Source organism: Sciurus carolinensis, chromosome 17 (genome assembly GCF_902686445.1).
Source record: "Sciurus carolinensis chromosome 17, mSciCar1.2, whole genome shotgun sequence".
Taxonomy (NCBI): domain Eukaryota; kingdom Metazoa; phylum Chordata; class Mammalia; order Rodentia; family Sciuridae; genus Sciurus; species Sciurus carolinensis.
In genome coordinates, this window is record NC_062229.1 from 19,847,377 (window position 1) to 19,917,732 (window position 70,356).

The window sequence follows — 70,356 nt, forward strand, 5'->3', positions numbered from 1 at the left end:
TTATAAACAAATGGGATTACATGTTGTTTCTCTGTTTGTATGTGGTTTAAAGGCACCAAAATTTTTAAAAATAATTTTTTAAGGACTAGGACAGTAATTCAGTGGCAAAGCATACCTTAGATTAATACCCAATGCAGCTAAAGAGAAACAAATAAAAGGATATATGAGCTGGGGTTGTTGCTCAGTGGTAGCTTGCCTAGCATGTGTGAGGCCCTGAGTTCAATCCTCAGCACCACATAAAGATAAATAAATAAAATAAAGCTATCATGTCCATCTACAACTAAAAAAAAATGTATAAAAGAACAATGTGTGTATACACATGCGTGTGTGTATGTGTATGTGATCTACTGTAGTTTAAAAGTTTTATTGAAAGGGACCTCATGAAAATAGAATGAAATCAATAGAATTGAAGAAGGGGATCAGGAAGGGAGGAGGGGAGTGCAATGAGAGATTTTGGGAAATGAAATTGATCAAATTATATGTATGTACAAATATATAACAATAAATTCTATTATTATATATAATTGTAATGCACCAATAAAAATATTTTTTTAAAGTTTTTCATTTGGCATATATATTTGGATATTAGGCAAGCAATTACTTTCTAGTTGCTAGGATTTTAAGCATTGTTGGTTAGTTATTATACTTACTAGTTTGGGGAAAGTAGTTTTTGTAAATTAGTCACAGGTGTGGTTTGGGAATTGTAGAATTTTACTGATATATGTGAAAGGACACATCTTGGTGATATTGAGCCTTTTTTAAGATCACGTGCCTTTGTTCACCTTATTTCATTGTCCAATAACATCCGTAATGTTTTTCCTTTACTATGGTGAATTGCTCTTAATGAGTGTTATTTAGTACTGAATTAATGGTGATCTACAAAACATCATGTACAAGCTTCAAAATACTGTCTCTTGGTGCAATTGCAGAGCATGCGTTGGATTCCCTAAGGAACAAGTTGTAACAAGACTTGTTAAATTATATGTTTTACAAGCTCATTAGAGATTCATCATCCAGAAGGTAGTTTGGGACCTGATAATGTAGGCTCCCTCTGGTTAATGGGTGAGAATATTGCAGACATTCAAGGCGACAATAGAACTTGTCTCAGGAATCTGGGTTCTATAGGCGAGGATGGCATGATTCCTTTTGTCAATCAGACTAGTGTTTCTTTCTCATCAGGGCTACTCCAATATATGGAATATGGAAAGGGAACATTTGGGTGAAGATATCAGGCATGATCACATTATGCCATGAATTTAGCTATAATCTAGTAATTTTTCTGTAATGTTGTAATAATTCATATTTATTTTCTGCTCTACATTTTGGGAAGAAAAAGGGAACACCAGAACATTGAAGATGTGTATAGAAATTCCAGGAGAAATCTAAGGTAACTTATACTCAAAGGAGAAAGCAGTATCCTTTCAGAATCTTGAGTAGAGCCAGGTGTGGTGGCACATGCCTGTAATTCCATCAACTTGGGAGACTTAGGCAGGAGAATCACAAGTTTGAGGCCAGCTTCAGTGACTTAGCAAGACCCTGTCTCAAAAGAAAAAAAAAAAGGACTGGATATGTAGCACAGTGGTAAAGTGTCCCTGGGTTCAATCCTCAGCACCAAAAAATAAAGAATATTGGAATAACAGGAAATGTTTTAAAACATGATACAAATAAACCCAGCTTCAAATTATTTGATCTTAGAAAACTTTCTCCAAACATGCATTCAAGTTAGGATCCATAATTGGAAAATCTGAAATCCGAAGTGTTCTGGTCCTGGAACATTGTGGCTTCACTGACATGCTGCCACATGTGACACTTTGGATTGTTCCATGAACACGTTGTTCCAAGCCCAAAATTATTAAAAAAATTGTACAAAATTACCTTTAGATTTTGGGTGACTCCCAAATCTCTTATGATGCAAAAGTGACTTTTGTGTTTCAACTGAGACCTATCTTTAGTTATTTCATTATATATATGCAAATATTTCAGAATCGAAGTGCTTTTGATCCCAAGCTGTTTGCATAAGATAAAGTCAGTTGCATTTAAATGTGACACAAGCTGGCATGGGGTGCATACCTGTAATGCCAGCAGCTCAAGAGGCTGAGGCAAGAGGATCGTGAGTTCAAAGTCAGCCTCAGCAATTTAGCAAGGCCCTAAGCAACTTAGGGAGACCCTGTCTCTAAGTAGAGTTTTCTAATAAGGGCTGAAGATGTGTGACTCGGTGGTAAAGCACCTCTGGTTCAATCCCCAGTACAAAAAGAAGAAGAAGAAAATAAAAATAAATATGACATAGACATTCACTGTTTGTAAAATAGTTTGCTTAGAAGCAGTATTGATTCCCCATAGCAATTTCACAGTCGTGATCGTAGCTGCCCTGACACCATCCTGCAGAGAATTCAGTCCAGTATTGCTCAAAACATTCTTACAGAGAGCCAGTTATGGTGGTTCATGACTGTAACCCCAGTGACTTGGGAGACTGAGACAGGAGGATTGCAAATTCAAAGCCAACCTGAGCAACTTAGCAAGGCCCTAAGCAACTTAGTGAGAGCCTGTCTCAAAATAAAAAATACAAAGAACTGGAGATATGACTCAGTGGCTGAGCACCCCTATGTTCAATCCCTGGTACCAGAAAAGAAAAAAACATTTCTTACAGAGGATGAAACCAATCATTTTTATGCTAAGTCATTAAGACACAGTACCTTTGTAGTATACTTCTCACTTTTCCAGATATCAAGTGATAAGGAGCCTTTGTGAACAAAAAGAATGTGGGAAAAAGTCCTTAGATGAATTCCTAATCCTGTTGTAAGGAAGAAAACTCTTCCTGGAGTAAAACCAAGTGAAAACTGTGTGTGTTCTCAGTGGTCATTCATCTGTGAACATGACTGTCAGAGCTCACAGTGGACAAAAACCATATGAGTATCAGGAATATGGAGAAAAACCATATAAATGCCAGGAACATGGGAAAGCCATCTGTTATCTCCAGAGCATTCAGAAGCATGAAAGGATTCATGCTTTAGAGAGACACCATGAATGTAAGCAACGTGAGAAAATCTTCAGTCTTCCCAGTTTCCTTCAAATACATGAAAGAATTCATCATGGAGAGAAACCCTATATATTTAGGCAATGTGGAAAAGCCTTTCATTCTTCCTGTTCCATTAAAGTACATAAATGGACTCAAAGAAGAGAAAGACCCTATGTATGCAAGCAGCCTAAGAAAACCTTTCATCATTCGAGTTCCCATCAAAAGCTTGAGAATACACACGCTAAAAAGTAGCCCCGGATAATGGGTGTGGAAAGGCTTCAGTATTATATAAATTTTCTAGTAAACACGAGAATGCATAATGAAGAGAACTTGTATTAATGCAAAGCACGTGGGAATGCCTGAAGTCATCTTGGCCTAGTGTACACATATAAGAGATGACAGCGTGGAGTGAAATGTGGAACAGAAGAGCTGTGCAAAGATTTTCACTTGACCCGCCTGTCAGAGTGCACACTGGATCAAATTCCTGTGGAGGTAACACTGAGAAAGTCCTCAGTTGTATCAAAGAGCTTCAAAGTCCTGTGAAAATTCCTCAAGTAATGGAGTCCTATCAATTTAATATAAAGAACTTAATGCAAGATAATTTGTTTAGAATGCTCCAGAAAATGCACTCCCTGAAGGAAATATACTAAAAGTTATGACTATATTGTGTTTATCAGTGGCTCAACAGCTACTACCATGACTCCTCCTCTTCCTTCCTCCTCCTCCTCCTCCTCATCCTTCTCCTCCTCCTCCTCCTCCTGCTCTTCTTTCTGGCAGTTCTCTAGGCATTGCACAAACTAAGCAAGTACTCTCCTCTGCTCTACATCTCCAGCCTTTTTATTTTGTTTTGAGACAGCATCTCCCTAAGTTGCCCAGTCTGGCCCTTGAACTTGTGATCCTCCTGGCTTGGCATCCCACGTACTTGAGATTATAGGCATACATCATCAGAACTAGCCTCAGTAACTCATTCTCAAAGTTTTTTTGAACTATATTTCTAATTTTTACTTTTGGAAGTAAGTTTCAGTCAATATACTTCTGCAAGTTTTATTTAGTTTATAGTATATGAATTTAATAGGCATTATCCTTTTAAATGAAATCAGGCAATACATTTTTTCTTCTTTCATTTGAACCATGTTGGATCCCTGGGGAGATCGAAGTGCAATTATTGTTGGGACACTCCTACTGGTTTCACATTACTGGTTTTTAACGTTTTAAAATACATATATGCATATGTACATACATACACACGATATCCACACCCTTTTTTGGTAGTGACATTTTTACATGAATTTATGTTCTTCACTTTTTTGGGGGGGAGTTGGGTATCAGGGATTGAACTCAGGGGCACTCAATCACTGAGCCACATCCCCAGCCCTATTTACTATTTTATTTAGAGACAGGATCTCACTGAGTTGCTTAGCACCTCGCCAAGTTGCTGAGGCTTGCTTTGAACTCGTGATCCTCCTGCCTCAGCCTCCCGAGTAGCTGGGAGTACAGGCATGCACCACTGCGCCTGACTGTTCTTTACTTTTTGATACATATTTTCTTCAAACAAGTTTCATACATATTTATATAAGAGTCTCTTTATTGTTTCAAAGAACTTATAGATTAACAAATGCTATCTTTTTTCTTTCTTTTTTATTTTTATGAAATTTAATGGCAAAATTCAAAATGCGATGACAATATAATTGAGTACTATTTTTGGAATATTGATCTACCAATGAGAGAAATTTAACTCTTCAGGGAAATAACAACTAATTCAACTGGGAGTTCAAAGTTAGACTTTCATATCTTCAAATTAATTGTTGGTATCATCTGTGATAACCATTCTTAACTGAAGGACCATGCAAAAAATTGCATGGCTGGTTTTGTTCTAAAGACCATAGTTTGATTATTATGAGCTTTTTACTGATGCCACAGAAGAGTTCAAAAGCAAAGACCAATAATAACAGACATTGTAACTTAAACACCCTTTTGTTTTTCATAGGGTCCTGAGAAGAAAGGGGTAACACCCTCAAAAGTGTAGTAAGATGGGCTGGGGTTGTGGCTCAGTGGTAGAGCGCTTGCCTATCACATGTGATGCACTGGGTTGAATCCTCAGCAGCACCACATAAAAATGAATAAATAAAATAAAGGTATTGTGTCCATCTACAACTAAAAATATTTTTTTAAGTTTTTTTAAAAAAGTGTAGTAAGAGATGGATAAAGGACCCATATATGAAAGTTCTGATAGTGGTCCATATAGCCAGGGCACTGTTTGGAAAATGATAAGCCTGGAAACAGCAGGGAGCAAGGAGCATCAGTAGACCTGAAGGGGCGGTAGGAAGCTACGAGCTCCTAGGGGACCCTGATAAGTGGGATATGAATGCTGATTCATCAGGAACTGTGGTCCGTAACAGAGGGAAGCCTATTGGTGGCATGAAAAGACAACCCTGACTTCTCTTTCCTCCTGTCTCCTGTTCCTGCTGGTACCTCCCATTAGCCAAATCAACCAAAAGCCACTGGTTGTGGAAGCCTGACTGGCATAGTACTTGCAGATCTGCTTCTTGGTGTTTAGCGCAGGGTGGGGCTGAAGAGTGGATCTACCAAGTCCATAGATGCCATTAGACTGGAATAGTTCATACTTGTCAGAGACTCTTTTCAGGGACCATATCTTTAGAAAAGATTGCTGACTTTTTCAAATGCCAGACTCATCCCTGCCCTTCTCTTCAGCCTCCTGAATATGTTTTCTCATTGGTTTTAGACTGAAAGAGTGACATTTCGTTGTGTGACTGTTTTCTCTCATGAGATATAACTTATGGTGGGTCTACCTGTGAATTTTGCTCTTACCAATGATAGAAAAGGCTATGTATGCACTTTTCAAAACTGCACTTTGAATTATGAATTTGAGTCTTTCTTTAGGCTGGTGATGTGTGGTTCAATCCTCTTCATGATGCTGGACAGCCGCTGTGATCACAGCCCTCAGACAGCCCCAGGATTACAAGTCTAAGCACCCAGTACTCTGTAGGGTATTTTATTCAATTAACTGCACAGCAGACTTTGTATTTTATTATAAAAGGTCTTGTATTTGATGATTTTTTCAAACTGTGTGAAATATAATTGTTCTGAGAACATTCAATGTAGGCCAGGATTAACAATGGTGTTCACTAATATATGTCTTCAAATGTGTTTCAAATATATGACGTTTCAACATTCGATAGGGTTATTGGGACATTACCCCATTATTACCAAAGAGGATCTGAAGACATTTAAACTCTTAGTAAAGTGATGGTCAGTATAGCACCAATCTCAGACTATTTGCTGTGCTAAATGCTATAATAGTGTTCTCTAGAGGAGCAGAACCAATAGAATAGAATGAATGAATAAAATGTATTAGATCAAAAAATAAATAAATAAATTATAAGAGCAGATTTATTAGATCACCTTAGATGCTCAGAGGATGGATAGTCCCACAGTAGCTCTCTGGTGGTTGGAGAGCTGAGGAGACCACTGACTCTTCAGTCCAGGAATCTAAAGGCTTCATCAAAAGAGGGCTCTGTGAGTCTGAAGGCCTGGAAACCTCCTGCAGTTTCACCTGCACAAATCCACTTCCAAAGTCTGAAGAATATGAATTCTAATGCCCACAGGCAGTTGCACCAGCAAGAAATGCACTTGTCAAAGAAGGGTCAAGCATGAGTGAGCTTCCATCTTCTTTGACTTTTTTGCTCCATCCAGGCCCCTAGCCTACTGGGTGATGCCACCCTCATGCAGGGTGGATCTTGCCCACCCAGTTCACTGGCCTGCATGCTGATTGTCTCTGTAAACACCCTCACAGACACAGTCAGAGGTGTGTGACTTACCAATTTTCTAGACATCTCATAATCCAGTTAGGTTGACAACCAAGATTAGCCATCAGAAATGCAAAACCTTATACAGTATACCTCCTACAGTACAGTCAGTTGTCAAATGTTGTCCCTATGCTTCTAAATTAAAATTTATTGAATATGTTTTCTTGAAAATAGAATCCAGAGCTCAAATTACAGCTGTTACAGTGTAATTGGCATGTAGTGCTGCAGTCTGAATATGTCCCCCAAATATCCTATGCGGGAAACTTGATCTCCATTGCAACATTAGTTGGAGGTAAGGACTCTTGGGAGGTGTCAATCTCATGAGGGCTGGACCCTCATGAGAATTGATAAATCAATTCTCAGGAATTGATTTATCCTAGTGTGGCACTGTGGTGTACAACTGCAACCCCAAGATTTGGATGGCCAGGGTGGGAAGACGGTTAGAGCTCTACGTAGGTAATGTAGAGAGATCCCATGTCAAGAAGAAAAAAGAAAGAAAAAGACAGGAAGAAAGAAATTAGAAAGGAAAATCAATTACTCTTACTGTACAAAGGTATTGTGAGACTGGGGATATAGCTCTTTTGGTAGAGTGCTTGCCTTACAAGCATAAGGCCCTGGGTTCAATCCCCAGCACTGCACACACACACACACACACACAAAGGTGTTGTGGAAGTGGGTTCTCTCAACCTTCAACATTCTGTCATGTGAGGACATGGCAAGAAAACACTAACCAAATTCCAACTCACTGAACTTGGTCTTAGCCTCCAGAACTATGGGGAAACCAGCTCATCTTCTTATTAAATTATCTGACTTCAAGTGTTTTGTTATAGTAACACAAAACATACTAAGGCAGAAATAGGTACTGGAAAATAGGTAGTGGAGTGCTGCTATAACAAATACCTAAGAATGTGGAAATGACTTTTGGAACTGGGTAGTAAGTTGAGTTTTCAGTAATTTTGAAGAGATTGCTGCAAAAAGTCTGAATTTCTATGAATGGGTCCTTATGGACAGTTCTGGTGAGGGCTTTAAATAAGAGAAGGGCCATTGGGAAAGCCTGAACCCTCTTAGACATTACTTAGTCATGAACAGATTATTTGGAGAATTGCAAGTCATACCACCATTCTGATGAGCTGGCAAGTGGATATGAGGAATATATTATAGGGAAGTGGGGGGAAAGCCATCATTGTTCCAATGTCACAAATAATTTGGCTGAATTTTTTCTGTGTCCTATGTATGGAAGGTGGAACATGAGAGTGATTAATAGGTATATTTGGCAGAAGAAATACCTAAGCAACAGTGTTGGGCTGCTGTGTGGCCTTTATGGTTTCTTTGTCCTCACTTGCTTATATTAATATGTGTGAAGAGTCAAGGAATTTACAAGTGGAATTCATAATTAAAAAAATAGGTCATAATTATTTGGTAAATTCCTAAACTGGCCCTGTACACAATAAAATGTGAGTTGGGGGAAGACTATTAAGGTCTGGAAAAGTGTCATGATTTTGAGCTTTTGTGTGGATGTGAGAGAGAATGGTGCAAGGATCAAACGTGGGACATCCTAATGTAGCAGAAAGTGGGGTGTACTTGACACCCTCAATGTGGGAAATTTTGAATGTCTTTTTGAAAGGGTAGCTGGAAGGATTATGTTTCGGTGGCCCACAGAGCCCCAGAGTCCATTTTGCTATGAACAGGTATCATTTCCATATGCTTAGGCTTCAGAACATGTCACAGAAGTTGGGGGAAAGTAACTGCTTTGTGTTTTATTAAAGAAAATCTGTTCTTTGTATTCCAAGGTTTGAGTTCTGTGTCCTTCACACCGTGTGATTTCATAATTGTTAGTTTCTCATTTGGAAGTCCTCCCCTTCCGATTTTTTTCTTCCTTTGAACAGAGAAAGTCAAGCGCAGACAGCACAGGCCTTACCCAAAGCCACAGACCTTGTAATGATGGATCCTCAGTGCCATGGATGAATGCGTCAGCCCACATCCTTGACACCGTCACAGACATCCAATTGGAAGGATGATACAAGTTTTATGTCATTGTGCACATTTACAGACATAGCATTGATGAGTCAGACTTTGATGTTCATCTATCAGTAATGGGTACTTTAGGTATGACTACGATATTCCTGTTACATAAGAAAATACATTGGTTTTAGAGATATATGGATCCCAGCTCCCCAGGGGCTGAGGTAAGAGGATTGCAAGTCTCAGGCCAGCCTGGGCAACTTAATGTGACCCTGTCTCATGAGAAATTTTGGTTGAGATCCCATATGTTGTGAATGAAGAAAGCCACATGGGACCTTGGCAGGTCTGGCTCTCATGAAAACAGTATATGACTGAGAATCCAGCAAGGGAGAGCTGTATGGGTTGCCAATGATTATGTAAAATACAGGGCCAGAGTATTGAATTGGAGTCAGGATATGTTTTATAATCATAAGCCTGAAAATGGCTGTCACATGTTCAGTGTCTGCAGCTACCCAAGACTGTGGTAAGTATTTCATATGCATTAACACCTCTAAGTCACGTATCTGTCGTTACTTATCCACATTAAATAATAAACACATCTGTTTTGTCTCCATTTTGGTTGTGAGGAAAATGTGCATCTGGAAGATGAGACTATTAAGCAGAGACCACCGTGCCATATAGCGGTGAAGCAGGAATCATAATCATTATGGATCGTCTTGACGCTGGTGATCAGGACACCTGTGTCTCTGGTGATTGCACAGAGAAATTTTGACTTGACCACAGGAGAAGTCTGTAAATAGAAGGAATAGAAACTTTTTGGGTAAAATTCACAGTCTTAGTTTTTTTTTACTATTTTTAAATTAGTTGTTGGTGGAACTTTATTTTATTTACTTATTTATATGCGGTGCTGAGAATTGAATCCAGTGCCTCACACTGAACCACAACCCCAGCCAGTCTTAGGTTTAAAAAAAAAAAAAAAGTTGATTCCAGCAGAGTTAATGAGCTACATGAGACACTTTCTAAGTTGGACAAACTGGCTACAGTAAGTCTGAGAAAACTGGATTCGAGATCACTGTTAACCCAGTCTCAGATCTTTTCCAATAAAGCACCTCTCCCCCCTCCCCTCTTCCTTTTCAACTCCAAAGGATGGATAGATATGTTTTGAACAGGACTAGTTCTCTGTTGCACTGTCCTGGTCTACAACAATGGAGGGAGTACCTCTGTGTTGCACTATCCTAGTCTGCAACACCGACAATGATGGAAAAAGGACTCAGACTCTGTGCACCGAGATCTGAGGAGAAGAGCTTTATTCGGGAGAGATGGAGTACTTGTCAGAGGAAGCTGCTTCTCTTTACTGCGTATAACACTGTCTTTTATATGCTTGCAGACAAGCTAGCCATACATCCTAAAGGTCAAGCCTTGTGTAGGCAGTTACTAGCCTCCTTGGCAGATTATAGGTTAGTAACAGAAGGTAAGAAACAACCAACGGTGTGAACGCAGAAGGTGACCGTTTCACAGATCACAGAAGAACTGTCTTACAGACCGCAGAAGAACATCTTGTTCACAGAACACAGGAAAGGAGGATGGGGCCCTAGTCCCCGAGTGGCCTGAAAGGGGCACACCATGTCGGCCTCCTTCCAGGGGACGGGGCAGGGCCCTAGTCCCCAACTGACCTGTTTGGCATGTCTGTCTCCCAACAGAATGTCATGTAGACCTCCTTCCAGAGGACAAGGCCCACAGTTCTCCTCACTCACCTACCACACCTGGCTGCTATGAACACTTTGCATTGATATTTCTGTACCAAAATGCTCCTTATGCCCCAAGTCAAATGCTTCCATCTTACCATTTTCCAACATCTCCTAGTACATCACTCTTAGTGTATTTCTGTCCTCATTTTATGGGTCCTTTGCCAAATTGAGAACATAAGGATGCTCTGAGAAAGGATGGGGCCCAATTCATGTACGTGACCCTTGTGCCTATTCCAGACCTGGTTTGCAGTATTTGTGTTGAAGAACGGAAATGTGGCCCTTCCAAGGATGACAGTTTCCTCTCTGAATTCAATGCCCAGTATCCCTGCACGGACGAAGTCTTCAGTGAGTGCTTTCTACGTGCATTTCACTTCAGATTCTTGAATCCTCACAGAACCTTAAACAATTTAATTTGACCTCTAGGTTCCAGCTGAAGCAACAGACTCTAAATAAGAATAATAATGCCTCAAGTTCACACAACTGGAGTGGAGCTTAAATGCACTTGTATATATATCACCCCAGGGCACTTGACCTTACAGCAGGTGGTCTCCTCCTGTGGGAGATTTTAGTATCCCTAGTTTCTTACATCTCCCCCAAGGGTGCCAGTGCCCTAGGCTTCCTCCTACTCTCCATTTCCCACTCCCAGGATGACTGCTGTCCTGGACAACTTTCATGGGAACGATGGCTTTCTTATTCTACAAGAACACAGGTGCCTTAGCCCATCTTCTTGATATAGCATACTACTTACTACACACTGGGTAATTTATAAAGGCTGTAAATTGATTTCTTGCAGCTCTTGAGGCTGATAAGTCCAAGAGCATGACACAAAAGTGTGAAGAGGACCTTTGTGCTGCACGATGCACTATGGAAGGACAAGTGAGCGTTCATGAGATGGAAAGAGCGAGAGAGGACCACTGTCATCGCAAGCCCACTCTAGGGACAACTGTTCCACTCCCATGAGAACAACATTATTTCATTCATGAGGACAAAGCCCTCCTGACCTCCTGAACTTTAAAAAGTCCCATCTACTTAACATGGCTGCATTACACATTCAGTTTCCAAAACATCATCTTTGGGGGGCACATGCAAGCCTGCACTGGGTTACTGATGTGAAATCTCTAACCTGAGCCTGGACAGTGTGCATAGTAGAAGGATGTCTCCACCTACCCAGGAATCTCCCTATCCTGACTCCAGAAGCCCTCATGCCAACCTGGTTCTCTTTATTGGTTTGCAGCAGGTGACCAGACTATATGATCCTACCCTCCATTATTGCTCAGTTTGTTTACTTAAAACAAATGTTTCTCACAATATCTTACAAACTGTGATTAATATTTTTAAAAAACTGATTAAATATTTTAGTGAAAACATCCTAAGTGGTCTGGGAAGCAGTGCTTTACACATTATCAAATGTGGTGGCCTAATGACAGACTCCTTGGAGCATTCGATACACTGATGTGCAACCTCCTGGGCAGTGTATTCAATATAATATCTGCTCATCTTACAAAGGCAGCCTCAGAAGGCTAATGGTAGACAGGAACTCTTTGGGGTGGACCGTTCTGCCAAGTCTATCATGATCCGTGGCCCAGTGGGAGAGACAGGTTGGAGCCACATTGCACTCCTTGAATCTGTCCCTCAGCCCCCTTGTTACTAAAGCCTTTGTCTATCATTCTACTCTTCTGTGAACCAGTTTGGTCTTTTTCAGACCCAAATCCCATAACCCTTGAGCCATTCTTGAGAGTCACTTCTTTCCTTTCATCCCCAGTTATTTCTGCTACCAGGAAAATCATTCACTCTCTTACCATATCCACAGTCAGTCCCCACCTCTGTGATGGCCCTGCTCTGAGCTACCTTTGTCTGTGCTTGTGTCCTCACTGTACTGAGCGTTTTTGAGGGTAGGGAGAGCATCTGGCTCATCTCCATGTTCTGGAAAAATCACTCTCAGAGTCTGATCCAGAGACTATGTTTAGAATGAATGAATGAGTTCTGTAGACTTGGGAGGAGGAATTCACAATATAGGGAAGGGGAAGAGAATCAACAGACCCAGCACTTACAAGGTGCCATGTGTTCCCCATGCACTGGGCTTGATGTCCTTGAATTCTGATCATTGCCTAAAGTGGAAACCGATGGACAGAACAAATGTTTCTTGTCCAACATCCCATAACAGTCTCCAGACTCACCCTGTCACAGACAGTGAAGGAGATTGTACTATATAGTCAGGAAGAAAGATAACCAAATGCTGGTTAATCAAAGGTTGTACCATGGCAGAGGCCATGACTATGCAGACCTACTATGGTACCTATGCCTCTTCACTCCTTCTTTTCTCATCCTCAGTTTCTCTTCCTATAAAATAAGTGAAGTCAATCAGATGACCATTCCAAGATGGCAATTGATGCTAGTAGCACTGTCTTTGGAAACTTAAGCATCCAAGGCAATACACTCTTGCTTTGGTAGGACAAGGTCAGCTGTGTCACACTTAAGCCAAGGAAGAGATCTTTCTTCAAGTCTACTATTATCTGTGACTTGGCAGAGTAATAGATACACAGGAAAACCAGGAGCATCCATGTTCCGATGATTGTATCAGGATGGACTAGGCCACTAGACTTTCTTCCTCTAGGGTGGACAGCTGAAGCAGGTATGGGAGAAACAGCAGAGCTGCTGCTCCTGGCCATTCTCCACTCTGCCCCTATGCCTGTGCCCTTGGTCCTTTCCCTCTCTGTTTTCCAGGTTCCAGTAGTATCAATAAAGGATGAGTCCATGATGCCCAGTATTCTTTTATTGAGAGACTGTCTGTCCCTTTCTGACTTTATTTCTAAGTTTCTGCTGACTGGAGAAGATATGCTAGCAATGTACACCCATGAGCTAAACTCTGCTTCTCCAAGAATCCAGATCCAGGGCAGTATATCTAGAACTAGAACATGGGGGTAAGAAATTATATGATCTCTTCCTACCAAATGGATCTGGCCTCAACCTACATGAGCTGCATACCTGGGCTCCTACTAATACAAGAATACTCATTCACTGGCTGTCTCAAGCCTCTTCGTGGTCTGTCTTCAGTCTGTATTTCTAGTTTTCCCTCTCCCCATCCTAGCACACTTCCATGCCTCTTCCCAAAGCATCGCTCTTCCAAGAATGCTATTACAACATTGCCTGGGAGACTCTTCTTTGACCTTCAAAATCCCAAAGGTTAAATACCACCTCCTCCAGGAATCTAGTCAGTTTAATACACTCTTACTTCTAAGTTGACATAATGTCTTGCCCTCTTTTATTTCCCCTAGAGTCAACAAATGTTTGTTTCATGGTCATTTGAAATGGAAATATTCTAGGTGCTAAGAGTCAGCAATAATTAAGGACCAAGGTGCTGGGCACAGTGGCACGTGCCAGTAATCTCAGTGACTTGAGAGGCTGAGGCAGGAGGATCACAAGTTGGAGGCTAGCCTTAGTGAGACCCTAAGCAACTTAGTGAGACCCTGTCTAAAATAAAATATAAAAAGGGCTGGGTGTGTGTCTCAGTGGTAAAGCACCTCTGGGTTTAATCCCCTGTGCCCCAAAAATATGGAAAAAGGATATTCTTTGCCCCCAGATTCTCATGTTCATTTGGGAAGCTCTCCTGTGTCTGGGGATGACAGAATGACCAGTGGTGTGATAAGGGAGACTCAGGTGACTATAGGAGCAATGTGTCATTCAGAGACCCAGTTACAGAATTTTAGAGGCATCTGGAGGTGGTGATGTGAAAAGTGAGACCTGCAGCATGTTTAATTGTGATTCAGGTGAGGCCGGCAGGTGGATGAGGGTTTTCCGGGTATAAGAAATAGCTCAGGTATTTCCAGGTATAGTACAAAAGTTCATGGAGATAGAAGCATGGTATATTCAGAGATGATGATGTGTTTACCGAGGCCATTTGGAAGGGACTGAGAGGGTTCTGGGACAGCAAGGCAGACAGGTGGGAGCATGGTATCCTATGAGACTGAAAGTCACTTGAAAAGTTTTTATTTTTCTCAGCCCAGTTGAAAATCTCAAGCCTCATAAGTGGTGTGATATTCCATTGGGGAAACATTCATGGATATTTGAGTTGGTTTCCATTTGGGGTTCTCATTAACGTCTAAAGCACATCCTTAGCAGATCATCTTTATGGTTATTTTCATTCTGCACCAAGAAGGTAATGGCAGGGTCATAGGGGAGGCCTCCATCAGCTAGAATACACACTGTGAGTTTAACAAAGCATTTCTACCAGTCAGATGGCTTTAAGCATGAGCAACATGAGGAGATTCCTGTTGGCAGGGAGTTCTGTCTGGCCACTGTAAAGAAAATGGACTGTAGGGGACAAGGCTGAGCTTGGGGAGTCCCAGGAACAGTGGAGAAAGGGGGGTCTGGGTTCCTGAAAATGTAGTGAGTGGTCAAATTTGGAACCTGCTCCAGAGAGCAAATGGACAGTGTAACATTGGAACAGAGGGAAAGAAGTAAACTGTTTTTACCCACCACAAATCTCACACAAAATGTGTCAACTCCTTCCCCAACTCTAACCAGTTTGCCAACTTTCCAGACACATACTGTGTCCAATTCTAACAATTCTGACACTACCTGGAGTTAATCCCTGACCCCAAAACTTAAATTTCCAGTCCCCAGAGATAGCCCTCACAGGAGATGCCAAAGAATCGGGTGTCCAGGGTATAAACGTTACTACCCAACTTGGCTACAATGTCAAGTTTCCACAATATCTCCCTGTGTTCATGTTAGATAATTTTTTAGAATGGCTTACTGGAGCCAGGAAAACACTATTACTGGTTCATGATAAAAGATACAACCCAGGGACCAACAAATGAAAGAGGTACATATGGTAAGGTTGTGGGGAAGACACTGTGTATCTGTCTGGAGGTTCCAACCTATCAACATCTCTACACATTCAGCAACCCAGATTTACTCCATACCCCATGTTAAGGATTTTTTGTGTAAGTTTCTAATTTATTCACAAGATTGATTAGCTCATTGGACCTTAAAATCTACTCAATCTCTAATCCAACACATTTGGCCAGAGATCCAGGGGCTAGGTTCAATGTTACCATATTTTTGTCAATTACAAATGAAAGTAATTTTTTTTAAATCTACCCTTTAAGCATGCCTTGGTCTTTCTGGTTGCCAGACCATTCCCAATCCTGAATCTACATAGGAGTGCTCAGTACCAGTGATCTATTAGCACAGAAAACAGTCCTTTCATTCCAGAGATTCCAAGAGACTTAGAAGTCTGTGGGTCAGAATCCCTGGACAAAGACCCAATAGTGTGGGCTAGGGATATAGTTCAGTTGGTAGAGTGCTTGCCTCACATGCACAGTCCCTGGGTTCAATCCCCAGCACCACACACACAAAAAAAAACCCATAGTGTAATATTCAGTGTGTGCCTTTAGTGATCATGTGGTGAAAGGTTATGGAGAATAGCAGAAAATGTCCTTACTACTCACTCAAAATACCACCATCTGGGACTGGAGTTGTAGCTCAGTGGTAGAGCGCTTGCCTAGCATGCATGGAGCACCGGGTTTGAACCTCAGCACCACATAAAAATAAACAAAAAAATACATAAAGGTAATGTGTTCATCTACATCTAAAAATATTTTTAAAAATGCCACCATCTATCCCATAAAACCAATTCAAAAGAGCATTTATGGGGAGGCATGTGAGAGAGACCCAGGGGGATTCATCTTTGGCCCTGTTTGAGTTTTTGAATGGGAGAAGTATTCTAAAATGCCTACAATTTATTCTAAAAAATGACTGGATGGGTCAATAGTGCTGAAGATGAAATAAAGAGACAGTCTTGAAAGGATAAACAGAATATGTTAATAATCAGGCACAGAGCATCTGGGGACAACCTCAACTGTGATCATTAGGGGTCCTCCAAAGCGGATGAAAAGGGGAGAGTTTACATTCCGTCAGTCATTTCCATATCAGATTGTTCACATGAAAACAATCACTTGATGGCATCTTTTCATTTTCAAAGGAATAATAATCTCTACTATTTAAATCCATGTGAAGTGTCTCAGGATTTTTCTAGTCTAGAGGTTAAGACAGAATGGTTTATATTCATAAAACTCTATTTGGCATCTCTGTCTCTGTTAACTCATCGATGTTGAAGTGAAGCTGGTGAATAACCTACTGTGGGGAGAAGAGGCCAGTGAGTCTAAACTGAGGCTGGTCTTGAGCCTAAAAAAAAAAAGGACAGTGAAGTTCCCCTGGGTGCTTGCTGGGCAGCAGCCCCTTCCTGCCTCCAGCTGGGAAAGATGACAGTGAGAGGTAGCAGGGCATGAAAAGTGGAAGACCCACATGCAGATGGTATTTGGGGCTTCTGTTCTTTCTGAGGTTGTTCCTCTGGTTTCCTCGGGACTGTTTCCTAGACAATGTTTGGGTTTTGGTATGCATTCATTTACTGGAGTCTGTGTAATAAACTTGTATACATGAAGGAAATGTGTGAAAGTCAGTTTAGAGAAAGGCATTTTAGATATCCTCCTGGAGAAATGATTTATGAATTTGAAAGTTGCTTGAGATTTGAATGTTAAGGTAACTCCAGGTAAGGGTGTCCCCCTGGTGAATATTAAGGCTTTGAGGGAAGGAAAGTTTCCACACTGTGATGAAGGGACAGAAGGGCAAGGTAAACTCCCAGAGTAAAATTCTTAGGTGTCCCTACCTCAGCATGAGGGACTGATCCACTTGGGCTCCATTTCAGCCTTCAGTCTAAATCTCAAGCTTGGGAATATGTTTAACCTTCTGACTGTGGGGTTTCCCTTGTGAGCCTGAATGAGGCAGGCTGCCTGTTTGAACCAATTCAAATGTTTGCTTTACTTCCAACTTGATTCCTTTGCAGAATACTGCCATATAACTTCAGCTACTTCACGAATTGAATAAATAACTGAATAAGTCTCTTGTTAACATGTTTTTATTTTCTTGGATGAAAATGGATGGCTTGTCAGAAAAGGCATGACACACCTTGGCCATGAAGACAACTGCCTCATCCCAAACTTCTGAGCTCTGACAGTGTGTGACCTGCATTGGTCTGGGTAGATGTCCTTCTCTGAGGTGGTGGTGTCTCCAGGGGACACTCTCTGGAGCTGCTTGAGTGCACTTGTTACGTCATTTCCAGAGGAAAGAGGAAGAGCCCACTAGGTAAAATGAGCACACGGTGTCATTTCTGAATAGCCAGGATCAAGTTCTGCTTAAATGCAAGAATCCCTTAGGATAGGTAAGGACCAGGTCCTGGGAGAACCCTGTGCTGAGAAGGACTATATCTTGAATCCATCATTTGGACTCGGTTCCGCCAGGTAGTGAATCCTCTTGTCACACAGAGCTCAGGGGCGCGTCCTGGATCACTAGTCAATCAGAGGCGTGTGGGCGGGGTTTGGGGAACTGTCCAATCAGAAGCACAGTTGGGGAGAGGCGTCGCTCCTTACTTCTCGCGATCTTACTTCCTGGAGCCACCATAGTAGGAATCTCGCGATGCTGCTGAGGGAGGCTCCGGAGGACTGAACCGCTGCGGTTCTGTGACGTACGCAGACTCAGGCAGGGTGGGCTGCGTAGGGAGGACGCTGGAGTCCGAGGTCAGGAAATGGTGAGTGGTGTAGGGCGGAAGTCCTCAAGAGGAGAGCGGTCTCCTTGGAACCGACCGGAAGCAGCTGGGGTGACCCTGGCCTCCGGGCCTGAGCTCGGGAGTCTGCAGCGGCCCGCTCCGCCCTTCCCACCCAGCTTGCGCCGTGGGGCTGGACCGCCCCCAGGGATGGCCGCGTCAGGTCCGGTTCTCTCACAGCCGCTTCGGCCTGGAGTCTTCTCAGAGCAGCTCGGCGTCCGCAGGCCCGCGTCTCCCCCTGCGGTGCGGTGACGGTGGGAGGGTCGCGGGGAGACTCCCCTTTCTCCGCAGAGTAGTCCTGGTTACCCCGAACCTTCTAAATGCTTGGGAAGCAGGGTCTCAAATACACAACCTGCCCCCTCAGCCCCGTGCTTCTTTGGGGCTGGCAGTAAATCCCTGAATATCCAGATACTTCCCCCAAATTGTCAAACTCATGGGTAAGGGGGATCCACATGTTCATGTGGTTGGTTGTCAGTGGAAGGGTGTTGCCCTCCGTGATGTAATCGTTATTTTCCCTGGGCTGTTTCTAGACAGTTTTTTAAAAACAAAATGCTGATTGAGGGAGGTCATGACATCATTTGAAAGGAGTATTGCAATAGGGTGAAAGCCCCAACTGTTAAGGTCTGGAAGCATCTGAAGCATTAGGCAGAAAGGACTTCCCATTCTATGGAGGAGCTAACGGAAGTAGAAACTAGGTGGGAGAGGAGGAGAGGACGGAGGGTGGAGGGTGGCAACATCATCTCCTAGATGTGAGAGTGTTTCCCCAGTGGTCAGAGTCTTAGGATGACAGTAAAGGAGGGTTGTGTGCTGGTTCAGCCTGACTCAAAGTTCGGGGGCCTGGAGGAAGAAGAGAAATATAAGGAAATTTCGGTTAACTGATCATTTCAACTAATCGTTTTTGAGGCAAAAAGTGGGAATTTGGAAAGAGTGTTCTGCCCTTACAGATTCAAAAAGGGCAGAGGACATCATTTTGGTGTAATGAGACCAGTGTTTCTTTGTACTGTGTTTCCTAAGCACAACAAGAAAATGTTGTGAGGTGGGAATTCTTGAATCACCATTATCTACCATGATTACAGTGTTTGGGTAGAGTTCATCTTCAGGTGTTTGCTTGTGCATCCAGGGACTTGGTCTAATCAGAATGTAATTTTGCTGATTGAGGAAGTCTATGTGGGGCAGTCTGATGGAAAGACACCTTTGGCTTCTGCCCCTGGAGAAAAATGTTTATGAATTTGAGAGTTTATTTGGATGTGTAGTATAAAAAATAATTTTGTTTTTCCTCCACAGCCTGACATAGACAATTAAAATCCTTGGAAGTTCCTGGGCAATAGGAGTGTCTTTCGTTGTTTATCATGAGTCCATATGAGGCAATGTCTGAATTCTTTCTTAATGACATAGCAGAGTTGAACCTGGGCCTTGTGTATTCTAAATAGTTGCTTCAGCACTGAGCTACATCCCCAGTCCTTTTTTACTTTAAAGCAAGATCTTACAGGTTGCCCAGGCAGGCCTCTTGATCCTCCCGTGTCAGCCTGCCACTAACTGGGATTGCAGGCTTGTGCCACCACACCTGACTCTAGCCATTGTTTTTAATTTCATTTTGAGACAGGCTTAGTTATCCAGTATGACCTTGAACTTGCTATCCTCCTGCCTCAGTTTCTTGGGTAGCTGCAATTACAGGCAAACACCACAGTCCCAACTCAAGGCTTTTAATATTATTTGCCTTTTATTTCTTTTCATCTATTAATTTGATTCTAGGAGTTTTGTTGTTTAGCTTTTTAAGGTGGCTGATTGCATTAATGGATTCTTAAGTGTTATTCTTTTATGTTTATACTAGTTCCCACTTAGTTTTGGTATATATTTGTTTATGAATTAATGGATGTAATTGGTATCTGGTGAGGATTTTTTCATCTTTATAAGAAATGTTTGTGAGTTTTGTTTTTTCTGTCTCTCTTGTTTTGGTATGGAAATATGGACATCATGGCATAGATTATTAAGTATTACCTCTGCTTCTATTACTGGGAAGAGATTGTAGATGATTGTCATATTTTCATTAATTGTTAGTCAAAACAAAGCAGTGGGACCATGTGGGCCTGGTCCTTCCTGTTATTGTTTTAATTTCTTTAATACATATAGTCTTACTTACATTGTTGGTCTCTCTTCGTGAGAGTTTTTGTGGCTTGCTTCTTTCTAGGAATTGGTAGATTTCATACAAGTGATAAAATTGATGGGCATGGAATTGTTTATAAAATTCTTGGAGGGTCCTTTCACAGGATTAGAAGGGATCGCAATCTTTCATTACAGATGTTAGTAATTTCTGTTCTTTAGTTTTAGTTAGTTTGGCTAAATAAGTTCTATCAAATATATATATATATATATATGTATATGTATGTATGTACTGGTGATTGAATCCAGAGAGGGGTACTTTACCACTGATCTACATCCCCAGTCCTTTTTGAGACAGGATATCACTGAGTTGCTGAGGCCATCCTCAACTTGTGATCCTCTTGCTTCAACCTCCTGAGTTGCTGGGGTTGCTGGGATTACTGGTGTGTACCACCGAGTATGGTGAATTCTGTTGATTTTTGATGATCTTGTCAAGGAACCAGCTTTTGGTTCTGTTGATTTCCTGTTGATGTTTCATTGATATCTTCTGTAGTTGTTTTTCTCTATTTAAGATTATTGGGCTTTTTTAAAAAATTTTTTCTTATTTTTTATTTTTTTGCCTCAGGTATGCTAGGCAAGTGCTTTGCCACAGAGCTACATCCCTACTCCCCTTTTCCTGGTTTTTGAATATGTAATGTTAGACTATTGAATTGAGAGTTTTTTCTTTTATATGCATTCATTTGTTTAAATTTCTCCCTCAGAACTCCTTTTCTACAACCCAGCAGTGATATTAAGATGTGTGTTCATTTTCACGTATTTTGAAATACTTAAATTTCTTTTGAGAGTTTTCCTTTGACCTGTTTGTCTTTTAAAAGTGAATAATTTAATCTGTAGTTCCTTCTAGGTTTTCCAACTGTCATTCTGCTATTGATTTCCACTTGCATTATAATATAATTCAAGGGCAACTATGATTTCTGTTGCTTTAGGTGTTTTAGGGTGTGTCCTGTAGTCTGAACATGGTCTATGTTGGTGAATATTCTTAGTGATCCTGAAGAATCTATGCTCAGGTTATGAATGCAACCAAGTGGTAGACAACTTGTCTAGCATACACAAGTCTTGGGTTTGATCCTCAGTGCTGGAAAAAATAATGAAAAGAAAGTGTCCATGGCTGTTGATGGACGAAGCATTCTGCCATATCCAGTAACTCCAGAAATCATGCCGTTGATTTCAAATATAACATTAGTAATTTCTGCCTTCTTGATCTGTGAATTACTGTTGAACACTCCAGACATGATTGTGCTGAATCTCTAACATGATCTATGATTTTCGTTTCAGTTCCATTCTTTTGTCTCATGTCATTTTAGGGGAATACATATTAAAGATTGTTACATGTTCTTAGAGAATGGACTGCTTTATCATTTAATCCCTTTATTCCTTATTCTTTTGTTTTCAGATACAGCTTAATTAGTCTCAGTATAGCTTCTAGAGGGGTTTTTATATCAATGTAAGAATAGGGTATCATTCTGCATAAATTTATTTAGACATTTTTATATTGATCTTATTTCTAAAATATACGTTTAAATTGACAAAGATTGCATACAATTATTATTTGAAGCATAATGCTTTCAAAATGTATACCTTGTCAAGTGGCTAATTGATCGATATGTTACATATCTAGCTTTTGTTTTAGAACACTTAAGATATAATTGCATAATGGTTTTCCAGAGTACAATACAATGATCTTAACTATAATCAACATAATATAATTATAATGGTTTTTCTCATAGAGAATACAAGGTCGGGTCTTATTTTCTAGTATATTTTGCCATATTGCCTTTTAATTGATATATGCAGATAGTTCACATATAATTATCACTGTGTTTGGATTAATAAGTGTCATATTTGTAATGGTTTTCTGTTTTGGTTGCTGTGGGTTTTTGTTTAAGCTTCCTGTGTTTTTCTGTGTTCTCATTATACTGGGTTAGTTTACAGTTCTGTTTTCTCTCCTCCATTAGCATATCAAATCTACTCATTTTCTAAATATTTTAGTGATTTCCCAGAGTTATCAAAGCCCATTTATAACTAATCTAATGTATTTTCAAATGACAATGTCCTGTTTCATGAGAGTGCAGCTACCTTAGTATGTTTCCAGCTCCTCTTTCCTATCCCACATACAGTTGCTTTCACTCATTTTATATGTCATTGAGTGTAACCACTCAATGCATTGTTGATGCTATCAATTTAAGAAACATTTGTCCATTAATACAAATAGAAATAAAGTTTTTATTGTACTTCCGTTTAATTATTTCCTAATACTTCTTTATGTGAGCAACATTCTCACATCTTTTTCTTTCTTGCTAAAGAATTTCTTTCAGTAAGACATGCAAAGCAGGGCTGGTGTCATGGCTCAGTGGTAGAGCACTTGCCTAGCATATGTGGGGCCCTGGGGTTTGATACTCAGCACCACATAAAAAAATTTTTAAAAAAATAAATAAGTTATTGAAAAAAGACATTCAGAGCAAATATAATGATGAAACAGTCTCTGAATCTTACTGTGTTCTTTCCCTTTTTCAAACCTCATAAGTTCAATAATTTCTCAGCTCATTGTTTGATCTGCTGACTCCAATGTACCATGGAACACCTATAGGGATGGTTTCATTTGAGTTCTTATAATTCGTACCTGAAAAGTTTCTAAATGATCCTCTTGATAACTTCTGCATCTTTATTGCTATGTTATTCATATGCCCTTTACCTGACTTTCCTTAACTTTTTCACCATGATTGCATCAGTTACCTGAAAGCTTTTCCCTATCAAGTTCATTATCAGGTTTCTCAGAAATGACCTTTCTTCCCCCACCCCTTGGTGGTGCTAGGGATTGAACCCAGGGCCTTATGCATGCAAGGCAAGCACTCTACCAACTGAGCTATATCCCCAACCCCAGAATGCCCTTTCTTAATTGATTTATTTCCATTGTTGACCCTATTTTCCTTTTGATTTTTGTTGTTGTTATATTTCTTGATAAGTGGACATTTGAATAGTTGAATGGTTAACTTTAGAAATTGAATTTTCCTTCTTTTCCATTGTTGAGGCAGGAAGATTAGAGTGATTTGAAGTTGGGGTTTTCTTTGACCCCCAACATTTGGCTCTAGAAATCACCCATATTGTCACTGCTTGGGTAATACTATTTTTTTCCCAAGATGGAATATATGAAAACCAGAATTTTCAAATGGTTTCTTTTCCTCCCCACTGACAGAAGCAGAAGGCGATTTTTCTCAGGATGGAACTGTGTTTCTTTGTATCCTTTCTAGAGATAGAAACTCAAAAACGGCTGCTAAAACTGGGTCCCCTTGAAGTTTTATTTCTCAAATTTATCTTCTCTTGGTCTTAAGCAATTCATCAGGGATATTTGAGATTTTCCTAACCTTGTTCTATTTTTGAGTTTCTTCTGGAATAGTGCATCTCTGGATCTGCCTCTTTGTTCCTCCACTTTAGAGACAATGGCTTGCCTTTTTACCTTAGGCCTCTTGAGTCTTGAAGAGTTGTGGATTTTATATTTCTTTGCCTCTTTCTCGGGCAGTTGGAAATGTCCTCTTTATGTTCTTCCATGCTCACTGGAAAGTGGAATAAGTACATTGATTTTTTTGATGTTCAGTGACCTTATTTAACCCTCAACATTCCTTCCCTTTGCTCCCTTCAACAAGATAAGGTGTTCAAAAGCCTGGGGACTCCCTTTGGTGGGGCAGGAGACTGAAATCACCCAAACATCTGCCCAAGATGTGGGAGTGAATTCTCACAGTAGCTTCCCTGTTAACCTGTCTAAAGCTGCCAAGCTAGGTGCATCTCCTTGCTCCTGTTCCCTGTTTGAAACATCTGCCCACCCCTCTCCATGAGCCCTCAGTAGTAAGTCTTCACGTCCTCTCTGTTTTGTGTGCTATATCTCTGTGTGCCTCATCATTACAACCACTCCTCAGGTGACCAAAGCCTTTTGCACCATGAGGAGACCCGAACCGCCTTCTGTGTCTGTCTTTTCTTGCTCTAACTTGCTAACTGCTCTCCTGCCTGATAGGCAGCATGCACTGGGACTTACATTTGCTAGATATAAGGGGGTCTCTTTTTTTTTTTTAATATATTTTTTAGTTGTAGGTGGACACAACACCTTTATTTTATTTTATTTTTATGTGGTGCTGAGGAGCGAACCCAGGGCCTCTTGCATGCTAGGCGAGCGCTCTACCACTGAACCACAAGCCCAGCCCATAAGGGCTGTGACCTATGCAGTTTTGTTTATTGCTGCCACATCAGTGAATTGTGACTCATATTGCCATGTTGTAAGGAAGAGAAACAGAAATTAGTATTTCTTTCTCAAATTAATTCTTTATTTAAATTATTCATCATGAAGTATGCTCAAAAGAATGAATAAAATGTTTGTGGTAAGATTTATTAATAAAAGCAATATAAGTATCCTGGAAATCATCATCAAGATTCATAACTAGGGCAGCCATTCAAGCCTCCAGGTGTTCCCTGAGTAAATCATTACTGTCCTGCCTCATTGTGACCATTTTCCTGCACTTTGTCTACCTTTCCTATCTTTACCTTGTATGATTTTTCACGAAGTAAATTTCTTTTAGGTTTTCCCCCTTAGGACTTTGAATAAGTGACTATTAAGGGAATTACAGGGAAAACCATTATGGGTGCTCCTTTTGCCTCACTGTTTCACACAGTTCCCAAGGTGGAGGCCATTGTGTCAGACTTTTTCAAGGTTAATTTTCAATGTTGTGAGAAATAGTACATCTGTCTCCACAGAGGAATGCACAGTACATCCACTGGTCATTAGAGAAAAATCAAGCACCCTGTTTACAGTGATAAAGTTGAAATTAAGGAAGTGATAGGGAAATATATTGATAGATCAGCTGTTCATGCATAACTCTTTGCTTGTAGTGTTCATCAACACTTAACTAATCCTTAATTGTTTTTTGTTTGGGTTTTTTTATGAAACAAGGGATTGAAATCAGGAGCACTCAACCAGTGAGCTATATCCCTGATCCATTTTATTTTTTATTTTTGAGACTGGGTCATGCTAAATCATCTAGGGTGGCTTCAAACTTGTGACTCTTCAAACTTGGACCCTCCTGACTCTGTCTCCTAAGTAACTGGGCTCATAGGCACATGCCACCTGTGCCTGGCTCATTGCATGTGTTGTAGGTTTTTTGTTCTCCCTAGTTTTAGTCTTTTATCTCCTTTTAATTTTCATATATTAAAAAATTTTACTCCATTTTTGTGGTTTATTCTTTTTCTTAGGAAAGTATTACATCCAAAATATATGTCACTGCCTTCTCAGAATCCCATTTCAGTGTATAGTGCATCCATGGAATATATGGGAATAAAATTCTTGTTTCACAGTAAATAACAGTTTGTCCCTACCCAATTTATTCAAGAGTTTAGGGCTGGGGAGATAGCTCAGCTGGTAGAGTGCTTGCTTTGCAAGCACAAGGACCTGAGTTCGATCCCCAGTACCGCAAAAAAAAAAAAAGAGTTTATTATTTCTGCCACTGTTGTACAATGTTTATTATGTAGTGAGGCAGTTTTTTTGTTTGTATGTCCATCAAATACTGTTTTTCTTACCAATGATGTATTTGTTAATTCTGTGTTAATAGTATAGTATCCTGCTGGGAGTGCTGGTGCACGTCTGTAATCCCGGCTCCTTTGGAAGCTAAGGCAAGAGGATTGTATGTTAGAAGACATCCTGGGTAACTTAGCAAGACCTTGTCCCCAGAATTTTTTGAAAAAAAGGATAGTGATGTTGGTTAGTAGTAGAATTCCTGTATGTTCAATACAAAGTACCACTCCCAAAAAATTAAAATTAAAAAGTAGTATCTTGTACTGAAGAGTAGTGTAAAAGACTTTTATCAATATTAGGTGAGCTATTTTCTAGTTACAGTGATTTTAATCATTATACATTTCAAGCATTTATTATACCTACTAGGTTAGGGAAAGCAGTTATTAACATCTAGTCAAAGGTGTGTTTGGGGAATTATTCAATTTTACTGATATGTGTTGGTGATATATACCTCATTCCAAGATCATTGGCATATACTGTTTGGCTACACTAAACCCCTCTTTATAGTTAAGCTGGTGAGATCGATAGCAGTAGCAGTTCCTAGATGCTGGTAAAGGTTGAACTTGGTTCTTAAGCATTTCTAAGAACTTGCGGTCTTAGGAAAGTTGGTGTTAACTCTCTTGTGCACACCCAGTGGTAGGACTTTGTTATGAGAGGTACTACAGATCAGGTGTACAACAAGACATTGGGTGAGCCAGGAGCACAGTGTGTGTTCCTGTTCTGCTGTTGTGTTAACACACAGTTCGAGGTTAGCATCAGAATTGTGAGGATGTGAGTATGGATGAAGAGTAAGAGTGTGATGACCAAATCGTGGAATGAACACAGCATCATGTCAACTTTTTATGAAATGAGTCTCAGTCGCCAGTATGAAGTCTTACTGTTCCTCTTGGAAATCATATGGGATGTTTTTAGGATTCAGTGACCTTTGATGATGTTGCTGTGACCTTCACTCTGGGAGAGTGGACTTTGCTGGATCCTTCCCAGAAGCAGCTGTACAGAGATGTGATGTGTGATACCTTCAAGAACCTGGCCTCTATAAGTAAGTGTGACACTGTTCCCTCACTTAGTCAATCACAGGACAATTGTTTTCTTGCTCATTAGTGCTGCTTCATGTTATGGGATATGGAAAAGAAAATTTGGGTGAATATATCATCAGGTTTGGTCAAATTATGCTATCAACCTAGCTAGATAATTGTTCATCAGTGTTTAATAATTGATACTGATTTTTCTGGGTCTTTTAGAAAAAGAAAGAGAAGATCAGACCATTGAAGATGTATACAAGAATCCCAGAAGAGAATTAAGGTAATTGGCACTCATAGGAGAAATCAATGTCCCTCGAAAATCTGGCAGTGACAAGAAATCTTAAAAACAAGCAAATGGTACTAATAAGCCCAGCTTCAAATTGATTTTGTCTCATAAGATGTTCTCCCAACATGCATTCAGGTCTACAATCTGGAAATTTAAAATCCAAAATGTTCTAATATTGGAAACATCTAGAGCACCAACATGATGCCTGATGTGACATGTTCTTGGGGGTTCATTGTGTACAAGCTTTATAACATGCATAAAATTATTTTAAAATATTGTGTGACGTTACCTTTAGGCGGTTTAGGTGCTGTGATACAAAAGTGAATTTTGTGTTTCATTGTGACCCATCTTTGAGATACCTTAATAAGTATATGTAAAATATTTGAAGATCCAAACATTTTTGATCCACAGTATTTTCCAGAAAGTACCCAATTGCATTTAAAGGTGATACAGACATTCAGTGTTTGCCAGTTCTTGGAAACAGTATTAAGATACTCCATAATAATACAACTATTTTGATAATAGCAGTGCTTCTCGTTTCTTCCAGAAGTCAAGTGGTAGGGAGATGCTGTGAGCATGAAGAAGGTAGTCAATGTGGAGAAACTGTCAGCTGGAAACCAGATTGTTTTGTGAACAAGATAGTTCCTCCAGGAGTAAAATCAAGTGAAAGCCCTGTGTGTGAAGAAGTCCTCGTTGGTCATTCATCTATAAATGTGCCCCTCAGAGCTTATGCTGAACAGAAACCATATGATTATCCAGAATATGGGGAGAATCCATGTAAATATAAGGAATGTGAAAAAGCCTTCAGTTCTCTCCAATACTTTGAGGAGTATGAAGGAACTCACACTGAGGGCAGATATCATGAATGTAAACAATGTGGAAGAGTCTTCAGTCTTTCCAGTTCCCTTCAAGTACATGAAAGAATTCACACTGGAGAGAAACCCTTTGTATGCAAAGATTGTGGGAAAGCCTTTACTCGTTCCAGGTCTGTTTATAGACATGAAAGAACTCACACTGGAGAGAAGCCTTATGTATGTAAGGATTGTGGGAAAGCCTTGTGTGATTCAAGTTCCCTTACAATACATGAAAGAACTCACACTGGAGAGAAACCCTATGTATGTAGGGATTGTGGGAAAGCTTTCACTCATAGTAGGTCCTTTTATAGGCATGAAAGAACTCACAGTGGAGAGAAACCCTATATATGTAAGCAGTGTGGGAAAGGCTTGAGTGATTCAAGTACCCTTAAAATACATGAAAGAACTCACAGTGGAGAGAAACCCTATGTTTGTAAGGAATGTGGGAAAACCTTTAGTTCTTCCAGTTACATTCGAATACATGAAAAAGCTCACACTGGAGAGAAACGGTATATTTGTAAAAAATGTGGAAATGCCTTTGGTTATTACAGTTCACTTAAAAAGCATGAAAGAATTCATATTGGAGGAAAACCCTTTATGTAAGGAGAGTGGGATATCTTTTACGTATTTTATTTCCTTTCACAAACAAAAATTTACCCTGGGGATAAATCCTATGTCTGTAAACAATGTGGGGAAAAAATATAGTCACTGCAGTCATGTTCTTAGACATCAGAGAACCCAAAATGGAGACAAGCCCTATGTATATAAAGAATGTGGAAACATCATTAGTTCTTCCATTATCTTGAAATATGTGAAAGAATTCACACAGGAGACAAACACTATATATGTGAGCAATGTGGAAAGGGCTTTCATTCTTTCCATTATATTGAAATCCATGAATGAACTCCATGTTGGAGAGAAACGCATTGTGGGAAAGCAGCCATTCCATTTCCTTTCACAGACATGGAAGAACTCACACTGGAGAATAACCCTGAATAAAGAATGTGGAAGACTTCATTATTACATAAGCTTTCTAGCAGACTTGAGAATGCACATTGCAGAGAACTTGTATTAATGTAAAGCATGTGGGAATGCCTCTAGTCATCTTGGTTCAACATACATATATCCATAGCTATAGTACGGAGAGAAACCTGGAATAGAAAAGAGAGGCAAAAAGGTCCAGTTGGCCTACATGTACACAGGATCAGAACTCTTCGAATGTGAAAAATACAAGATAGTTTTCAGTTTTAACAGTTTCAATGTCCTATGAAAGTTCTTCAGGTAGTGGAATCCTGTAAATGCATTAATATGAAGAGCTTGATGTAAAATAATTTGTTTAGTATTCTCTAGAGACTTCACTGTAGGAAACATGCAAAAACTTACATTGTGTTCATAAGTGACTCATTCTGAAAGTAGATCTCTGCAGTCTATATTTCTAATTTATATTCTTGAAAATAAATGTTGAGAAAACACACCTCGGTAGGTTTCATTTAGGTAATAGCATGAGAGTTTATATATATATAGTTGTCTTTCAATCAGATAATGAGTTTTTGTCCTTTGTACTTGAACCATGTTGGATCCATAGGTGAATTGGTGAATTGAACTGTATTTCGGATGTGCCATAGGCCTAATTTTTATGCAGTTTTAAAATAATTGTGGTTAAAGGACTACTGAAAATGAATTGGTTTTGGAGTTTTTTTGTTTTTTTTCTTTTTTGGTACTGGGCTGTACATTTTTTTAGAAAGACTTTCTTGTAGATTTTTTTCTTTTGATTTTGTGTTTTCACAAAAATTTATTGGCAAAATTCAAAATGTAGTGATAAAATATATTTTTGGGGATACAGTTCTAATAAGAATAATGAAATTCTTTTAAGGAGGAATAACAGTTCAGTTAATTGGGAGTTAAAAGTTAAGAGTTTGCTATCAAATTAATTACAAATATGTTCTGTAAAAATCATTCTTAGCTGAAGGACTTTGCAAATTTAGACAGATTTGGCCTACAAATTATAGTTGGAGAATAAGAGATTTTTACCAGTACCAAGGAAGAAACAAAAAGCAGAAGAAATCAAAGACCACCAATAATAGATATTGTTTCTTACCTTTTTTTCTAATTATATTTGTATGGTTCTTTATTTCACATTTCATTGCATTTGACCTCCTTGTTGACAAAGTCATCTATTTGCTCAGAAATGGATTAGAATTATTTAGCAAAAAAGAGAAGGAATAAATTTGTACTTATTGACTACCGAAATTAATTTTTTTTTAGTCCTTTTTTGGTATCTGGAATTGAACCCAGAAATGCTTAACCACCAAACCACATTGAACCCAGAGGTGCCTAACCACTGAGCAACATGCCCAATCCCCCTTTTTTTAAAACCTAGAAACAGGATCTCATAAGTTGCTTAGAGCCTCCCTAAGTTGCTGAGGCTGACTTTGAACTTGAATCCTCTTGCCTCAGATTCCAAACCAATGGAATTCTAGGTGTGCACCCCACACCCAGCACAAGATAGTGATTCTATTTGGAGATGGCAGGATCTCTAACAGGTGGGGCCTAGTTGGAAAACTTAGAACAGCTGAGATGTGATAGATGTTGGAACACAAGCCTCTTCCTCACTTTTTGCTCCTAAGCCACCATGAGATGAGAAACTTTACTTCACCACATATTCCCCCCACCATGCTGTATTCTGTTGTCAGTGACTCATTTGACAAGAGCCAGATGTCAGGACTGACAACACTGAAACTGTGAGCCAAACTAAACTTTTCCTCCTTTCAGTTGTTTATTTTAGGTTTTTGTCATAGAGGTGGAAAGCTGTCAAACCAAGTGACCATTTGATGAGAAAATAAATATGGCTAGAAGGAAGCCATGAACTGCTATTCATTGAGAAAATCAGTAAAAGACCCTGAAGATATCAGTGCTGCATCTGCCATGACAGACCTAAAGTGCTTGGGCTTGGAGTATAAATCAGTATAATGGAAGGTGTCCAGGTCACTCATGAGAACTTGAACTTCATCCAACTTGACCAGAACACACTGAACACATTTCCCAAGAAAAACCCCTCTTTCACTCCCAGATCTGAATTGCCCTGCTTCTGGAAAGCCTTCCAACTGCCTTTACTGTAAGGCAAAGGCCTGATTTCCCCACTCTTGGCTCCCTCAGTCTTGTTCTCCTTTGACCCCATGAGACTGAAGGGAGCTCCTCAAGCCAAGGCCTCTGTGCAGAGAGATACTGCAGGAAGCCTTCATTATATGCTGGAAGAGGGAATGGAGATTGAAGGTCCCTGAAGGCACCTCAAGTCTGCTTGATTCTGCAGGTCCTGAGACAGCCAGTCCATTTTGGCCTCCTCCAGAGGCCCATCAGAATGTCCTGTGGGGAAGGACACAGCAGAGACAGGACAGAGCTTCAGTTCAAGGTACCCCTTGGTGTGGGCATGTGCCATAAGAGCATCAAGCAGGGAGCGGGTCTTTGGTTTGTTTGTTTTTTTAATCCTTTACTCAGCTTAGGTGCCCATTTTAGCTTCTAACTCAGTGATTCTCAATCCTCCACAGTAATTCTCTAAACATTTCTCGTTCTCATTATGTTGGGGGAGTAGTGAGGTTTATCTAGTGAGTTAATGCCAAGGATGCTGCTAAATGGTGTACAATGCCCACCTGAAAGGATTATTTAGCTCCATATGTTACTGGTGCTAACCTTCAGAAACCCTGTTCCAGGTGTTTCTCACTTAAATATTTGCCATATTTGTTTCCCTGATAACCTGGAGAGGCAATTAGAGCTAGGTGCACATGATATGTGATATTTGCTCAGCACCTGTGCATGAGCCATTTTCAGAGAGACTGAGTAGGGGGACATAGAAAACTTTTTGTGCAGGTCATAAATGTCTTCCCAGGTGGGATACTTCTTCCTTGTGCCAGCAACAGTATTCATATTACAGGTGATTCTGTGCACCAAGGTGACCCCGCCATGGGTTATACTTGGGACAATACCTTTCTGAGACTACTAGGGGTTATCAGTATGGACAGGCCTTGTTCCAGGGCCAAGGGTTTCAGTAACTCTGCTCAGTGATGTAGCTCAAATTTTTCATTAAAATGTTTGTGTCTTTTTCTCTGATAGACTTCAGAGTTAGAGGTCTGATTCCATGGGGTTTCCAGTTTGGGACTTTGAGCCTCATTGGATTATACGAAGTTCTTTCCTTATTTATTGCCTTTTTTTTTCCCTTCACAATGCTGAATGAAATAACCATTTTGTAGGCTTCATAGATGAGAATGAGGCCTAGGAAAGTTCAGTGAGTGGCTCAGTAGTACAGAACTCTTAAATTGCCATTGGATTTTCACTTCTGTCCCTTAATTATCTTTCTGATCTCACCAGATGCAGCAGCCATGTGGTCAGAACTGTGTCTGAATTTATCCTCAGGTTTCTCAACCTTCTTATAGCAACTACTTCAGCTCTCTTCCGGCTGAACCTACTGGTGTACAGTTCTGGGGACCACCTGAGAGCCTGTTCAGTGTTGTCGTCATCCGTTGCATGCTGGCTGACCTGTTCTCCACCATTGCTCCCTCAGCTTTTTGAGACGTTCAACCAGATAATAATCTTCACATTTAGCTATACTCATTCCTCCCTGCTCATGATCATGGGATATGACCACTGTGTGACTCTCTGCTACCTTTGCATCACAACGTGCTCATAATATCACATATCTGTGCCCATCTTGTGGCCTGATCTGGGCTGGCGGCTCCCTGATGGAAATGATGATGATGACATCAGTAGTTTTCACCCATCTTCTGGAACTCTAATGTGAAGCACCATTTTCTCCCCCATGGGTTTTCCCAGTTGATACTCACCCTTGGGGAGGAGATAGTTGTCACTGTGGCAGTGGTACTATTGTGTGACTCGTTCCTGATAGGCCATTGATTCCTCATTGATCTCTCCTATGTCTTCATTGTGCCACCATCTTGATCCCTTCTGGTGTGTGTTTCCCTTCCCACTGTGGTGATATTGCATGTGATTCTGTCTCTGTCATCTGCCCCAAGCACAGGGTCCCTCATTTTCTGTACGATGACACCTAATGTCCACCACCCATACAAGTGTTCTCTAGTACAGTTGGGTGACTCGAGATAATGATAATGTATAGTTTTTTTTAAAAAATCTAGAAAAAGAGTTTTGAATGTTCTTACTACAAAGAAAAAAAATGAGATATAATTACCTGTTTTTTAATAGACCTAAAGTTTACATGTATGAAAACATCACATTTTACCTCTTAAAAATGGATTCTTATGACCTGTCAAACTAGTTTTCAAATTACAGTGTTTTTAGCTGAGCACAGGGGTGCACACCTAAAATACCAACTACTAGGGAGACTGAGGCAAGAGGAGTGCAAGTTTGGGGCCTGCCTCAGAAACTTGGCGAGACCCTGTCTCAAAATAAAAAGGACGGAGCATGTAGCTCCATGGTAAAGTGCCCCTACATTCATTCCCTAGTACAAAAGAAAGAGAGATACAAAATGTGTTTTCATTTGGCCCACATTAAGAATAACCAAAACCTTACAAATGTCCAAAATGCAAGAAAAGTTTCAATTTTACCAAATGGTTGCAAGATCCTGTTAAAATTCCTCACGAACTGTGCTTATGCCCATTGGCTGGGACCACTATAAGACCATACACTTGCACTGTGCTTATGATCCTGCTTGGCTTTGCCCATCTTCTGCTCTGGTCTTGGGATGGTGGCTTGGGCATGGGGATAATGGTGACATTAACAGTTTTCCACCTCAACTTCTGTGGCCCACCATGTGCCGTACGTTTTCCTTCTAGAAACTGACCTGTGTGGAGAAACCTTTGCTCCGTGAGTGTGAATCGGACAGTGTGGTCAGCCTGGGTGGTGCCACACTGTTCTCTGTCTTCCCTGTGCTCGTGGTCTGGGAGATGCCCTGCCCTGTTCTCCGTGTGTCTCAGCTGGCTGTGGTGGTGGTGCACTATGGTTTTGCCTCCATTCTCTGCCTCAAGGCCAGGGGCCCCCATTCTATATCTGTTGGAACCCTAATGTCTCCCACCCCCTTCGTTAGCCCGGTCATTTTCAACCTCAGGAATAAGGAGATGAAGGTAGGCATAAATAAAAGCATGTATGGAAAAGTCTATGTCCAAAGCCCCTGATAGTCTGTTTGGTGGTGGGGAAATAGGATAGAGGGGCTTGGGTTACTCTGTCTCCACATAACTCTTGAACAGATCAGGTATGTGAAAATACATCACTAGGTGTTTAATACCTACCAGCTATTTGTGTCCTCAACTTACTGCTTCAGTTAAAGCAATTGTGAGCTCTTGTTTTTGATCTGATGTGATTTACTCCCTCCAACTATCTGTGCCTAGTAAGGTGGGCAGAGAGGAATTACCATATAAATGTGTGAGGATTTATGAACCATATCATCCTTAAAGTTGAGGCAGGCAGTAAAACATATTTGAAATGCCTGCTTCTGTTCCCAGGAACCTTGTCAAGTAGGGAATATGAGCAGGTCTGGACTAGAATGCTCAGATCAGTACTGTTTTGAAAGAAACTGACTTCCTTTCTTTCTCATGCATATTGAAAAAAGGGCAAACCAAGTGTTATCCGTAGGAAATGTTTTCTTGCCTACACACCATGACAGCTGCTCCTTGGAATGCTGATCACACCGGGAAAAAAACAAAGTAATGCGGTCACTATTTCTGTCGCCTATCTTATAAACCCCTCTCCCTGCAGTAACTGGTGTGGAACTGAGGACACAATGGGAGGAGAAGAGCTCAGCCAGCCAGCCAGCCAGCCACCACTGGAAAAGCATCCTGAGGGACAGAGGACTATTTGGAGAAGCCCTGTGAGGGATGGACATAATCTCTATGCAACCTCCCCACTGGACTTTCTGGAGTAACATCATTAGGGACAGAGGTGCCATCTGTCCAGACTGTCGCCATTGGACCCTGGTGTAGCATTATGATGGACAGAGGTCCTATTTCGTGAAGCACTGTGAGGGGTAGAGGTAACACCTGTACAGCCCATCACCATGGACTTTCTGGAGTACCACTGTGATGGTCAGAGGTGCTATCTGGCAAAGCACTATGAGGGATGGAGGTGCCATCTGTCCGGCCTGCCACCACTGGACCTTCCCCCTAAGCATTTTTCAATGAACCAAAGTATTCATCTCTGAGACACAGATTTAGTCTTGATAGTTCCTAACTTCTTTGGGAGAAATATATGTTGGAGCACATTTGATGACAGGTGTCAATGCAGTGGGAAGAGAGAGGGTTGTGGTTCTGAAAGAGGACAAGATAGACATGAGGAAGGGGGCTTTGTGTTTAAGGGCAGAGTCCTGTCCCTAGGCAGCATAAGTACAGATTGGAGGCTACCTGTGAGTGCCTCCATTATGCCGATGGAGAATTTGGGTTGCAGTCACAACTTGAGAACCAAGAGAGCCACTTGGGACCTTGGTGGGACTGAGTGCCATGAGAACATGCGTCCATCAAGGGAGGACTCTGGGTGTAGGTTATTATCTGAAGAGTGGGGCCAGCGTGTTAAGTTTGAGGCAGGACATATTTCATGACTGTGAGCCTGAGAATAGCTATCCCGTATTCAGTGCCTGCAGTTCACCAGTATGTCGATAAGTGTTTTCTATACAATACTGCTCCTAGGTCAAGAGGCACAGTATTACTTATTCACGTAATGACCACATCTGTTTTCACGTATATTTTTGTTGTGAGGAAGTGTGCATCTGTGAGATTAAGCTATTTGGCAGAGACCCCAAAGCCATGTAGGGATGAAGCAGGAATCAGAAACCTCATGGATCAGTCTAGAGCTGATGATCAGGACAGGCATTTTTCAGGTGCCCTCAAAGAGAAAGATGGATGTGACCACAAGGAAAAGGTAATTAGAAGGAAATTTACTTGGCTGCTGACAAAATCTTTTCATTAATGCCTCTGAACCAACCAGTTCCTTATGCCCCAAATCAAATACCCCCATCTTACCATCCCCACCATCACCTAGCCCATCACTCAGTGTATTTCTCCCCCAACTGGTTGTCATCTTTGCCAAACTCAGCACATGCCAAGAGGAGGGAAGGGCCACAGTCCACCTCTTGGTCCATGTATCCGTTCCAACCTGGTTGTTGGTATGCGTGCTGAAGACTGGAAAAACTTAACAGGGTGCAGGTGCCCTGCACACATTGGCAACTGCTCTAACACTGGCCTACATCTTCACCCCTGTCTGAATCAGGGTCTCCCTAAGTCATCCAGGCTTGCATGGAACTTGGGATCCTCTTGCCTCTGCCTCCCAACTCTAAAATGAATGCTTCCTACCCACAGGTCATTGTCTGCATGTTAGATTCTTTTTTTTTTTTTAATTGTTTTAGTTTTTGATGGACCTTTATTTATTCATATGTGGTGCTGAGAATCAAACGCAGTGCCTCATACATGCTAGGCAAGCACTCTACCACTGAGCCACAACCCCAGCCCTGTGTGTTAGATTCTTGAGTCCTCACAATGACTTCCTGAGGTGCATTATTCTTGATCTCTAAGTTCAATTTAAGCAACTGAGGTTGAATAAGATTAATAATGTGTCAAGTTCATACAGCTGGAGCTGGACCTAAGTGCAGATGTGTCTCTCTACCCAGTGCACTCCAGCCCTGCAGTGGGCTGTTTCCTCCACCTGGTGAATTTTAGTAGCCTTAGTCTCCCATACCTCCCCAATGGGAAGTCAGTGTCCTATGCTTCCTCTGGCTTCTCCCAATTCCCACACCCCGTCTGACTGCTCTTCTAGACATCACTCGTGAGAATGATGGCTTTCTTATTCCAACTAAGAACATGGGTGCCTTAGCCTGTTTTCTCACTATAACATACTACTGCACACTGGGTACTTCATAAAGAACGAAAATTTATTTCTTAAAATTTTTGAGGGGGAAACCCAATTTTTGCATGACACCTAAATCTGCTGATGAGAGCCTTTGTGCTGCATGACACATTATGTAATGGCAAGTGAGCATGTACAAGAAGGAAAAAAGCATGTAAAGCCCCTATCACAACAGTCCCATTCTAGCAGTAATTAATATTTTCCCATGAAAAGAACATTCCATACATCAGGGCAAAACCCTCCTGACCTGACCCCTTTAAGGTCCTGTCTGCTCGACACAGTTCATTACAGACTGAATTTCCAAAACATCTCTGGGAGACATGCAAACCCACAGTGGGTTACTGATATGAAATCCCTAACCTGACTGCACAACATCCACTGCAGAAGCATGTCTCCTACCTTGGGTCTGTCTGTCCCAGAGACCCTAAGACCCAGCCAGGCTCTTGTTTTGGGGCAGGTGACAGATTAGGATCCTTTATTTTTTATCCCTCACATTATTTAAAACATGTTTCTCACAATATCTTACAAGCTGTGGTCAACATTCAGTTTTGCCCATAATCAAAAGTGGCTGTCTGCCAGGGACAGTGATGCTCACCTGTAATCCCAGTGACTTGGGAGGATGAGACTGCAAGATCACAAATCAAAGACAGCCTCAGCAACTAGGGAGACCCTGTCTCAAAATGGACTGTGAGTGTGGGTCAGTGGTTAAATACACTTGGATCAATCCCTGGTACCAAAAAAAAAAAAAAAAAAAAAAGAAAGAAAAATGGAAAAAGTAGTAGCGTGATATTCCCTTGTGTGAGCATATGAGTTGCTTCTCATTTGAGATTCCTATGAATGTCAAAAATCCTTAGCAGATTGCTTCCAGAAGTACAGTTGCTGGCTTACAGGGGAGGCCTCTATCAGCTTGACTATATACTGGTCAAACCTTTTAGGAAAGTTAGGGTTAGTTTGAGCATGAGAGACCTGAGAAGATTACTGTTGGAGGATTTTCTTTCTGGGTTGATGAAGAGAAGAGGCTAGAAGGAGGTGATGGGTTTAGGAAGAGCCAGGAGAGGTGGGGCATGTGACTGGCATCCTGGAATGGGGTGAATTTTCAGATTTGGGACTGACTCTAGAGGGGGAATAGTCGGTGCTGCAGATTGCACAGAGGGAGGAAGGAAATGAACTGTTTATGCACCCATACACTACACAAAAATATTCTGGACCCCTTTAGACACACACACACACACGTGGTTCTGCACTGCTGCTCCTGGGTGTCCCAACAATTCTACTGAATGCTACTTAGAGTTGGTATCTGACTCCAGAGATTTAAGGGCTCAGTCCCCAAGCTGGGCCTCACACAAGATGCCAGTTGCAGAGCTGGATGTCCATATTTCTACCCGACTAGCTACAATGTCAAGTTCCCGCAAACTTCCCCTCCCTCCATGGTACACGATTTGCTAGAATGACTCTCTGGACTCAAGGAAACACTTCACTTAACTGTAACCACTTTAGGATTCAAGGTAAGGCCCAGGAACAATCTAGTGCAAGAGGTGCGCAGGCAAGGTCTGGCGGACGGGCAGTGAGGCGTTCACCTGTCCGCTCGTCCCAGCCTCACGCCTCTCACACCTCTGTGTTCAGCAGCGCAGACATTCTCCATATCTCATCACTTCGGTGTTTCCACGTGGGTTTCTGTATGTTCACGTGGCTGATTAACTCACTGGACCTACCTTCACATTTTACTGAATTCTAACCCTCGTCCTAGCCTAGAACTCCAGTGGGTAGGACTCCACATTCCAACCCTCTTGTCAATTACAAATTAATTATTTTTTAAAATTTCCCTTTAAGCTCACCTTGTTCTTTCTGCTACTGCACCGTTCCCAAACCTGAGGCTACAAAGGAGTCCCCAGCCAACAGTCATCTCATTAGTATACAAAACAGTCTTTTCCCCAACAGATTCCCAGATGCTAAGGGTCATAGAAACCCTCAGAATCCCTGCACATATTCTGTGTGTGCCTTCAGCGAGCAGGCAGCGTGACAGGTTATGTAGGACAGCAGCAAAGGAAATGTCTATGAAACTTACCCAAAGTGTCACCATCTATCCTGTGGAACCGTTTCAAACAGGTCACTTACATTGAGGCACGTGAGAAGGACTCAAGGCTTAACTTGGGGCTTGAGTTTTTGAAGGACAAAGGTGTTTCTGAGATGCTTAGGATTTGTTCTAGAAGGATTTGTTCTAGAACGTGGGTACGTTGCATTTGAGAGTTTCAGTAATTACACAACATGTCAGTCCCAGGCACAGAGCACCTGGTGACAAGGAAGCTGTTCTTTGTCCTTCAAAACCTAAAGCTTTTAATGCCTCCTTCATGAACGTGGTTTCACACTCCTAAGTTCTCATAGCATCTTACCCTCTTTTCTTCCCTCACATTTTGAACCAATGCAATGTGTTTCATGATCATTTGATAGGGAATTATTCTAGGTGATGCAGCCCAAAAATACTGTTAAGTTCTTACTTTCTTGACCTGCAGGATGCTGGTATCACCACAAAAGCCCAAATCATCCACACAAAAGGTCAAATATTTATACCATATCCTGACCCAAAAACTTTTACCCCTGAAAGAGGCACTTTAAAAAGTAGAACCACCTAAGGAAAATTTAAATAACAAACGACACCAAACCAAAAGACAACCCAGGGCCTTCCTAGGAATGGCTGAATTTTGTAAAATGTGGATCCCTGGTTTGGATTCATAGCCAAGCCACTCTGTGAGGCTATTCAGGATCCCACCTGTGAACCTCTTGATTGAACAGGGAAACAAGTCCTTTCACAAGCTCAGGGACTTGCTGCGGTCTGCCACAGCCTTGGGGATTCCTGACTTATGAGTCGTTCACCTGGTGTGTAGCTGAGAGGCAAGGGGTGGCACGAGTCCTCACTCAAAAGCTGGCGGACATTCCTCGGTTAAACAGTTGGATTCTGTGTCCTGGCCTGGCCTGGATACCTAGGGGCATGGCTGCCACAGCCCTTCTGGTGGAGGAGGCCACCAAATTAACCCTCGGACACATACTGAACACTAAGCTCAGAGTGTCCTTGAAATTAAAAGACATCAGTGTAAGCCAGCAGAAGTAGTCAAGATAAGCCAGCAGAGATCAGTGGGCGAATGGAGGGAGACTGTCCAAGCCCCAGGACCCCTACTGGGATCCCCTGAAGTCACTCCTAACATTTGTCCAGCTCTAATCCTGGCAACCCTGCTTCCCACCACAAGGAAAGGTGACTTCCTTAATCCCTGTGTGGAGACCCCAGAGCAGGTTCACCCTAGCAGGCCTGGCCTTTGGGATGGGACAAACCTTTGACCAACCCTGATGTGGACCGTTCCACACAGGGGAGTAGTTCCTTGGGGAAGGGAGCTTGTCACTGTTCATCCCCAGGAGGTGGCTCAGGCAAAACCCCTTTCCCTCAGCACACAAGGCTTAAGCAGCCAGCCTTCCTGGGGCTCTGCCCCGGGGAAAGATGCATGAGTCAGCATCTATGTGGACAGTCGGTATCGACACGAGTCAGCGTCTACGCGGCCTGTCGGTGCTGATGTAATAGTGTAGATGTGAGGTGTCCCCAGAAGCTCATGAGTGAGACAATGCAAGGTGTAGAGGTGAATCGATTAGGTTGTCAGAGCCTTAACCCAATCAGTGAGTGAATCCCCTGGTAGGGATTAACTGGTGACCGGAGGCAGGTAGGGCGTGGCTGGAGGAACTGGATCCTTGGGGTTGTGCCTTAGGGTTTATATCTTGTCCTTGCTGAGCCCAGCTCTCTCTCCTGGGTGCCAGGTCCCCAGCTGCTTTCCCCAGCCACACACTTCCACCACGATGTTCTGCCTCAACTTGCGCCCTAAGGAATGGAGCCTAAGGAATGTCTGTGGACTGAGACCTCTGAAAACACGAGCCCAAAATAAACTTTGTCTCCTCTAAAATTGTTCTCAAAATCTTTTGGTCAGAGTGATGGAAGAGCTGACTAGAATACTGTCCTTCCTGCTCATGTGAACAGGTGGGAGGAAAGGGGACTCTCACAGGGCAAAGAAAAACAATCAAACACGGACACACGGACATGACACCATCACCCTCCTGGAAGCAGTGTGGTCACCCAGAGGCGGCAGCCATGCAGGTCAGGGACCCCAAAGTGGTGGCTCAACCAGAATGCAGGGAGTACGCTGGAGGACCCCAGTGCCTCAGAGTGCTTCAGGAATGGCCTAGTGCCCTGGCCCCAATCTCGGGTTGTCTCTCTCTTACCCAAAGATGGAGGAGGAATGGGCAAACAGTGGGGACAGAAGCAGCAGAGACAGCTGGGGGACTGAAGAGGGGACTCAGGAAACAACTGCCTCAGGCTGAGCAGTGGGAATTAGGAAAGGAGGCCGAGAATTGAGCTGATTAGGGAGGGAGGCACTGATGACTGGCCACTCATGCCTTTGCAGGGAAAGGCTTCATATCTGCCACCCAGAGGTGACAAACTTGCCTCTCACCTGTGTAGTAGCCTGCAGGGTGGGGCAGTGGGCAACCAAACCACCCCCTTTACTTAGCCCTCTGCAGTAATGGGGTGTGTTCCCCAGGAGAGCTTGGCAGCTATACTCCCCTGATTCCCTCCCCCATGAAAGGATATAAACACCTTCTGGGTTTTGCTGACGCCTTTTCTGGGTGGATAGTAGCTCACCGCACCTGAACCAAAGAGGCCCAACAGGTCACTAAAGCTCTATGAAAGAAAAACCTCCCTCGGTTTGGATCCCTGGGTCACCCAGAGTGATCCTGGGCCTCGATCTCCAAGGTGGCACAGGAGGCCTCATGGGCATTGGGCACCACTTACATCTTCACACCTCCCGGTGCCTCAATCAGACAAAGTGGAAAGGGACAATCTACTGATTAAAAGCACCTTGACAAAACTGTCAAGAAACCCCCAAGCCCTGGTGACAACTTTCGCCTATTGTCCTCTGAAGAATCAGAATTGCCCCAAAACTTCTCTCCACCTGAGCCATTGTGAAATACTCTATGGGAAGTCATTTGTGACTTCAGATCTTGTCACTGATCCTAAGATGCAAGAGGTGATCAGATATGTAATCAATTTGGCACAGGTGCAAAAGGCCTTTGGAGTCAGAAATCAAGTCCTCCCAGCTCCTGACTCCAGACCTACTGCTCCACAAATTCAACCAGGTGACCTTGTTAGTTTTTTAAATATTTTATTTATTCATTTTTGGTTCAGGGGATTGAATTGAGGCATGCTTTACCACTGAGCTACAACCTTGGTCCTTTTTATTTCTTTTCAGTCAGGGTCTGGCTAAATTGCTAAACTGGCCTCAAACTTGTGACCCTCCTGCTTCTGCCTCAGGATTGACTGGGATTACAGGTGTGTGCCACCACACCTGGCTGACTTTGCTCTTCTGAAGACTTGGAAAAGGGACTCACACACCAACCCGTCACTCCCTAGACGGGAGGACTCCTTCCAGGTCCCACAGGGACACCCCGAGGGTTGTCAGATTCCAGAGCCAGACATGACAGGCCCACTTTCCAAAGATAAACCTGTCCCTCTTGAGCTTTTACAGCCAAGGACCACTTGCCACCAGGGAAAGAGAGAAAGGATGGCTCTTCACGTGAGCCTCTGGAGATGGATGGGTCCTTTTCAGAAGCAGCAAGGCCCTGTTTAAGCTGCTCCCCTGTGTACGACGCACCAGGACTCTTGCTCCTCTGCTCTATTGGGACCGGTCCTGTTGGCTGTGGGGATTGCTCCGTTCATGAGGAACCCACCCTGGCTGGAGGGTCTGTCTTGGCATTTCTGGTCCTCTTCCTCCTCCCGTGGGGCTGCCTGCTGGGCTGCTGTGAAGCAACGCGTATACCAGGAGGAGCCGCTAGATGGCAGCACGTGCCCGTAACTGCGCTCCTGTTGCTCCTCCCCCACTTTCTCACTCGTGCAGGTGGGTAACTCTCTTCACCTGTTGCCTGGAGACAGGCTGAGAGGGAAGAGTCTTCCTCTCTAACGTTGGCTTTGCCCTTGTCAGCTCACTCTGGGGAGAGACACCAAGCCAGTGTTAGCGAACTAATGTACCTGAGTACAATGTCAGCCACGTCGGGAACCCTAGATGTGAACTTCTAAATCTGGTTCCATTCTCATGGTGTTAAATACCTCTGGTACCTTCTCTCACTGAGGTGAAGTTGGAGATTCCTGCTGTTTAATCAGTGTACTTGGTCAAACTGCCCCAACACCCCTCTAAGCCATCTTTATATGATGCAATTGGCTTTTCCGACTGTACCTGGGTTCCACTCAGCTGTAAAACACAGGGGATATTTGCCACCAAATATCCCCTGGATAAACATTAGCCAAAGAGTATTAAAGTCCTCTTTACAAAGAGGACCTTGTCTCCATCAAACAAATGCACTAGTGACACCTCATTAGCTCCTAAAGATAATGTAGATGTTGTTTTCAATTTTGGTTTCTTGGTGTTTTGTTGTTGTTGTTGATTTTTTGTGCTGGCAGCTTAGTCAGTGGCACTTTTCCACTGGGCTGCATCTCCAAAACTTCGTATTTTTCATTTTGATACCATGTCTCACTAAGTTGCTGAGAACAGCCTAAACTCCTACTCAACCTCCCAAGTCACTGGGAGTACTGGCATGAATTGCTGCAACAGAGATGCTGGTTGTGAATACAGAGGGAAAGCAGAGAACCTCCAGGTGTGTTTTTCTGAAAACTTGGATTCAGCATCTCTGTGTCATTGACCTCATCAGTGTCGTCGTGAACCAGCTGAATGACCTGCAGTGGGGCCCAGTCCTGAGGCCAGTGACTCTAGGCTGAGGAGGTCTAGCTGGAGAGAGAAGGCCCTGCAATCCCCTGGTGCTTCCTGCAGCAGCCCTTTCCTGTGGGTGTCCTGGTGCCGCTGAGCACAACTGCAGAGGAAGGACAGCGAGAAGCTGCAGAGCCTGGGAAGCAGGAGCCCCCTTGCAGGTGGTCGGGCCTCTTCCTTTCTGAGGCTGAGACTCTTGTTTGACTGAGGTTTTTTTTTTTTTTTTTTTTTTTCGATACAGGATATGGGATGTGCAGCTTGCTGGAGTCAATATGTTCTTGAGTATGTGAAGGAAATGTGTGATGAATAGAACTAGAGACAGAAAATTTAAAGATCTCCTGGAGAAAGGGTTTTTGACACTTTGGGTCAGAAAATAAAAGTGACTCAAGATGAGAGTGTCTGTGGTGACTATTAAGGTTTGGAGAGTTTGCATACCATGAGGAGGGGACAGCGGCATGGTGACTCCAAAAGTGAAGTCCTTAGCTGTCCTGCCTTAGCACCAGGGAGTGGCCCACTCTGAAAACTTGGATTCAGCAAGCTGTCAGTGTGACCTTCAAGCTTGGGAATGTTTTTTGGGGGGTGGGTACTGGGGATTGAACTCAGGGGCACTCAACCACTGAGCCACACCCCCATGCCTTTCTTATATTTTATTTACAGACAGGGTCTCACTGATTTGCTTAGCACCTCACTTTGGCTGAGGCAGGTTTGGAACTCTTGATCCTCCTGTCTCAGCCTCCCAAGCAGCTGGGGTTACAGATGTGCACACCTGAGCATGGCAGGAATATGTTTCACCTTCTGAATCTAAGTTTTTCTGTAGCCTCAGGTGGAGCAGGCTGGTTTCTGAGTTCAAATGTTTCCTTTTATTCCCTCTTGAATTCTTTGTAGAAAGTTGTTTCCATGTAACTCCATTTTTCCCCTGAATTGAATAACTGCACTCCCCTGTAGGTATGTTTTTATTGTTTTAGGTAAAAATAGGTAGATTGACAGAAAAGGCATAGGAAAGCTTGGTTATGCAGCCAGCTGTCTCATCCCAAATGTCTGACCTCTGACAACATGAGGCACGCCCTCACTCCCTTCTGTTCCATTATGTCTTGACGTCCAGTAAATGTCCTTTGCTTTCTTGGTATCAGGGATTGAACCTGGCGGCAATCAACCACTGAGCAACATCCTCAGGCCTTTTATTATATTTCTGTTTTGAGACAGCATCTTCATAAGTTGCTGCTGCTGGCTTTGAACTTGGGATCATCCTGCCTCAGCATCTTGAGCTGTTGGGATTATAGGCATGTGCCATCATGCCTGGCAAGATGCCCTTTTCTGACCTGAGGTGTTCATGGACATTGCATCTGGAACTGCCTGAGTACACTTGTTACCTCAATTACAGGGGAACAAACAGGAAGAGCTCTCTGAATACAGTGAGAAGACAACTCCAATTCTGAATTTTTCTTAGCCAATTATATCCCAAATTTTCAATTCTGCAAAAAATTGAAATTAATTTAATTATATATTACAATAATTAATGAAGCAGACCAGATATCCACACCCAAAGGTCCTTGCCATAATTAAGCTTCTCTTCTTTTTAAAGAAAATCTTTATGTATTCATTTGTTTAATTTTTGATGTGGTGCTGAGGATCCAACCCAGTGCCTCACACATGCAAGACAAGCACTCTACCACTGAGCTACAGCCCCAGCCCTAAGCTTCTCCTCTTGTCATGAAGATTTGTACAGAGTGTCAACAGGATTTCAGATGAGTTCACAGAAAGCTCAATGTAGTTTGAATAATTTATATTTTCTTTTAAATGGCAGGTTTGCAGAGAAAACGTGTGAAAATTCTGTCTAGCCTAGGAATATGGGACAATAACTATTAAGTTCCCACCCACTGACATATAACCACACCAATGAGTATAACATTTAAAGAATTTCCACACTGGAGGTCCAGAGAATTTCAGGCACTAGGCACACTCTGGACCAGCCGGTTGCAGCCAGTGAACCTACTTCCTGAAAATTCCTCCTGCGTTGTACATCATTAATAGTAGTTATCAATAATAATATCTTGGAGTCCACTTAAAATTATATTTTATCAGGGCTGCGGTTGTGGCTCACTGGTAGAGCCCTCTTGGCACGTACGAGGCACTAGGTTGGATCCTCTGCACCGCATTAAAAAAATAAATTAAATAAAGGTTGTTTTTTTGTTTTTGTTTTGTTTTGTTTTGTTTTTAAAGGCTCAGTTGTTAAATGCCCCTGGTTTCAATCCCTGGTACCAAAAATTAAATAAATAAATAAATAAAATTATATTTTATAAATCATATCAGGTATTGCTTACTATATTTAATTTTTAAAGGTATTCCCACACCTGGAGGTGGACCTAAATGGATATATGCACTTATCCCTCAGATCCAGGCCCTTGGGAGGGAGCTGGGACTGGAAAAATGGAAACCATCTCTTGGGTTCTATTCAGTCAGGTAGAGGTTCTGGACGGCTGTCACTCAGAATTCAGGGGCGGATCCAGGATCACTAGCCAATCAGAGACAAGGGGTGGGCCTGCATGAACTGTCCAATCAGGAGCGCAGCTGGAAGAGGGCGGAAACCTTTCTCTTTAGAAGGGCTTCCTTCCTGGAGCTGCCACGGTCGGTGTCCCGCGGGTTGTGGGAAGAGCCCCTCTAAGTGGCTCAGCCTGGTCGCTGTGATCTCCGCCCTCTACCCCGAAGGCGGCAATGGTGAGTGTGGAGGGCGTCGTTCCGGGAGCGGGAGCGGGTCTCCGTGAGCTGAAGGGACGAGTCGCTGTGGAAGGAGCCGGGGCTCCGGCATCCCTGCGGCGTCTGCGGTTCGAGGCCCGCTGGCCGGCTCGGCCCTGGGTCCTACGCGGCCGCTTGACCTGGCCGGAGCGTCTGTGGGCCGCGCGGCCCCCGCAGCCCTGCGTGTCCCAGTCCGCGGTGGCGGCGGGAGGGTCGCGGGGAGACTGGGACTCGGTGTGAGGCTGGCGCGGGTGCCCAGTGCGTCCCTGCCCCTCAGGGGGACCTGGTGACCCTGAATTCCGGAACGCTGGGGAGCCGGCTCTAAAGCCGTGACTGCCCCTCACCCCGGGGCGTGCGGGGCCGGAAGCGAGCAGAACCCCTAGGTCCTTGTCCACAGGGCCTCCTGAGGGGAGGTCGGCGCCCGGCTCCGGGGTGTGAAAACAGATGCGAAGGGAGGAAAGCAGAGCTGCGTGTAGGAGTCGAGCAGTACAGGGGAGCCCGCCGTGACGTCCGCAGGCTCCTCAGTGGTCAGCGGAGGAGGACCTTCTCCCGAGAGGGGCGCAGAGGGCGCACCAAGAAGGTGGTGGGTGAAGGGAGGCTGGAGGGTGCGGCAGCATCTTAGATCCCAGAGCCTTTCGCCCTGATCCTTGCGTTTTGTTTGGTACCGGCCTTGAACCCAGGTCCTTAACCACTGAGCCCTATCCCCAGCACTGCCCCCACGTTTGTTTTGTTTTTGTTTTTGTATTGGGTATTGAACCTGGGGACACTTTGCTACTGAACTGCACCCCCAGCCCTTCTTATTTTTTTATTTTGAGACGGATCTCACTAAGTGGCTGAGGCTGACTTTGAACTTGAGAACCTCTTGTCTCCGCTTCCCTAGGCACTAAGATGTATCTTGAGTTAATTGATTACCCTGACCTTCAGCATTTTTCTCAAGTGATCCTTCGTTTTTGTGAAATTGTTTTTCTCTGTGTCCAACTTTTTGTTCTGTAGCAGTAGTGTTGTTTTTAATTTGAAATTGATTTTTTATGTTTGGTTTATAGAAAAACGATGGATTTTTGCATTTTAAGCTAGTGTGTGTTTTACATCCTTGCAACACTCCCATATTAATTTCAGGAGTTTTTGTTGGTTCTTTGGGATTTTGTAAGTAGGCGGTAATGGTCTGTGTGAAGAGTAATTTTTTGTTTGTTTTCAGTCTCAGTGCCTATCATTATTATTTCTTATGCTTTCTCTGTACCTATTGGTTTGATCTTAGGGTTTTGTTGTTTAGCTTGTTGAGTTGATCAGTTACATGAGTTGACTTTTAAATGTTGGCCATTCTTAAATACTTAAAATAGGGGCTGGGGTTGAGGTTCAGTGGTAGAGCACTTGCCTAGCATGTGTGAGACACTGGGTTCGATTCTCCGCACTATGTACAAATATATAAAATATAGGTCCATTGACAACTCAATATTTTTAAAAAGTACTTATAATGATTCCTACTTGAATTTGTTGGATCATTCTGTTTGTATAAGGATAGATGTAAATTGCCATTATTTGGTGAAGATTTTTTTTTGTCTCTCTTTCCTTGTCTCTCTCTCTCTCTCTCTCTCTCTCTCTCTCTCTCTCTCTCTCTGCAGTGCTGAGCATCAAAGCCAGTGCTTCACACATGCTAGGCAGGTGCTCTACACTGACTTATCACAAGGCCCTGTTGAAGATTTTTTCCTGTTTATTCAGAAAGCTGTTTGTCTTCTGTCCCTGCTCCCCTGTAATGGGACTGAAAAGCAGGACATTCTCACTGAGCTACACCCATATTCTGTCCCTCCCTCACTCCCTTCCTTCCTTCCTTCTTTTTTCCGTCCTGTTTTGTGTCATGGCACTATGGGCCTCATACATTATTAAGGAGTACGTTTGCATCTGTTGCCTGGAAGAGATTGTGATGATTGATGATTGATGTCATTAAATGTTAGTCAGATTAAGCCCAAGAAACCAAGTGAACTTGGTTCTCCCTGTTGAGTTGTTATTATTTCAATTTCTGTAACACATAGAACCTTATATACATTGTTTATCTTTCCTGATGTGAGTTTTTGTGGATTGTTTCTTTCCAGAAATTGGTGATTTCTTCCAGGTATTTTTCTGTGCTTTAAGAGTATCTTGCTCTTGTTTTGTCAGTTATCTGGTGTAGTACATTAAACTGTTGAGTTGAGGTCTTTTCTAATATCTACATTCATTATTCTAAATTTCTCCCTATGCACTGCTTTTACTGTATCCCACAAATGATAAGATGTTTGTTTCTTTTCACATATTGTGAAATACTTAAATTTCTTTGGTGTTGTTTCTTTCAATGCATGTGTCATTCAGCCATGTGGTGTGCAAATTCTTGGACATTCTCCAGCTGTGTTTATGCTATTGATGTCTGGCTTCATTTCAGTATGGTCTGAAAGTGAGCAACTTTATATGATTTCTTCAACAAAGGATCTTAAGTGGGGATAACAGGAGATGGAGAAAGTCAGAGACAGAGAACCCAGAGACATTTTTAAACAAACCTGGGGCTAGGCAGGACACTGCCCTGTGATGGAGGAACAGTGACCCAAAATTAACTCTGCAAGTTTATAATATTGGGGCTCCTAATCAGGAAGTTTAACTCTGGGGACATTGTAAATTGTTTAGTTCTTGTGAGTTACTAAGAGGCTTCTTTGTGTACTATAAAGTTACAGAGCTAGAAACTTTTTGAGGCTGTCCTGCTGTACCCAGAAAATCCACTGTACTGGGACATTTGATAGCTGTTAGCATCAGAGCGCAGTGTCAGGGCTGTTCCCATCCTCACCTTTTGGCAATGAACGTTTCCCAGGCTTGGCTTTTCCTGACACCACAGGATCAGCCCGTGACTGGTTTCTCTTGTGCTGTCCACAGTTTGTGTTTCTTTAGATTTGTTAAGGTGTGTCTTGTAGCTCAGAACATGGTCCGTGTTGGTAAATATTCTGTATTGTGGTAGAGCAAGATGGGAACTTTAGCAGCTTAAGAGCTGACAGACTGACACCCAGAAGCTCTGCTTACTGACATTTAAACATAGAGGCTTGCGGTGACTAACAGGTCCCTGTAAAAGATAACTGTAGTAGCAGAAGCAGGAAACCAAGCAATGGGGACAGAACAGTTCCACTTTAGGCTTAGTGCAATAAAAGTCCCTAAGCTGTATGATCTAAGAGTCCCTGGGCTGTTGACAAGCTTGCACCCATGTAAGAAATGTAGAATGCACCTTCCAGTAGAATGGCACCAACTCCCTTGCCTTGATGTACCCCAAATGTGGTGTATAAAAGTAAAAGCCCTGCTGTGCTCAGGGCTCAGGCTTGGGTATTATCACTCTGGGCCATGTTACCATGAATGAAGTGTTGCCTCCAGATCTCCACCCTCTCACTTCCCACTACAGTGTGATCTTGAGAAAATGTATACTAAAGGCAGGATGTAGCTCAGAGTTAGACACACTTAGCTAGTATTTGCAAAGCCTTGGATTCAATCTCCAGCAATACAAAAGGAGGAGGAGACAAAAGTGACATACTCTGTTGTTGTTCTATAAAAGAAGATGTGTCTAGTGGATGTCTGATGCTCTTGATTTCAATTTTGCCATTACTAATTTTCTGTCTTCTTGATCTGCCAGTTGCTGATAGAGATATGTTGAAATCTCAAAATGTAATTGTGAATCTGTGATTGTTCCTAGAGTTCCATGTTTCTGTCTCATGTGGTTTGATCCTCTGTCTAGGAGAGTATATATTAAGGATTGTTATGCCTTCTTGGAGAATCAACTGTTATATCATTTTTAGTCCCTTTATTCCTTATTATTTTGTTTGAGGTACAGCTTTTATTAGTACAAAATAATGAAGTTTGTATTTAAATCATCGTTGTCTTCATGTTGATCTTATTTTAGAAATATTTATACATTTTTAATAAATAAAAATTGAATACATTTTAATTTCAAACATAATGCTTTCCACCAGGTGGTGTGGGGCATACCTGTAATCCCATCTACTTGAATGGCTTAGGAGGAAGATGGGAAGTCCAATAGCAACCCTGTGGAACTTAGACCCTTTCTCAAAATAAAAATTAAAAAATGACTTGGGGATGTAACTCACAACTGAATGCTCCTGTTCAGCTCCATGTGTGTAAATGTGTGTGATATATATACATGCCTATATATGGAACACCTATTGTGATGGTGTCATATAAATTGTTAGAATTGGAACCTGCAAATTACTCTATTCTTTTTTGGGTTAGTTGCTTTTTTGTTTGGTGATACTGAGGATTGAAGCTTTATCACAGAGCTATATCCCCAGCCCCTTTATTATTTTTTTTTAGAGTTAGGGTCTTGCTACATTGCCAAGGCTTGCCTTGAATTTGTGATCCTTCTGCTTTAGCCTACTGATTCAGTGGGATTACAGAAGTGTACCACTTACCCAGTGAATGTCTTTGTTGACTAAGTACAAATTCTGAGGTTTCTCAGATATGGCTTTTCTCTCTTTTTTCCTGCTAATGAATGTTCTTTTTGTTATTATTATTATTATTATTATTATTATTACTATTATTAATTTCTGTGCAAGGATTGAACTACTTATGGGTATTTAACCACTGAGCCACATCCCCAGACTTCTTTGTATTTTATTTAGAGACATGGTCTCACTCAGTTGCTTAGACCCTGTCCAAGTTGCTTAGGCATGGTTTGAACTTCTGAACCTCTTGCCTCAGGCTCCCTATTCATTGGAATTATAGGCATGTACCACTGCCCCTGGCTCTTTATTATTCTTTGATTTTTTTTTTTTTGGTTATAGTTGATATGTTAACATTTGAAGGGTCTAATGGGTGTCTGTATAAACCAGATTCTCCTCTTTCAGTGTTTGAGCAAAAATATTTGATAGGGTTAAATTTGATTTCAGTCCCTGGTTTGAAGGTTATGGTAAAATTGAAACTAGAATCCTTGGAGTATATCAGTTTATCCTCCATTCACATATAGACCTTTGTTGTTTCTCTACGATCTTCGATAATTACGTTTATATGGCTTTTCCTCCAACAAGGACACAAATCTCTTTATGGTGTTTATATTGAGTTAAAATGTTTAGTGTGTCTTTAGTCCTGTATTCATTAATTTTGGTTTGCATATTAATCATGTGTTTGTGTTGGGTGTTTTGGGGATTGAACCCAAGGCCTTGCACATGCTAGGCAACTGCTCTAACACTGCCCTACATCTCCAGCTCTTTTTTATTTTTCATTTTGAAACAGGGTACCTGCATGGACCTTGGGATCCTCTTGCCTCTGCCTCCAAAGTAGCCGCCATTACAGATGTGTGCCACAATGCCTTGGAGCACATTAGTCCTTTTTTATGGTGTATATTGCAAAAATTTTTGTACTTTGTTGTTTGTCTTTTACCTTTCTCTATTTTCACAGATTTAAATTGTTCCACTTAATTTTTAGGAATTATTACTTTTTTAAATTAGGAAACACTCTGTTTATCTGTGTTTAAAAGGTATTTGTGTCTTCTCAAACTATCCCAGTGTTGTCTTTCTTGTTTCAATGTGTAATTTGAATATCATCCTTGGAACAGAGAGGAACACTTGGCATTTCCAGGTAAATAGACACCTTTTTGTCCCTGTCTTGACTATTAGAGAGATTGGAGTGTCTGCCACTGTTGTACAATGCCCACTGTGTCACGAATCAGTTTTTTGTTCACATGAGGGCCCATTGGGTGCTCTTTTCTTCTTAATGATCTGTTTGTTAATCTTTCTGTTAATAGTATACTCTTCTAAATAGTGTGGTTTCAAAATGTTTTATATGTATTAGTCAAATGATCACTTTCTTATTTCAATGAATTTAAATATTCTTAGACATTTATTATGCCTAGACAATTTGATAAACTAGTTTTTTTCCTTTGGTGGGGTGTTCAGGGAATGATGCTAGAGACTCTAATTTGTTGAACCACATCCCTGCCCCTTTTAAAATATTTTTTTACTTACTTTTTATTATTTTGAGACAGGGTCTCATTAAGTCTGAGTTGCTGGGATTATAGCATGTTCCTCCACACCAGGCATGAACAATGTTTTGGTTTCCTTATTACTGGCATTTTGCAATTTTTTAACTCCATGTGAGAGGTGGCATCTATGCCACTGAGATCTTTCTAACAAAATGTACCGCTTTCCCCATATTTTATTGTGCTTTGACATTCTCCAACAAAAACTTGAATGCTCACCTATTAGTTTATTGAGTTATACTTCATGAGTCTTTTTTACTATTTTATTCTGGAGCTAAGGTACCAGCTTCCAGAGGTTGTCCCTTAGGGTAATCCCAAAGGATGTGCTGAATTCCATAAATAAGGACTTGTCAAAAGAGTTTCCAAATCTGATCTAACAGACCTCTTCCCAAGAGATTGGTCACCCAGAGTATCTTTAGGGGCTGATTAGGTAGGCAGCCTCTGACAAACATGTGAGAATATTGCAAACATTTAGAGGACCAACAGGACTTAAGCAGGCTGCATTTTGTTGGGATAAACTGTGAACCCCAATTCCCTCCTTACAGTTAAGCTGGTGAGGTCCATCCCAACAGTAGTTTCCAGATACCAACAAGATCTAAGTATTCTAAGCATATTCTCAAGCATTTCTAAGAATATACTGTCTTAGGACAGCTGCTGTTATTGAGTGCAGTACATAGTTGGATTTGTTGTGAGAAGCACTAGAGACCAGTGTACAAAGAGAATTGGCGTGACCCAGCACCATGGCGAGTGTTCTGTTCTCCCTGTTACTCTACCAAGTAGGTGAAGTCCAGCTTCAGAATTGCCGTGTGAGAGGATGTGAGCATGGCTGGAGAGTGAGAGTGTGACAACCAGGTGATGGAGTATTGGGAGGACCTAGTGTCATGTGAAACTCTCACACAGTGAGTCCAGGTCTCCAGTGCCGTGTGTCTCATTTCCTCCTGGCGATTCCTATGGGATGTTTTAGGAGTCAGTGACCTTTGAGGATGTGGCTGTGAACTTCACCCTGGAGGAGTGGGCTTTGCTGGATCCTTCCCAGAAGAAGCTCTTCAGAGACGTGATGCAGGAAACCATCTGGAACCTGACCACTATAGGTAAGGGTGACCCATTTTCCTCACTTAGTCAATCAAAGAACTGTTGTTACTTGCTGATCAGTGCTGTTTCATGATCTGGAATATGGAAAGCCCACATTTGGTGACTATACTGGCATGGTGACATTATACGACAGATCTGCAGGTCTCTTATAGTTTTTATGTAATGTTGAAATAAGTCATAATTCTTTTTCTGCATTTAGGAAAACAATGGAAAAATCAGGACATCATCAATGATCACTACAGTTCCAGAGGATATCTGAGGTAATTAAACTCACAAGAGAAGGCATTATCCCCCACAAATCTTGGAGTGACTTATAAGAAATTATGAAAGGAAGGAAATGATACCAGTTCAAATGGACTTAATCTCAGTTTTCTTACAACAATGCATACAGGCTGAGCATCCATAATTGGGAAGTTCAAAACCCAAAGTGTTCCAGTGTGTGTACCACCTGCAGCACTAACATGATGCCACAGTTACATTTTCTGATATTTTATTATACACAAACTGTGTTCCCTGCACAAATTATTCAAAATGTAAGAAGTTGCCTTCAAGTGGGACCCATTTTGAAGATATCTTATTATGTATATGCAGATATGACAAAATCCAATCTGAATTTTGTCCTATGCATTTGATATAAGTAGTATTCAATTATAATTAAATGTGATAAACATGTTTAAAGTTAACAAAATACTTATCTTGGAAGGAGTTTTTAGAATTCCCAGATGGGTGGTGGTGCATACCTATAATCCCATCAATTTGGGAGGCTAAAGCAGGAGGATCACAAGTTTGACACCAGCCTCAGCAATTTAGTAAGGCCCTGAACAACTTTCTGAGATGTGATCTCAAAATCAGTCAATAAGTAACTATCTTTGAAAGGAGTGGGATGTAGCTCATTAGTAAAGCTTACACAGCATAAAACCAATTCATCTGGTAAATCATTAAATAAACATATCCTTAGTAATGTGCTTTTCATTCTTTGCAGAATTCAAGAGGTAGAGAGACTGTGTGAACAGAAAGAAGATAGTCAATGTGGAGAAATCAGCCAGATCACAGATCCTCTTATAAACAAGACAAGTTCTTCTGGAGTAAAACCAAGTGAACACCGTGTGTATGAATTCCCCATTGCTGATTCATCCCTAGCCATGCCCCTTGCAGCTCACACTGGACACAAAGAACATGAGAATCCCCAACATATTCAGAAGCATGAAAGAACTCACACAGCAGAGAAATCCTATGTGTGTAAACACTGTGGAAAAGCCTTTCGTTTTCTCAGATCTCTTCAAACACACGAAAGAAATCACACGAGAGAGAAACCCCATGTGTGCAAGCAATGTGGAAAAGCTTTTAGCTCTTCCAGTTACACTAAAATCCATGAACAAATTCACAGTGGAGAAAAACCTTATAAATGCAAGCATTGTGGGAAAGCCTTTTGTTTTCCCAGTTCCCTTCAAATGCATGAACAAATTCACAGTGGGAAAAAACCCTATGTGTGTAAGCAATGTGGAAAAGACTTCAGTACTTCTAGATACCTGAAAATACATGAAAAAATTCACAGTGGGGGGAAACCCTTTGCATGTAAGCAATGTGGAAAAGCCTTTAGTTCTTCCTATTACATTAAAATCCATGAAAAAATTCACAGTGAAGAGAAACCCTGTGTATGTAAGCAATGTGGAAAAGCCTTTAGTTCTTTCTATTACATTAAAATCCATGAACGAATTCACAGTGGAGAGAAGCCACATATATGTAAACAGTGTGGGAAAGCTTTTCATTTACAGAGCTCTCTTCAAAGACATGAAATAACACACACTAGAAGGAAACCCTTTGTATGTAAGCAATGTGGGAAAAACTTTATTTCGTCCAGTTCCATTAGAAAACATGAACGAATTCACAGTGGAGAGAAACCCTATACATGTAAACAATGTGGCAAAGCCTTTATTTTTCTCAGTTCCCTTCAAATGCATGAACAAATTCACAGTGGAATAAAACCCCATGTATGTAAGCAATGTGGAAAAGGCTTTAGTTCTTCTAGCCACATGAAAACACATGAAAGAAGTCATACTGAAGAGAAACCTTATACATGTAAACAATGTGGGAAAGCATTTCATTTCCCCAAATCCCTTCAAATACATGAAATAACTCACAGTGGAGAGAAACCCTATGTGTGTAAGCAATGTGGAAAAGGTTTTAGTTCTTCCAGCTCCATTAGAAAACATGAACAAATTCACAGTGGAGAGAAACCCTGTGTATGTAAGCTATGTGGAAAGGCCTTTAGTTCTTCCTATTACATTAAAATCCACGAACGAATTCACAGTGGAGAGAAGCCTTATAAATGCAAACAATGTGAGAAAGCCTTTCATTTTCCCAATTCCCTTCAAATTCATGAGCAAATTCACAGTGGAAAGAAACCCTATGTATGTGAGCAATGTGGAAAAACTTTTAGTTCTTCCAGCTCCATCAGAAAACATGAACGAGTTCACACTGGAGAGAAACCCTATATATGTAAACAATGTGGAAAAGGCTTTAGTACTTCTAGATACTTGAAAACACATGAACAAATTCACAGTGGAGAGAAACCTTGTGTATGTAAGCAATGTGGAAAAGCCTTTAGTTCTTCCTATTATATTAAGATCCATGAACGAATTCACAGTGGAGAGAAACCTTATAAATGCAAACAATGTGGGAAAGCCTTTAGTTCTTCCAGCTCCATTAGAAAACATGAACGGATTCACGGAAGAGAAACCCTATATATGTAAACAATGTGGGAAAGCTTTCAGTTGTTCTAATTCACTCAGAAGGCATGAAGAAACTCAACACTCAAGAAAAACCCTATGTATGTAAACAATGTGGAAAAGGCTTTAGTTCTTCTCTCCACATCAGAACACATGAATGAATTCACAGTGAACAGAAACCCTATACATGTAAACAGTGTGGGAACGTTTTCATTCGTATTCAGTCAGAAGACATGAATTAATGCACATTGGAGAAAACCAATGCAAGCAATATGACAAAGCCTATGGCGATCCCAGTCCCCTCACACAACATAAAATAATTCACAGTGACATAAAAATTTATGTGAGCAGTGTGTGAAATCCTTCAGCCATTCCTCTACCCTTAAAATACACGAAAAAAATGCACGCTGAAGAGAAACCTGTGTGTGTGTAAAGAAAGCAGCAAAGTCTTCACTCCATCACTCCATCCAGTTACCTTCTCAAACAGTAAGGAATTCACAAGAGAGAAACCCCATGAGTGTGAGCAATGTGAGAAGGCCTTTACTGTTGACAGTTCCCTCTGATACCATGAAAAAATTCACAGTGGGGAGGAACCTTAATGATGTCAGCAATGTGGAAAAGCCTTTTTCTCAGATTCTTTCAACTACAAAAGAACACACTGGAGAGTAATCCTGTATACCGAAAAATGGGAACACTTTTTGCCATCTTGGTTCAGTACGCAGTGGAACCTGCAATAGAAGGTGTGTGCAGTGATCTCCATTTGGTTCACATGCAAGAAACTACAGTGGATCAAAACCCTGTGAATGTGAGAAATTCTTAGAAGAGAGGTGTCACATGTAACATAGTTCCAAAGGCTTATGAAAATTCCTTCTGTAGCAGAATCCTATAAATGCAATTAATATGAAGAACTTGGTGCTAAATAACTTCATTAGCAGTCTCCAGAAAATGTACTACCTAGAGAATATGTCCCAAAACTTATATTGTGTTTACCAGTAATTCATTCTTAAAGTAGGTCTCTGCACTGTGTTTCTGGTTTGTATACTTGAAAATAAAGATAGAGGTGAAACACCTCTGAGTTTTGTTTAGACTATACTATTTGAATTTAATAGGTAATTTATTCTTAATCAAACCAGGTAGTAACATTTTGAAGCATATTGGAGCCAAAGCAAATCGATGTGTGTTTCTAATATGCCATTAGGCTTAATTTGTATGTAGTGTTTCAATTATTGTGGTTAATGGGCCAGTGAAGAGTTTTTGTTCATTGTTGCAGATTTTCCACTGGCTTCACATAATGGGTCATGCATACCCTTTTATTTATATATACATACAGATATGTGTATATGTATACATGTGTATGTTTGTTTCCAGGGGAAAAATGATATTTGTACATGGATTTTATATTTTTCACAGTTTGATGGCATATTTTTCTATAGTATTGATGCATCATAATTACACATAATGGTGAAATTCATTTTTACATATTTGTACATGCCCATGCTATAGCAATAGATGTATATTTTCTTCAAACCATATTTCTATGCATGCTTTTTCAGATTTTCTTAATGTTCAAACAAATTTACAGATTAATATACATTAGCTTTTTCTTTTAAAATTTTTTCTTGGAAACATTGATAATATTGTGGAAGAGTTTTTTTTTGGTAATACAGATCTACTGAGAAAAATGAAATTCTTTTTCAGTGGAGTAGCAATCTCTTTAATTGGTAGACTTTCCTATTGAGTTAATTATAGCTCTCATCTGTGCAGCATTTCTTAGAGCTCAAGGGCAGGAAAATTAGATTGCTGTGTCAGCCCTAAAGACAAGTTTATGACTCAAGCTTTTCCCCCTTTTTTGCAGTTTTGCACATTGAATCCAGGGTCTCACACTTTCTATTTAAGTGTTCTGCTACTGAGCTATATCCCCAGCCTCATTTATTTTGATACAGAGTCTGAGTTGCTCAGAGTAATGTCTAATTTGCAATCCTCCTGCTTTAGTCTCCCAGGAAACAGATTTTAGGCCTGTGCCACTCAACCTAGCTGAATAAAAGGCATTTTAACAGGACCAGGGAAGAGTTCGAAAACAAAGGCTGACAATAAATTACCTTTTTTCTAAATACATTTATGTGGTACTTTATCTCACATTCCAATTTACCTGATCTTGTTAGATCAAAGACATCTATTTCCAAGAAGTTGAATTAGAAATATTTTACAGAAATCATGGCGAGAAGGAATCTATGCCTATTGACTTCTAAAATAATTTTTTTAGTTCCCCGTCATAAGATAGTATTAAAGTTTATAAGAATAAGATGTTTGTTTATTTATTTTGGTGATGGGATTGAACCCAGGTGTGCTTAACTATTGAGCCACATTCCTAGCCTTTATATTGTAATTAGAGGCAGGGCTTGCTGTGGTGCTTAGAGCCGCGCCAAGTTGCTGAGGCTGGCTTTGAATTTGAGATCCTCCTACCTCAACATCCCAACCTGCTGGGATTACAGATGTGTGCCACCTCACCCATCTTTGGGGCCTGTTTGCCCTTTTTTGATAGAGATAGTTATATGCTTTAGATTTTTATCAAAATTTGTTTGAATGGATCAATCACTTGTGGGGTGGTTGACAAGGGAGTTTCAAAACGGTGAATAGAATATATCAAGTCCCCGGCAGAGACACCTGGTGACAACCATCGATTGGAAGATGAGGGAACCATGGAAGCAGAGGGAAAAGGAATGAATTTACATGATTTAGAGGACTTTGAGTCAAGATTCTTCCACAATGCCTAATGGGGTCAGGGTTGATTTTAATGGCTCCCTTAATTCCTATCACCACACATGATTCCTGGGTATGCTTCTCTATTGAGAGCCAAGAAGTCAGTTTCCTCTTGGATACTGGATCCACAGAGGGCTACCTACTTTTAAAAGATAAATTAATCATTGTCAGACCAAGACATTTGGAGGAAGTTACAAAAATTGGCATATGACCCTGATCAATCCTTAGATAATATTGTCCAATTTGCAACTTCCATGTTTTCTAACAGGGATTAAGAGGAAAAGGAAAGGGAGTGTGCAGATGGGAAAAAGACTGAAGTGTTGGTCGTGGCACTAGGAGGAGTAAGCTTCCTGGATAAGATAAGAGAAAAATGGATTGAACCCCAAGCCACAATAGGGGTTTGTTTTTGTTGTGAAAGGAGGACAAATGGCCAAATCTGGAGCCCTGTGCTAAATGTGAAGACAATCATTAGAGGATGACCTGGGGGTGTAGGTACTCTAGGCCAGATTCCTCCACACAGGCCTGATGGGGCCCAGGTCAATTCTAATGACCCCGTAACTCCTATCACCACACGTGAGCCCTGGGCATGCTTCTCTGTAGGAGCCCAGAGGTCAGCTCCCTCTTACATACTGGCGCCAACTTTTCCATGCTCACCTCTTACCGTGGACCTCCCCTTTAATATTATAACGGTGCCAGAGGCATCTGGATCGCCTATTAACCAGAAAATGTCCTCCCCACAGAGTTGTGAGTGGGATGGGATGTTTTCTCAAGCATTCCTGATAGTCCCTGAGTGCCCTACCACTGTATTGAGGAGAGATTTACTTTGAAAGCTCCAGGTTCCTATCAAGGTAAACTTTGAACCACTATGTTGACCTCTGTTAGTTTGCGACATAAACCTGGAAGTATGGGCCACTGAAGGCAAGGTTGGATGGGCAAAAAGTGCAGTTCCAATTAAAATAGTCTTAAAGGATCCCTCTTTCATTCCTTATCAGAGACATTCCTGCACCCAGTGGCAGAAAGGGGCTTATGGAAGATCATTCAGAACCTCAAAGGGCAGGAACATCTAGTGCCCTGCAACAGCCCATCTTAGGAGTTCAGAAGCCAAATGGGGAATGGTGCCTAGTTCAAGGCCTTATAATAACTAATGAAGCAGTTGTTCCCCTCCACCCTGTAGTTCCTGACCCATGTACTCTGTTATTTGAGATCCCAGCTGCTGCTGCTTGGTTTACTGTATTAGATTTAAAGGATGCCTTTTTCTGTATACCCCAGACTCTCAATCACAGTATTTGTTTGCCTTTGAGGAACCAGATAGTGGATCTCAACTCATGCGTACACCATTGCCTTGGGAATCTAGAGGTAGCCCTCACTTGTTTGGACAGGCCCTATCCAGTGACCTAGCAGAATTGAGAGACAGGTCATCTGTGGTTTTTCTCCCATATGTAGGTGACATCCTCTTGTGTACCACCACCCAGGAGGAATGTCAAAAGGCCACTACTGAGCTCATAAACTTCTTAGCTGATAGAATTTATAAGGTGTCAAAAAGGAAAGCTCAATTGTGTCAACAACAGGTTCAATACTTAGGATTACATGTGTCTCAGAGAATGCACAAGAAAGGAAAGAATAACCCCCATAGGGCAATGCCCTCTTCCCCGAGTGTAAGGCAACATAGAAGCTTGTTAGGAATAACTGGCTGCTGCAGACTTTGGACGCCTGAATATGGGGAATTAGCTAGCCCTGTTTACAGCCTCCTTAAACTCTACAACAAGGAACAACTGCCCTGATGCAGGAACCAGGACATACTATGGCCTATTAGGGGCCTTAGATAAAGCACCTCCCCTCAGCTTACATATGGAGGAAAATTTAACCTGTTTGTCACTGATAGAGAAGGAATAGCCCTGGGAGTAGTCACACAAAAGAATGAACCAGCTCAACAGCCAGTGGCGTATCTCAGTCAAGAGCTTGACATAGTGTCTTTGGGATGGCCCCACTGCTTGGAAGTTGTAGCAGCAGTTGCCCTGCTAGTCCCTGAAGCAATCAAAATCACGTTGGGAAGACACCTCATTGTCTATGCCTCTCATGATCTCTCAGAGATTTTAAAAACAAAAGTGGAGAGAGATCCAAGATGACAGACTAGAGGGAGGCTGCATTCCTTGTTGCTCCATAACTCAGGGTTTCAAGCAGAGGATATCTATTTCTCGGTGAGGCAGTCTTGACTGCTTATTGGTCACCTGCTGTTTACCCCATTCATCCATTGTGATCACCTGCAGTCTGCCAGCATATAGACTATTTTTGAGTGCAGATTGCTCACTGACTGGTGCCTATCAACCACCATTTGCCTGCCTCTTATCTGCCCATCACCTTTTACCTACCCATCATCCATCTCCTGAGGTCCACCTGCCGATCATCCACTGGTAGCCAGCCGACCGACTGCAGACCGCCAGTGGATCACTGGCTGCCTGCTCTTGCCTGGAAGTTCACTGTCACAGAACCTACAGGTTTGTTTAAACGTGGTTGCCACCATTTTGAGACAACAGGCAGGACCTCTAGGACCCCTGAGCAGACTGACTGAGCTCTATCTCCAGGACCCCTCAGCCCAACTGACCACACCCTGCCTCCAGGACCTGTGGGCCAACTGACTGTGCCCCACCTCCAGGACCCCTCAACTAGACTGGCCACATCCCACCTCCAGGACCCCTGCCCAACCAACTGCACCCCACCTCCAGGAACCCTGGCTGACCATGCCCACACCCCGAGCTACAGCTCCCCACTTGCCAACACATTTGGAAACCAGAGCAGCCATCTTGGATTATCCTGGAAGCAGTAGCTCCCGTCTTTAGGTGGGGCAATTCCCATCCTGAGATGCCTGCAGTAGACAGGAAGCTCATTTCAGGTACCTCTCATGCATCAGGTTACTGAAGACCGGGAGGTTTGAATACTATATGACTGTTATAGTGTAGTGTTTTTTTCTTTTTTTCCCTCTTCTTTTTGAAAAATTTTGTTTTTCTTTACTTTTCTTGCTCTCTAATTTTCCTTTTGTTTATCTGTTTCCTCACAGTCTCTTTCTCCCTTTCCTCATGCTAACAACCAACTTCGTTTGATTGTACTTTCACTCTTTCTATGATCTAGAAACTTCTATATACTCTTTTCCTCTCCCACTAAGAGTTACATCCTACACCCCTCCACATCTTCTTTGTCCTCCATTAGAAACTGCAGACCTCATTTTAAATCTATTTGTTATACTGTAGATAATATTTGAACTCATTCTGTTTATTATGACAATATTGTTAACATCTTCATAGGGGCTATTTGGTTTAGGGGTGCATATTGTCTGTACCGGGCACTGCTAATATTGATCTCCCCCTTAAAGAAGAGGTTTTGGAAACCTATACGGTCACTGAAAGCCTATAGGGGGGAAACTGCAATACCCCAGATCTGCACTACTAGAGGGGAAGTTACGGGAACAACATGAAAAAGCAAGGGAAGAAAATGATCCAAACAAACCTACATTCTATATTAATAGAATCCATTCACAGCACAGTAGAAGAAATGTCAGAAAAGGAGTTCAGAATATACATAATTAAAATGATTGTGAAGCAAAGAATGAGATAAGAGAGCAAATGCAGGCAATGGATGATCACTTCAGTAAGCAGTTGAAAGAGCAACTGCAGGAAGCAAAAGATCATTTCAACAAAGAGATAGAGATTCTCAAAAAAAAAAAAAAATCCTTGAAATGAAGGAAACAATAAACCAAATAAAAAATTCAATGGAAAGCATCACCAACAGACCAGATCACTTGGAAGACAGAACCTCAGACAAAGAAGACAAAATATTTAATCTTGAAGATAAAGTTGCCTAAACAGAGAAGATGGTAAGAAATCATGAACAGAATCTCCAAGAACTGTGGAACATCAAAAGACCAAATCTAAGAGTGACCAGGATTGAGGAAGGCACAGATATACAAACCAAAGGAATGAACAACCTATTCAATGAAAAACAAAAGGGGGTTATGGTTCTCAAATAGTTACCTCCTGTAATACTAGGCTTTACTCCTGGAAGCACCTGTACCTCAAATAAGGACTTGCTCTAACTGAAACCCAGCCACATTCCTCTCAGAAACACTAGAGGGAAATCCTGAGTCTGGCTGCCAGCAAATCCTAGCTGTAAACTACTCATCATGAAGAGACCATCAGAGTTTTCCCCAGTCTAATTCAGACCTCACCATGTACACAGATGGGAGCTCCTTTATGGAACAAGGAGATGACAAGGCTGGACGTGCCCTGGTGACTTGACATGATGCTTTACAGGCACTATCTTTGCCCCCATGCACAAGTGCACAGCTTGCAGAATTGACAGCCCTGAGGAGAGCATTCCAGCTACAGAAACAACAGTTAGTATTTCCACTGACTTTAAACATGCCTACCTAATCCTGCATGCACATGCAGCTATTTGAAAAGAGAGGATTCCAAACAACTGAGGGAATTTGCCTAACAAACTGAACAGACTGTAAAACTGTTAGAGTCTGTTCATTCACCTAAAGAGGTAGCAGTAATCCGCTGCCAAGGATATCGAAAGAGAATAGATAAACTGGGCACAGTGGCACACGACTGCAATCCCAGCAGCTTGGGAGACTGAGGCAGGAGGATCATGAGTTCAAAACCAACCTCAGCAAAAGCAAGGTGCTAAGCAGCTTGGTGAGACCCTGTCTCTAAATAAAATACAAAATAAAATAAGGTTGAGAATGTGGCTTAGTGGTCAAGTGCCCCTGAGTTAAATCCCTGGTGTCCTCCTCAAAAAAAGGCAATAGATAGATATCAGAAGGCAATAGACAAGCAGATCAATGGGCCCTCCTCCAGAGATAACACTTCTATATAGCTAATAGACAACAACAGGCTTTATCTAGGGGAGACATTCTCTTACCTTCTGGGTTAATTCAGATGGAAGATAATAAACTTTACTTACTTGCTCACTTTCAATGGGAGGTTTTACATACCCTACATCAGTCTTTCCATTTGGGAGAAGAAAACATTCTTTAAACTAACTCAGAACATTTTAAAAACTAACTCAGAGAGATATTTGAGGAAAAATATACCAAGGACAAACCATCAATAGTCAAAGCCTGTGTGAGACATGTCAGAAAAATAACCCATTTAATGCCCCAAAAACCTCCAAGATTACAAACCCAGGACAACTTTCCTGGGGAGGAATGGGAACTTTATTTTACCCACATGACTAACAGCAGTAGCTTCCAGTATTTATTGGCTATGGCAGATATTTTCACTGGATGGACTAAGGCCTACCCCTCATGAACTGAACAGGCCAAAGTAGTAAAGACCCTATTACAGGAAACAATTCCCTGATTTGGACTGCCTCACAGCCTCCAAAGTGACAATGGAGCAGATATAACTCAGGAAATATTCAAAGTCCTAGGCATAAAATATCTTCATTGTCCATGAAGACTTCAATCCTCAGGAAAGGTGGAAAAGGCTAATAATATCTTAAAGAGATATCTATGAAAACTCAAGAAGCCACTACTCATGGCCTAAGGTACTCCCCTTGGCCCTACACAGAATCAAAAACACCCCAAGAACACCAGGGCTCAGCCCTTTTGAGCTCTTATATGGGAGGCCATTCCTAAGGAATTATATTCTTCAAGATGAGAAAACTGCAGATCTGGTGGCTTATATGCAAAGCTAGCCAAGTTTCAAGTTGAAATTTGAAGATGTCCCATATCTGAGATACTCACTTCTCCTCCTCTGGATGACCCTGGGGATATAGTTATGGTCAAGAACATATCTTCAAATTCCCCCTATTTATACCCAATTTGGAAGGGAGCTTTCCATGTCATTCTGTTTACCCACTCTGCAGTGAAAGTGCTTGGACAGGAGAACTGAATCCACCACTCTCGGGTAACATCCTGCCATCCTGGATTGATGCCGAGAATCTTCTCCTTCCCAAGAAACTGAGGAACAATACTTCTATTAGAGTATATGTTAATAGAAGATCTAAAATATCTCTTCTGCAAAGACAATGGTTAAAAGTAAAATTTTGTCATTCCTTTATAGTTAGGCAGGTCCACTGAAATTACCTGTTTTCTAAATTGGGCTCAACAGCATTCCACTAAGATAATTGCTGCATTTGTGGACTGTCACCCCTTCCAGCATTTCTGGGCTACCGTGGTGTTTATCCATCCCTTACAAAAAAATGACTGGAGTAGGTCCAAATCTTCATCATGTCAGCTTAGGATCAGGCTTCCTTAATATGACTCCCATGCACAAGAAATAAAAGCAGGAATAAATAATTGGGATAGATTCAAACTAAAAATCTTTTTCTCAGCAAAGGAAACTGTCAGCAATGTGAAGAGAGAGCCTACAGAGTGGGAGAAAATCTTTGCCACACATACTTCAGTTAGAGCACTAATCTCCAGAATCTATAAAGAACTCAAAAAACATTACACCAAGAATACAAATAACCCAATCAACAAATAGACTAAGGAAATGGGCAGAGACTTCATAGAAGAAGATCTACAAGCAATCAACAGATATATGAAAAAAGTTAACATCTCTAATAATAAGAGAAATGCGAATCAAAACTACCCTAAGATTTCATCTCACCCCAATTAGAATGGCGATTATCAAGAATACACGCAACAATAGGTGTTGGGGAGGATGTGGGGAAAAGGTGCACTCATACATTGCTGGTGGGGTTGCAAATTAGTGCGGCCACTCTGGAAAGCAGTGTGGAGATTCCTTAGAAAACTTGGAATGGAACCAGATTTGACCCAGCTATCCCACTCCTTGGCCTATACCCAAAGGACTTAAAATCAGCATATTACAGAGATACAGCCACATCAATGTTCATAGTTGCTCAATTCACAATAGCTAGATTGTGGAACCAACCTAGATGCCCTTCAATTGATGAATGGATAAAGAAACTATGGTATATATACACAATGGACTATTACTCAGTCATAAAGGAGAATAAAATTATGGCATTTGCAGGCAAATGAATGAAGTTGGAGAATATCATGCTAAGTGAGATAAGCCAATCCCAAAAAAACAAAGGCCAAATGATCTGATAAGCGGATGATGATACATAAAGGAGGGTGGGAAGGAGGCAAGAATGGAGGATGGATTGTATAGAGGAAAAAGAGGGGTGAGAGGAGTGGGGAAGGAAAAGTAATAGATTGAGACAAACATCATTACCCTATGAACATGTATGATTACACAAATGGTATGACTCTACTTCATGTACAACCAGAGAAACAAGTTGTACCCCATTTGTTTACAATGAACCAAAATAAATAAGTTATTTTTAAAAATGACTGGATAAAATTATATTCTTTAATGTTAGAATAAAAATAAAGAGAAATACTCTCTAGAAACTGGTTACTCATAGTGATATTAAATTATGGCCTACAAATGAAACTATTACAACCAAGTCCTGGAAAAACTTTCACTTTAGAACAGTCCAACCTTCAGACTTTTACAGCTGTTAAATCACATTTAAGCCCATTCACTTTATACTTTCCAGCATCACTGCCAACGTATCAAAGGTATAAAGACGGTTTCTTTCACGTTTGGGACTGATATTTGTGGCTTCCACCCACCATAGAGCATCTAAGTCAAGAAGCCCCAGTCTGTTGGGAACAATGTAACTACACTTATAACAAATGGCCCAATGTTACTCGGGAATTAGGATGGACCCCAGAGTCATTATGGCAACACATTGTTATTTTACATGCCAATGATTGGTTTGGAACTAGTTGGTTCTCTAGACCTGAATTTAGGTGACCAGCACCTAATGGGACCCAGTGGATGTGTGGAACTCACTTATGGCCCTGGCTTCCCCCAGACTGGATAGGAAGATGTACTGTTGGGTACCCTGGATGCAAGGGAGAGGAACACCAAGTATAGGACAGCCAGCAAATCTCCCCTATCTTATTAATGGAGGGGGGCAATCTGTTTTTCTTTGGTATGATCATCTAGCTTCACTGTTTATTCCACAAATTGGCTTAGAAGATGTAATGTGGTGCATAGAAATCCTAATCAATTATATTCAAACTGCTGTTCACCAGACTGAGGAAAGTATTACTCTACTTAATACAGAAGTAGCACTCATGAGGAAAGCCATCTTACAAAACTGGATCACTTTAGATTTCCTCATTGCAGCCTAAAGCAACACTTGTGCCGTTGTTAGAACTGAATGCTGTGTTTAGGTTCCTGACAACTCTGGCAACGTAAGTGACTTCCTTTAAGATTTATATTCCCAGATAGAGGCCCCCTCATGTTAGCACAAAAAGACTGGATCAGACACAAAGTTCACAAGTCAGTTCAACCATTTATTCAGGAACGAAGCCTCACATAAGAACAGGGGGTGCAGGGATGAAATGGTATCAGAGGACCCACTTTCCTGGTGGAAAATGAGCCAGTGAACAAAGAAAGGGACTGGGTTTATATAGGTTATTTTGAGGGGTGGTCTGGTGAGTATATCAGTTTTCTTGGACACTCAGGAGTTTGGGGTCAGTGAATATGTCAGTTTGAGGGTTTAGGATTTTGACCCTCTGGGTTGAGAGTCTGCAGATCTATCTTTGAAGGGGATTAATACCCTCTAGGGACTATCACTGTAGGGGTGATAAGACACTTTTTCCCTGTCTGCAGTCCACATCTGGACACCCTTTGTCTTGAGAGATGAAAGCCGTCAGCACATGGCCTTCTTTTTCACTTTTTTTCCCCAGGTCACATTACCTTGGGGATTTTTTTTTTTTCTCCATATCTAATACCATTCTTGTCATGGGAACATCTTCTTAGTTCTGGTTCTCTGGTACCTCCTGGTGGAAGACATTCTTTTTTGTTTTTGTTTTTGTTTTGTTTTGGGGAGGTACTGGGGATTGAACTCAGGGGCACTTGACCACTAAGCCCCATCCCTGGCCCTATTTCACATTTTATTTATAGACAGGGTGTCACTGAGTTGCTTAACACTTCACTGTTGCTGAGGCTGGCTTTGAACTCTCGATCTTCCTGCCTAAGCCTCCCAAGCCACCGGGGTTACAGGTGTGCACCACCATGCCTGGTGAAAGACATTGTTAATCTCTGGTCTGGCATCATACTCATTGGCATGTTCACATGTTGCAGCATTTATTGTTGCATTAATTTGATTCTAGTACTCATATCTTCTTGTTTCTCTCAGATCACCTGTCTCTCAAATGACCTTACAATGTGTTTCTTCCACACCAGAATTTACTGTGGATCCCTGGATCAAATCAGTTCCTAAAAGGGAATCCTGAGCTGCTGGCCCCATGTCACACCCTCTCAGCTTGAAGCAGCCATAGAAGTCACTGCCCCTTTTCCCTGACAGTACTAAGTGTTCCCAAAAATTAGAGGGGTTGGGGGGCATGAAGCAAGAACAAAGGTAGGGAGCTAGTGTAGATAGATGATCATCAGGTCAGGTAGGGAAGATGGAAGCTGATTCAAATGGAATGGATTGTTGATGCTTTCAGGACACTTCACACTCACCTGTGGCCAGGATCACCTGCCTCTGGGGAATTGTTACTCCCAGAAGTGAATTGTTAATGAGTATTCCCTGGGTGATTTCTTCTCTGCTTTTCTGGGCAGACAATGCAAAATGGGGAGAAGGTACCCTGGATCACCCTCTTCCCACCTTTTTGCCACATAGGCAGGATAGGAGGAGGGGGCATGAGAAGTAAGAAACCTGGAAACTTTAAGAGTGCAAGACTCACCCCTTCTTGTGGATACCAGCTCTGGATCGCCTTCTTCCTTGGGAGAAGTTTGTCTCTGTTCTGTTCTTTATATATGTGTGTGTGTGTGTGTGTGTGTGTGTGTGTGTGTGTGTTTTACTTGTCCATTGATATTTATTTATATGTGGTGCTGAGAATCAAACCCAGGGCCTCACACATGCCAGGCAAGCACTCTACCACTGAGCCACAACTCCAGCCCTGTTCTACCCTTTAAAAATATTTTTCCTGCACTTTACTTGGTATTTCTTGGATGTTCGTTCTTCAACACCTGGAGAACAGGCCTCAGACTTCCAAGAACACTATCAATATCCTGACCCCCAAGGAACTAACTCTCACCCATGAAAGGAAAGAGTCACTTAAAAAAAAATAGAACCACCTAAGGAAAATTAAATAAATAAATAACAAGCCACACAAAATCAAGAGACAACTTAGGCTCTTCCTAGGAATAGCTGGATTTTGTAAAATGTGGATCCCTGGATTTGGCCTGCTAGCCAAGCCGCCCTAAGGCTATTTGGGGTTCCACCTGTGAACCTCTTGTTTGAACAGGGAAACATCCTTTCAAAAGCTCAGGGATTTGCTGCGGTCTGCCACAGCCTTGGGGATTCCTGACGTACATAAACCATTCACCTGGCATGTAGCTGAGAGGCAAGGGGTGGTACAAGTCCACACTCAAAAAACTGACGACCATTCCTCAGTCCATGGCTTAATTTTCTAAACAGTTAGATTCTATGTCCTGTGCATGGCCTGGATAGCTAGGGGCAATAGTGGCCACAGCCCTTCTAGTGGAGGAGGCCACCAAATTAATCCTAGGACATATACTGGCCACCAAGTTCAGAGTGTCCTTGAAACTAAAAGACATCAATATAAGTCAGCAGAAGATGTCTCGTGGATTAAACAGGGAGATAATAGCTAACAGGTGACTGCCCAAGCCCCAGGCTCCCTACTGGAATCCCCTGAAGTCACTATTAACATTTGCCCAACTCTAAACCTGTCACCATGTTTCCTGAAAGCACATGGAAGGACATATGAAAAGAAAAAAAAGTGGAGGCAGACCTCATGGACCAGCAATGCTTTATTCAGCACCAAAGGGACACATCTCTGGGGAAAAATGGCAGTGGGCCACCATGAGGGGCTGGCCTTAGTACAGCCAAGTCATGGGAGGAATTAGTTACTTTTGGTGGGCCCTCTTGGTGGGCAGGACCAGGTCACAGGATTGTCCACCAGAGTGGGGAAGGAGGGCAGGTAGGAGAGGAATAAGGGAGGTTCCTTGGGGGCCTATTTTTCATGTCCTTCTTTCCAGACTTAATGTCTGGTATAGTGAGTTGGGGTAATATCATATCTGTCTATTTGAGAAGGGGCAAATTAGGGCATCCCCTGTCAGAGATTTGGAAGAGGATGAGGTAGGAGTTATTTTAGGCTCCTACACAGTCCTGGTGTTTGTGGCTTGAGGGTGTGTAAAGGGAGGGAAATTTAACATCATTATGGGTGATTCCTTCCTTATGGTATCAGGAGAGTCATGTTGTAAATGAAGGAGAAAGGCTTTTGCATGTCTTGGGAGGTGGTCTGAGCTAGATGGGTCAAGAAGTTGCTTCTGTATAAAGTTAACAAAGCAGGGGG

General features: G+C 41.8%; 2 protein-coding genes across 2 annotated transcripts; both read left to right on the forward strand.

Annotated features, from left to right (window-relative positions):
* The first annotated feature begins 18,138 nt into the window (after positions 1-18,138).
* LOC124968212 (zinc finger protein 670-like) lies at positions 18,139-29,734 on the forward strand. The gene is made up of 4 exons (XM_047530501.1): positions 18,139-18,399; positions 26,783-26,909; positions 27,112-27,172; positions 27,726-29,734. The coding sequence occupies exons 1-4, from the start codon at positions 18,139-18,141 to the stop codon at positions 28,633-28,635; spliced, it is 1,359 nt and encodes a 452-aa protein (XP_047386457.1). The 3' UTR covers positions 28,636-29,734.
* Positions 29,735-52,033: 22,299 nt separating this feature from the next.
* LOC124968823 (zinc finger protein 709-like) lies at positions 52,034-57,317 on the forward strand. The gene is given in 5 exon segments (XM_047531627.1): positions 52,034-53,180; positions 53,369-53,495; positions 53,696-53,756; positions 54,479-56,224; positions 56,226-57,317. Coding segments are annotated over 5 exon segments (2,079 nt in total). The 5' UTR covers positions 52,034-53,144; the 3' UTR covers positions 56,335-57,317.
* The last annotated feature ends 13,039 nt before the right edge of the window (positions 57,318-70,356 follow it).

Coding starts and splice junctions, on each gene's coding strand:
- LOC124968212 (XM_047530501.1), top strand. CDS start 18,139: ATGGTGAGTGGTGTAGGGCGGAAGTCCTCAAGAGGAGAGCGGTCTCCT. Junction 26,910..27,111: donor CAAGAACCTGGCCTCTATAA/GTAAGTGTGACA, acceptor TGGGTCTTTTAG/AAAAAGAAAGAGAAGATCAG. Junction 27,173..27,725: donor AATCCCAGAAGAGAATTAAG/GTAATTGGCACT, acceptor CGTTTCTTCCAG/AAGTCAAGTGGTAGGGAGAT.